The sequence below is a fragment of the Vicia villosa genome, linkage group LG1 (genome assembly GCF_029867415.1).
Source record: "Vicia villosa cultivar HV-30 ecotype Madison, WI linkage group LG1, Vvil1.0, whole genome shotgun sequence".
Classification (NCBI taxonomy): domain Eukaryota; kingdom Viridiplantae; phylum Streptophyta; class Magnoliopsida; order Fabales; family Fabaceae; genus Vicia; species Vicia villosa.
The window spans coordinates 3013139-3085227 of NC_081180.1; the positions used below are offsets into that span (position 1 = coordinate 3013139).

At 35.1% G+C, this 72089-nt stretch overlaps 2 protein-coding genes and 2 non-coding genes across 5 annotated transcripts; 3 read left to right on the top strand and 1 right to left on the bottom strand.

The window, feature by feature from the left end:
* The first annotated feature begins 11434 nt into the window (after window positions 1–11434).
* Window positions 11435–11525, top strand: LOC131645303 (small nucleolar RNA SNORD96 family). The gene has a single exon (XR_009296933.1). It is a non-coding gene; the product is annotated as a small nucleolar RNA SNORD96 family (small nucleolar RNA).
* Window positions 11526–21441: 9916 nt separating this feature from the next.
* Window positions 21442–21539, top strand: LOC131645306 (small nucleolar RNA SNORD96 family). The gene has a single exon (XR_009296936.1). It is a non-coding gene; the product is annotated as a small nucleolar RNA SNORD96 family (small nucleolar RNA).
* A 14150-nt stretch (window positions 21540–35689) lies between these two features.
* LOC131626689 (putative pentatricopeptide repeat-containing protein At5g37570) lies at window positions 35690–45582 on the bottom strand. Of its 2 annotated transcripts, XM_058897534.1 has the most exons (5): window positions 44491–45582; window positions 42757–44393; window positions 37390–37755; window positions 36559–37263; window positions 35690–36480 (listed from the first exon to the last, which is right to left on the bottom strand). In XM_058897534.1, the coding sequence occupies exons 1-2, from the start codon at window positions 45512–45514 to the stop codon at window positions 43696–43698; spliced, it is 1722 nt and encodes a 573-aa protein (XP_058753517.1). In that variant the 5' UTR covers window positions 45515–45582; the 3' UTR covers window positions 35690–36480; window positions 36559–37263; window positions 37390–37755; window positions 42757–43695. The 2 variants fall into 2 exon arrangements, with proteins under 2 accessions (XP_058753517.1, XP_058753512.1); XM_058897529.1 differs by lacking the exons at window positions 35690–36480; window positions 36559–37263; window positions 37390–37755 and adding an exon at window positions 40051–40184.
* On the top strand, window positions 39567–41262 carry LOC131626702 (cytochrome b561 and DOMON domain-containing protein At4g17280-like). Its single transcript, XM_058897540.1, has 2 exons — window positions 39567–40202; window positions 40361–41262. Exons 1-2 carry the CDS (start codon window positions 39567–39569, stop codon window positions 40943–40945), a joined length of 1221 nt encoding a protein of 406 aa, XP_058753523.1. The 3' UTR covers window positions 40946–41262.
* Window positions 45583–72089: the final 26507 nt, after the last annotated feature.

Genomic DNA, 72089 nt, shown 5'->3' on the forward strand with positions numbered 1-72089 from the left:
TAGTTGGGCTTCCATTGACGAGAATTGAAAGAGAGCTGTTAAAAATGCACGCTTCCATCCATTTACACCATTTAATACCGAAACCGAATTTCACAAATAACCCTCTCAGGAAATTCCAGTTGACACAGTCATACGCTTGTTGAAAGTCCACCTTGAAGATGAAGCATTCCTTCTTTTCCTTACGCGCTTGATCAATAATTTCGTTTAGTGACAAAACACCGAATTTTTAATTCACTTTTAAGGAACTTCAGCTTATGACCTTGAATTTCCATAGGTTAACCAATGATTTGTTGGCAATGTACATTTTTAACGATGTTGGAACAATCATTTTGGTGTGACCATATTTTCTAAATTCTGAAGTTAAAAGCATAATTTGAAGTTTTGACATTGGAGATCAAAGAGAATAGGAAAGTGATATGATTACATATCACTATGTCAAATAATTTTTCAAAGTAGTGGATTCTTTTCCTACCATTAGACCCGATGAATCTATTGCCTTTAGTAGGGAGATGGATGAGATTTTTTGTATCTGACCAGTTCAAGATATCTTCCATATATAATGTAGTTCGAAAGTGAGGTCCCATATGTCCCTGAACACCAATTATAGAGTTCAAATCGCCTATGCAAGACCAAGAGAGAATAGAGTTGTTTTGTACCAAAGATTGATGTAATCAATGAAGCCATGTACAATAGTGCTGCCAAAAACTTCTCCACTATAAGTAAAACTGAATGAAACTTTTTGATCATTTGTGTGAATGACGTAGGGTCTAGGTTCGTGCAACAAAAGCATCACATATTAGGCAAAAGGTTTTGTCTATCATTGACTGCAAAAACTTTTAGGCAAGTCTAGTGAGCCAACAACAAGGAAAGTTAGTTAGATTCATCAGTAGTTCATAAATGACGTAAAAATCGTGTTTGAAAGTCAAAAGAAGCCTCTTAACTGCAAAATTTATAGGGGAGTTGGTCACGCCTCTTACATTTTAGAATAGGTGCTTCAATTTTTAAATTTAGGTTTCCAACTTTAGACCTAACGACATAAGTGTTTTGCTAAATTGATTTTTTTTATTTGAACTCACTTTTTGGAAAGGTCTTAGAACAACTTAGAATGAATTTGGGGTGTCCAAGTAAGGTTTGCAAATTTTCAAGCATTAGAAGAAATTTGATTGCTCCTTTGAGCAATACAAATCTCTTCTCATAGGTTACAGTGTAAATCAACAATCTAATGTCGATTATTGTTAAACATTCATTTTCGTCATTAAACTAGCCATTGTTCACATAGTACTCAGAATTGCATTGTCTAAGTCATGTGTGCCTACTTAAGAAATCTGATTATGGTCTTCAATACGCACATCATGCCTGGTACCAACGATTCACTAAATATGTCGTAAAAAGGGTGTATCTCACAACAATTTTTATCAATCCTTACCTGGCTATTGTCATTGCAATAATATTGCTTACATTCTTCTATATGTTGATGATATCATTATTATTGTTTCCTGTAATGCTCTTTATGAATCTATTATGTATGAACTTAGTTATGAGTTTTCCATTAAAGGTCCAGGTCCTCTCAACTATTTTTTAGGTATATATATTACACGACATACAAGTGATGTCTATCTCTCTCAAAATAAATATGCAGAGGAAATTGTTGAACGGGCAGGTATGTCCTTTTGCAAACCATCACATACACCGGTAGACTCTAAGACAAAAATCATTGGCTCTTCTGGTAATTGATACCATGGCCCAACAGAATATCAAAGTCTTGTTGACGCATTGCAATATTTGACATTCACTAGACCCCATATCTCTTATGCAACTAAAGAGATATGTCTATTTATACATGATCCTAAAATGCAACACGTGGTTGCATTGAAGCACGTCATTTGATATATTCATGACACTCTTGATTTCAGCTTCTACTTTATTCTTTCTCCATCAACAAACTTGTTTCTTAAACGGATGTTGATTGGGTTGGTTGTCCGGACACTATCACACCACCTCTGGCTATTGTGTATATCTTGGTGGTAATTTGGTTTCATGGTGTGTGAAACAAAATCACGTCATATCTTACACAAATAAAAAACTTACTTTTTGAACAACATTGTCCAGATACAACGAATATAATCTTGTCTATTGTGATTATGTGAGCGCAATGTATTTTTTTCAGAAATCCAGTTCAACATCAACGTGTCAAACACATCGAGATGTATATACGTTTTATGCAGGAAAATTTGCTCGCGACCAAGAATCTTAGATGTTCCCTTGCGTTATCAAATTGGAACATATAATATACTACATTCCTAAAACAGTAAGTAGAAACTAAACAATATTCTTGTGGAATTAAACATTGACTTGTGAGATTTCTCCTTCAAACATGTTATTTGATAAATCAATAGTTGTGAAAGTAGTCAATATTCTTGTTAACTCCATTGAAAGACCTTTCACAATGACCACCACATAATTGTTATAGTAGTTCCATAATTACCATAACTGTTTCTGGACTAACCTAATGGCTAGGCATGACCCAATCCAGTCCAGCTCCCAGGATGGTCCATTAGCCTTGGCCCAATCATCTAAGGGCAAAGGAAGCCCCTTTTTGTATGCCCCTCTGTCGAGGACACTCCATATAATCCGAGGACAACATATTGTCGCTGCCCTTGACCTAACTTACACACATTTCCTCTACTCCTCCATCAAGGACAAATGACTCTCTACTCTCTAAATATCTCTATGTATTAGAGATACATCTCTGCCTGACCAACGACTAGTTTCGGACAGCCTCCTAAAATTCTGGCAGTCACGCGCTTTGGGCCTAGACCCGCGATCCAGCCCAAAACGTGGACCAATGGCCAAGCGCTGGGGACAATATAAAAACCCTCTCAATTGAGAGGGCTAGGTAACACAATTGCAAAACCTTGAAACACTAAAACGTATATGTGCTCCTACTTACTTGCTCTTTGGATGCCTTGCAGGTACACCCCATCCTCTTCATCACCAAAACAGTGCAGACGTCTCTAACCCACTTTTTAGTTCTGACCACCTTCTAGATCAATAACTATTTTATGATCCCTATTAAAAAAGAAATTAAATTTATATTTTTTTCTAAAATAATAATATGTATACATTCTTATCTTTATGTTTCGTAATAAACAGTTTTACTCTTTGAACTTTTAAATGATTTCTTCTATAATTATTACTTTGTTACATAAAACTCTATTTTTTAAATTATTTATACAACTTATCAAAAATAAATTAAAATGAATTCTACTTAACTTTTCCTTATTATATAACAATCTTATTGAAACATAATTATGCAAATACATCAAAATATATTTAAAAAAATTACGTGTATAAATAAATTAATAATTAGGGTTGGCAAAATGGGTCTGACTTGTTGGGCATGCCCGTTTTACCCGTACTTTAGTGCGGGACGGGTGAAGATATTAATGTGACCGCTCCGCCCCGTCTTATTTTTTATGCGGGCTTTTGCGGATACGGAGATTAACATAAATTTTTGTGTTTTTAGGTCTAAAAGGTGTAGGGTCCGTGGGTTTAGCCCACCCTCACTTTATTGCGGAGCGGACCAAGATTTTAAGCTTGCATCCTTAATTATGTCCGTCCAGCCTTTTTTTTCAAGCTTTTGCGGGACGGGTCTAAATAGGACGGACATGCCCGTTTGCCACCTCTATTAATAATACAATACATTAAATTAATTTACTATAATAATATCTTCAATAAAAAAAACAAAAGTTTAGTATATTTTATTAAATATTAATTTTAAAGTTATAAATGTTTTTATATATTTTATTTCAAATTTAAAACTAAGTTATAATTTTTTATACAAGAAATTAAATTTATTTTAATATGGAATTAATATGAATTATTTAAAATTCTCGGAGGCAAGGAAGTTGGAGATATGCATAGGGTACTCTTCCTTTAGCAAATTTATATAAATATAAAATATAAAATTTATTTAGTTTATTAAATTTGAACCAAATATATTTGATATTTTATTTACAATTAAGAGATTAACTTTTTGCTATGTGATTAAGTTTAAAATAGAAGTCTTTCTTTGATTTTTCTGATTCAATTTCGAGTTTTAATATCACTTTTATTACATTAGATCAAAGATAATACAATGTCAGAGTAAATCAGTTTTACACTATCATCCAATAGAATTATAACATTCAATCATATTATATTAATATTTTAAAATAAAAAATGTAATTTGGCGGACTACACGTCCGTGATTGGTTAACAGTATAAAAATACTTAACACTTTCAGTGCATACTTTTTTTCTCTTATTATATTTCATTAGATTGATATAACATATTATTTTATGAGTTCTAAGATATTGAATTTTTAATTACCCACTTTAATAGCTTCCGGACAATCTCTATAATAACTTTTATTGTGTTAAAAAAACTCTCTTTTAGAATAAATATTCTTCTTTGAACAATGTTGAAGTATGTCTTAAAATATTTGTTGATGACACTACAACAGATAACGATTTTTATGAAGAAGCTTTCACCACATAAACGAACGTGTAATTGGAGCACCTTGTTTTATTAAAATAATAATAATAATAATAATAATAATAATAATAATAATAATAATAATAATAATAATAATAATAATAATAATAATAATAAATTAGTTACCTTAGATTTAAATAAAACAAACATAAATATATGCTCAGGATTTGAGGTTGGATTCTCAGTTCCTTTTATTTAATGTTTTATATGAAACAAAAAAAACACCTTTATTTTTTTTAGATTTTATTACGGATATGTTGCATCGGTTTTCTGTAAAACCCAGATAAAAACTCCCTAATTTTTTATTCTTTTAGCAACAGAAAAGGGGCCTTTATTTTTTTGTAGATTTTATGTCGGCTATGTTACCTCAGTTTTTTATATTAACCGAGATAAATACTCTTTATCTTTTTCATTCCTTAAGTGTCTACCTAAATCAATTTTCGAGCCCTAACGAAAGAACACCAATTAATCCAACCAACGAAAGAAGACTTCTCTCCAAGGAGTCATAGCGAACAAAAAAATTCTCTCACCGGTATGTTATTATTGTTGTTCTCCATTACTGTTGTTCTTATTGAGAAACATTATTTTGGGTTGTTTTAGGTTTTAGGTTTTGGTGCTTTGGATGGTTGACCTACAAACTGCCTCAAGAATCAATGAATATGAGAAAGACAACAAGATAATATACTGTAAGTTATAATTTTTATGAATGAAGCATTTTCTTTATTTTTGTTTTGGTTTTATTTAGATTTAATAACATATAACCATAGGATGAAAGCTGGTAGATTAGTGTGTATGAAACCATAGAATGAAACCCCTAAATTAGTTGTAAGCTTAAGCTAATAGATAAAAAACCATAGAATAAAACTTTCATTAAATAAAACTATAAAAAGGACATTTTTTATTAATCATATCTAAATCCTCTAGTTGCGAGAAAGTTTGATCAAGTATAATTTGCTTCATCATCATCATCATCATCATCATCATTAGAATCGATGATGACTGGTTTTTTTACTTTTCTTCTTCTTGATCTCCTCTTCCTGAGAGCTCTACTGGGTCTCAAAGGTTCGGTAGCAGAGTCTCTTTAAACGACTTGGACCTTTACATCCACAACAACTTCTGTTCTCTCAGTATTGGATGAAGTACTTAGTTTCTGTTTTGGTTCTCCCACTTTTTTGATTTCTTTGGTTAAAGTTTTAGCAGAAGTACTCATTTTGATTCTTCCTCTTCTTTGATTTCTCTGGATGAAGTTCTTTCGTTTTTATATTGATTCTTATGATTCTTCCTCTTCTCTGATCTTTGAAAGTCTACAAGCTAAAAGATTTCACGCATTCCAAGTTTCCTTCTAATGATTGCTTCTTTAATTAACTACGTTTTCTTATCTTAAAGGTTGTAAAGATCTTCTGGTAGACCATCTACTTTTAGTTGTTGAATGATTACATCTCTTTGTCTTTTCAAATTTCTTTTTCCTTCTTTGATATTCCTCCCACCCTTTCTTACGCATAATTTGATGTAATGATGTGTAAATTGTAGGTTGTCTGGTTCCTAATGAATTATGTCATTGATGTTACTTAATCTTGTTAATTTTGTTGTTATTGTAGTTGTTGTTCTCGAGCCCACGTGCATTTAACTTTACCCCTCGACATTTTAATAACCGAGGTGATAAGGGGTAATTTTTCATGACGCCCGTCGTTACCTCGCTTCCGTACCCGAGGTCAAACACATTTTGCGTCCAACCTTAGATGTGTTTTTTGTAGTAGTGTGAAAAGAAAGAAAACATATTTCAAGATTGACAAAAATTAGGAAGTCGAAAAGCAGCAAGAAGTCTGATTTGGGCGATTCTCATATTTCGAATTTGACCGGTTCAGTTTGCGGACCCGTTATTTAATGTTAGAATATTATTATATATATATATATATATATATATATATATATATATATATATATATATATATATATATATATATATATATATATATATATATATATATATAGTCTAAATTAATATAAAATATATTATAAGATATTTATAAAATTTTATTCTAATAATTAATGGATTGTGTTTGGGGCTTTGTTTGTTGGATTTTAACTATTATATATATGTATCTCTTCAGTTTTTTACAAGGTGACAGTCTTATAGTTTATAGAAAAAAGGTAGAGCAAAGGATTTAGGGTTTTTTCAAGGGAAAACTTTGAAAGACAAGGGCTTTGGGAAACCTTTGAAGTTATCTAAGGGGATTGGGAAACACTTGTCTACACCTTGGGGTTGTATGCTTATATTATTGAGAGTTGGAGAGGTTGGAAAACACTTGGGTAGAAAATAAGATTTTGTTCTTGAGCTTCTTCAGGGTTGTTATTGGAAAATTTGAAGGCGAAGGCTATTTTTTTAAACTCATTTGTAATCTCTTGTAACAACTTTTCTGACTATAGTAAATTAGAGAGCTGCTCTCTCCCCGAGAGTATATAGTTTTATCGAAATGGGTAAACAAACCTTTTGCTTTTTTCGCTTTTTTCTGTTATATTTTCTGCTTTTTGATTATTATTACCGAAGGCCATTTATTTTGGTTGCTACTGTTCTTTGCATCACATATCAAGTATTGCTACTAAACCTTATCATTGTCAAAACAAGTGACACCCACCGTAGGGCAAAGGGGTATTGTTTACAAGTGAGCATTATGGCTAAATAGGAGATTGCAAAAATTTTCAGAGACAAAGACAGTGATTTTAGTTTGTGAAAAGTGAAAATGCAAGCAATTTTAACTCAATAGAAATGTATTAAAGCTTTGAAGGGTGAGACATTGATGCCTACACGCCTAAGTAGAGAAGACCTATATGGTGGATAAGAACATAAGTACCATTATCTTGTGCCTCGGGGATAAAGTTCTAAGGGAATTCGCAAGAGAGCATGATGATTCTTCGATGTGGACAAAACTTGGATCATTGTATATGACCAAGTCTTTGGCTCACAGGTTGTGTCTGAAAGACTGAAACAATAACTCCACTCATTCCAAATGGTGGAGATAAAAATCCACAGATGAGCAACTAACATAATTTCACAAGATTATTTATGATCTTGAAAATATTGAAGTGGAGATTAATGTTTAGGACAAGACTCTACTCTTGTTGAGTTCATTATCCATATCATTTGAGAACTTTAAGAATACCATTCTTTATGGTAGGAAAGTACTATTACTTTTAATGAAGTCCAAATTATCACTGAGAGAAAATTGAATTAAGTTATTGACTATCTTAACTCGCAAAGAAAAGATATGGATACAAGGGTTGGTTATGCAAGGGGAAAGTATTAATACCCCTCACATTTGTGGTACTCCACCGAAATCTTTTGAAATGCTGCGTTTTTAGGCTAAAGGGTTAAAATTTGCAAAAGATTGATGAGATAAGAAAAGAACTTGTTTTTTATTTTTAGGTCTACTAAAAAAGATATCACATCTTGTGCCTACATACCCCTTCTGTGCAATAGGGAGGTAAGACATTTGTAGTTCTGCTCATAAAGAAACACAGAGATTTGTTTTGTTTAATTTTGATGGAAAAAACATTTCGTTGTCTTCGAGTGGAAAACACCAATTGTCATCCACAAGTATGAGGGAGTGTGTATTTGCATCATCTTGATACAAAGAGCTTTACTTGTATTTAATCAACAAGCATATCTCACATTCAAGTGGAAATTATTAACAACTGCAACCACAACTTAGAGACATAGGATTTGCATCACTGCAAAAATTGGACTAATGTTCTTCCTTTCTGAAAAGATTTAAAAAGAAAAAACGCTCAAAGACACAAAAAGAAAGTTTGATGATGTTTGTTTTTTTTAATATTTTTTGAAAGAGTTTGAATATGCTTTAGTGTTTTAGAATTTATTTAAGAAAAAAGTTTGAATTTCACTTGACAAAGTCAAGGTTTATTATGAAAGGTTTTAAGTTTAAAAACAATAAGGTTTTGAAAAAAACATAAGCTTTGAAAATTGAAGAATAAGGTAGGAGATGTAGAGACTATCCTAAAGCATAAAGACAAAGGACATGAAATAAAACATCTCATTATAAGGTAGCCCAAGAGAAATTCTTCGTGTGTGCAAGTGAACTAATCACAAGATGGAGCAAGCATTTGACATTGGTCAAAATAAACATTCCTTTCCCTTTGGATTTAGCCACAAGAAGCAATAAGCAAGCAAGGAAAATAATATGATCAAATGAGTCCAAAGCCTCAGATGAACCAAGTATTAGATAGAATTAAAGACCACAAGTGTTTCAGATGAACATTAAGACCACAAAGCATCAGATGAAATCCATAGTTCAAAAGTTCATCTGTTTATCAAGATAAGGGCCAAGTTCTCAGATGAATGTCTAAGGTCCAGATGAATTTGCAAGGTTTCAGATGCAACAATCTCCAAGCAAAGGGAAAGTCTAATCTAAGTCCGAAATGCCAAACTCCTCAAGCATGAGATAATCACATCAAGTCCACATAAGATTATAAAGAGTTTTTTAGTGGTTTGTCATATTTAGATGTTTTTGGTCTTTTGGCAAGTAAAGATATAACAATAAAGACAAAAAGCATAAACATAAAGACAAGAAATAAATGACATGAATGTAAACGAAAAAATGATAAAGAGCATTAATGTAAAAGTGTACATGGTAAATGTTAGCACAATAAATGATTAAGTTAGTGTTAATGATAAAATCAACCGAATCAGGATAATTTAGCGTTATGTTAAGCAATCGTAAGTGTACTTATGTATAAGTAGTACCTGTATAAGGTCGGTCAATAGCAATTTATGTACTATACTTGTTAGAGAAATGATAGAAAGCATTCTCCTAAAACAAAGTAGCACAAGTCAAAACAAAGCAAAGAAAAGAAGAAGAGAGGTGATCAAGCTTAAAGGCAATGGGATGAGATCATTATTTTAATCAAACTTCTTCAGAATACAATGAGATGAAACTTATCATTAATTCAATGTACCAAAAATAATTAAACGATCATTTAATGATAAGTTTGAAATGATGAAAGTTATTTCAATCAAAGTATCTATCCAAAGTCCACACGAGCAATATGAAACATCAATCTACCATAATTGATCAAGGTCAAATAAAGTCAAAACTAAACATCCATTAAAATAAAGAGAAAATGATTAAAAAGATTTTTAAAATGAATTAAAATAAAAATTATATGGAAAATTCAAAATATGCATCAAATGATCAAATAAAGGATCAAAAAAATTGTGAAAAATAAGAAGAAAAAAAACACTATGAGAAACAAGATCTCAAAAGTTGGATCCAAAAATATTTGAAAATGATGGAAAAATAAATTGTTAAAAGTATTTAAAAATAAAATAAGATTAAAATAAAAAGATATTAAAAAATCATTTTAACATTTTGAAAAGAAAAAAAACATATATGATAGAAAATATTTTTTGTGAAATTATGGAAAAAAATGGATAAAAAATTGTGGAAAATATTGGTTATATGATACTACTTAGTTGGTTAATCCTTGGTCGACCAACCCGATAGTGGATAGTTTTAAAATTACGGATTTGTCGAGTAGTAATGCTAACCAATGGAACTCAAACTTGATTTATACTATAGTTGGGGGCGGAAAAGTAACAAAGGTTCTCAATACCCCATTGTATGAAGTGGTCAAGGTGGATAAGTTAGTGTGAAAGTTTGAAAATAGTGGAAGGTTTTCTGTTCGTAGTGTGTATCGTTACTATATAAAAGATATTATTGATATCTCATATCTTAGAATTGGTGAGAAGTGAGAGCTGAGGATTAAAATTTTTTTGTAGCATTTATGCAGGAATTGTGTGCCAACTAGAATTAATATACAAAGACGTTCAGTATCCTACTCATTGTGGTGTATGTGGCGAAAGAGTTAAAGATGTTAAACATTTATTTTTTACATTGATAAAAAAATATTAACTGCCGCAAAAAAGTGGGTATGTGGTCTATGTTGTAGTGAAAGATAACATCTCTTTCGCTACAATAACTTTTTCTTTTTTTTGCAAGTATTAAACCAAGATCAATAGGCAATGTTCTTAATCATTTCGAAGAGTATTTATAAATGTAAGAACAATCAAATATGTAATCACATATAAGACTTCCCCGAATACTCAAATCTACAAAAATTATTTGATAATTTTTTTAATACTAATTAGTCTTAGTTGAGTATCAATATTGTTAATGTAAATAAATTTTTAAAAAAATTAATTTATTTTAATATAAAATAACATTGAAACATGATATAATATTAGATATTATTATTTCATTAAATAAAAGTATTGATAGCAACTAAATCTAAGGGTGTATATTCATAAAATTTGAAAAGTCGCGGAGCACTTAATTTGGATACGGGCCGGTATTGGTTGGATCAAAAGGGGTACGGAGCCCATAGATTTAAAACCTAGTTTCCAACTAGTATAAATCTGTAGTCACTGCTCTCTTCTCAAATCATCTTCTCCTCTATTAGGTTAGGGTTTTGTTCGGCACATGGATCTTGAGCCGCTGCATTCTCTTAGATTTATCATATCAATTTAGTGGTATATGGTTTGATTGTTTTCAATTGCGTATATTTAATTCTTTTAGATTTGGTTTGAGTTTGATCTGTTTTTGACGGGGGATTTTAATCCAAATCCCTAACTGTTGTGGAGGCAAACTGATATTGTGTTTGTATGACTCCAAGTAAACGTCGCATAACAATGTTAACTGATGTTGATGGTTTTCTCTTCTCGGAGAGAATTCCTCCGTCGGTACTTGTCTCATATTCCATCGCCTTGTGGAGCAGCGTCGCTGCCTTTACCTCTTGGGACTGGCCATGAGACACACATTTTTCTTTTGTTTTTAATAGTTTATTTAAATCAAAGGAAAATTTGCATACACATAAAATTGAGATATTGCCTATGATGATAACAATCACAAATTACCATCTTTCGGGACTTAATGGCTTTTTAGCCTTGCTGATATTTTTCTGCAATTCTGAGGCATTATCTCTTTCATATTTTAATTTTTGTTTGTTTTGTATTTTATTAATTAAATATTTGTTTTATTTAAACCGCTTAGATATAATCAAATTAAAAGTGTTTTTGTTATTTAACTGCCCAGTCTTTTAATTAGTGTATTGAAAGTTTTTTGGTGATGATTGTTTTATTTGTAATTAATTTTTTTTGGTTACAATGGAGGGCCTAAGCCCAAAACATACAAATTTAGTAGTTTGAAAGACAAATTTGACTGGAATTCTAAATTTTGTACTATGAACTTATTTTAAAAACTTAACTAATACTACATTAATTTAAATAAACATTTTTCAACTAATTTGAACTAATGTTTTAATAACTTTGTAAAATGTTTTAACACAATATGACTAGTTGTTTTTAAATATTACAATATCTTGGTCATTTTAAACAATTTTGTAATGTTTATCTTTTTAAATTAGTGTTTAAAACAATGTTGTAATATTTTAATAATTTTGTAAAATGGTTTAACCCTATTAGATAATTTTCTAAGGTTTTTCTTCTTTAAACAATATTATTCTACTAAACAAAATCAAAATTAAAGTAGAACATGAAAATTAAAGTATCTTTCCGTAATATTTAAATTAATATAATATGACTAACAATATTAAAACACACTATTTTACTAATTATATGACACAATGTAACTAATATATATAAAGACATCAATTTAAATTGAAAATATAAATACAAAAATGGACAAGAATAATCTCAATTCATTACCTCTATTACTCTAGAGTTTTAATTAAATAGAAAATTAAATTTAAAATAAATTAAAAATTCTACTCATTCAAATTATAAGTAATGATTTTTACATTCTTATTATGTAAAAAGAGATAACATCATGATAGAATATATGAGCAAAAGCAAAAGTTGGAGAAATAGTTTTTTTAAAACAATTTAATTATGAGCAAGAGTAAAAGTTAGAAACAACTTTTGCGGAAATGGTGTCCCGTTGTTGCGATACAGGAATAATAAAGTTCAAAGTTCAATGATATGAAATACACGACAAATATAGCAGTTCAAAGTTCAATGATAAGAAATACACGACAAATATAGCGGAAGAAATTATCGATACTATAGTGCATTGCTTGTGGATGAGGAAAAAGTACACGACAATGATTTAATTTAGACTTCCTAAACAATGATTATGATGTTGAAGCGTTCATTAACAATGACATTCACCAAAGATTCACTTGTTATTTTTCAAGTATGAGTGTGCATTTTAGAGATATTGGAAAGTTGATCAAGGCGATGAATTAGATCAAATTTTACAACCAACCATAACCGTACAATACTCACATTGTGAAGGAGTTTTTTTGTCAATCTCGCTGACACTACCAACTAGAAGGCTTAAAAGATAGTGATAGGAGTGAAAGTGTCTTATTCTAAAACAACCATTAACATGGTGTTCGGTTTGGGAAATGTTGAAGACACATACCAAATGGATTTGCGCTTAGTGTCCAAGGCGTGATACCAGTTTGTTAAGCACTCCTTGCATCCTAATGCTCATAATGTGATTGTGAACAAGCATCACTTCATCTAGTGACATCAATGTGGCAAAGATTATTGTGTAGGAAATCCAAGCATGTTTAAGAAGAAGGAAAGTATGGTGTACTTCCTTTGTCTGATCACTGCCCTTTGCAAGAGGCATGATGTGCCTCCAAAGGCTACTGATGAGGTGTGTCACCATCCAGTTGACAAGGCTGCAAACCACACCCCAATGAAGCCAAAAGGAAGAAGAAGGCAACTGGAGGCAAGGCGGGGATCGACAGTTGAAGAAACAAGTTTTGAAATGGACCATGTGTTGTGGAGGGTATTGTTGCAGATGCAGAAGGACCAAATGAATTTTTATAAATTTGAAAAAGATCAGTTTGAATGGTAGAAGAAAATCAACAATTGGAGCTATGGTGAAGATATGGTTGTACTAGTTTCCCAAATCACATATTGGAAGAACTAGAGGAAGAAGATGAAAAGGAGGACAAGGCTAAGGAGGTAAAGAAAATTGAAAAGAAGAAGGCAAGCAGCAAAAAAAGAATGTGTCCTCTAGGGCACAAGGAGAAACTGGCTCTGGTGTGCCCAACGAAGACAACATTGAAAAACCCAAAAAAAGTTCCAGGAAGGACAAAGAGCCAAAAAGGTGAAGACTGCTGAAGTGTCAGTGGTAGACAATCCTGAGAAGAATGTGGAAGACAATGAACCTAGTGATGAGGAAGAGTCTGGGGAAGATAATAAGACCCTTAATTAGTTGATGAAGGAAGCTGCAAAAAACAAGAGGTAGTTTTAGCAGAAGCATCTATAAGGATGCAAACTGAAAATAACAATGCTAAGGAATAAAGACTATGTGAAGAGGATGTCAAAAATGATGTGGAGGAAGTTGTAGAGGAAGAGCAGGAAGGAGGAAATGTTGCCGAGGAGGAGGAAGATTCTGCAGAAGACTCACACCAACCTGAGTCTGATGAAGAATCAGAGACTGAGAAGCGTGCTGATGTGACACCAGTTTTCACTTTGAAAAAAATAGAAAACATCTGTGAAGGAAAGCATCACTGCTCCCAATGTTTTAAAAACCGGACCGGACATCAAACCGGTGAGGGTACTGGGTCACTGGTTTATTGGTCAAACCACTGGGTCACTGGTCGAACCGCATGACTAAACCGGGTTAAACCGGACAACTCGGTTGAATAGACCGGTCGTTATAACAAAATTATATAAGTATAAAATATGTCGAACCGGATGATTTAGTCCCTACAAAATATAACTAGTACTTAAATTTTTTGAAAACATCATATTATTAAAAATTCACAAGTTCATAATTTAAATTCAAATTTTACACATAGGTATCACACACAATCAAATAGGACATAATTATAAAATATAAACAAAAGTTTAATTGCAACATAATTTAATTGAATAATTTATAACAAAATAATTCCATTGTCTACTAAATTTAATTTCAATAAAAGAAAAATTGTTTCAATGTTGGGATCTCCTTCTTCGATATCAAAATCACCTGTAACAAAATCAACCGCATCTACGATCATTTTTTTATTTTTTAATTTTAATTTTATTTTAATTTTTAATTAAAATAGTCAAAATGACATTATTTTAATTTTTTAAAATAAAAAAATGCATTTAAACCACCGGTTCACAAAAACCGCCGGTTTTCCCGGTTTTAGTGGTTTACACCGGTTTTGACCGGTTCACACCGGTTCAATGACATTCCCGATCCAGCTATTGAACCAGACCGGTTACCTGGCCGGTTCCCGGTTCGACCGGTCCGACCGGCCGGTCCGGTCCGGTTTTTAAAACACTGACTGCTCCTGCTAAGTCAAACCAGAAAAAAAGTGTTTGGCGAAGGCAACCTATCTAGAGGGGGAGGAGGGGTGAATAGACCCCTAATTAAAACTATTTGGTAAAAATATTGTTTTTAAATGTTGTAACTATGGACAACAGAAAACGCCCGGATCAAGTCGTCTAATCCGAACCGTTATCGTAAAACTCAGATATGCGTTAAAACCACCAAGATAGAAACGATAGTGAAAATCAATTGAATCGATATATTTCAACAATCAACACAATTCGTTTGAATTTAAACACGCATGTAATCTTTCTAACGAAATGATTAAGTGAAACAATCACTTGTTGTGTAGTCAATTTTGATCAGAATTTTCTTATGGTTTTTTTGATTTGAAATCTAATTACAATCACAAGAATTGTAATCCACTTAACAAAACAGTTTTGAAATGATATATAATTTATCTAATTGTATCGATTGCACAATTATCGAATTAAATAATTTGCTATTGAAAGTAAATGGGAGAGATACAACAAATACAATGTTATCATAGTAGATGTTATTCTCCTTGCTCTAATCCAGATCCTGTTGCATACCTTTTGTGCACATTCTTTTCAAGTTCAATAGTTTGAATACATCCAACTTTTAATAAGTTATTTAAAAGTTGATATCCCTTCTTTATTTAACTTGAAGCAAGAATGATTTTTTGCACTTGCAATCCATCATTGAGAACTTTTGCAAGATTTTTTAAGTTCCAAAATTTCATTATCTTGGGCAAATGTTATCAAGGAAAATACTTTCACAAGAAAAATATATAGTGGTGGATGTAGATATTTTGTTGTGGATTGATGTCTTGGCAATATCTTGAGCGTTGTTCCTTTAACAATGTAGGGTAGAGATTCGTTGTTGTAGTTGTGTAACATATTCCTTCGATTTTCTTAAAATCGAGGGGAAACGTATTTTCTATTTTAAATAGAAAAATAAAATAAAATAAAATAAGTAAGATCATTGATTTTAGAATAAAACCGAGTTGAATGATATCTATTTTTTTTATACATTACATTATTTACACAAAATATTTAAAAAAATTCCAAATTCATCATTGTCGCTGCAATTTCAGATTTTGTTGCATATATATTTTCAAAAGCTGAACAATCTTTTTTGTTTAACTTGGAAGAAGGAATGACTTTTTGTATTTGTAATCTATCATAAGAAACTTTTCCAACATTCTTTAACAGAGAGTTGTTCCAAAAATACAACATAAACACCATTATGTGAGATAGATTACAAGGGCAGAAAAAATATTTTGTTCAAGGATTCTGTCTTGCAATTCATCCTAAAGAATGATGCGTACTAGTTTGAGGCGACAACATAAAAGTTAGGATTATGGTAAAATCTATTTAACGAGTGCTTTTATAATAAAATTTGATTATGTTATCCCTTGGTTTTTAAGGAAATCGAAGGGTTAAATCATTTAATATTCACTTATAAACAAATAAAAACATGAACATCCTTAATTGAAATTCGAAGTGTGTTCTGATTTGTTTTTTCCTCGGTTTTATCAAAAACCAATGGAATATGTTGTTTTTATTTTTATAAAAAAGTAAAATATGGCACGACTTGACATAATATTTTGATTTTTTTCTGGCTAAGATGAAAGTTCCGTCATAAAAAAACGTTATTTGTTGTAGTGTTTTTTTTTCCAAAACATTTTGATTTTGGTATGATTTTTTTGGTTTTATTATAACTAAAAACCCGTACAAAGTGAGGCACCTTCAAGTGGTCTAACATTCATCGGTTTATAGGAAGAGGGCCAGACCCTCGTGACCACCCGTTGGTGTGACTTTATTTCTTCCAGAAACATCAATTCCGGAGCTCACATGTCTCTGGCATCATCTTAAGAGACGCATTTCCGCTCATTCTTCGGTAAATAAGTACAAATACAACATACAAATTCATGCATATAAGAGTTTAATATATGTGTTGGATAGGTTTTTTGAGAACAGTAGGTTCAAAGCAGGAGCATGATTCTCTTTCTCAACTTCCGCCATTATTTCCACCAACACCACTGGATTCATCGGAACAAGAATCTTCCACTACCTTAGCCGCTACCAGAAGAAGAAATTGCCACCACTTTCACCTCAAAATCCTCCACGGTAAAAAAACTTTCTAGCCATTGGGAAAGTTGGTTAACATGGGACGATGAAGAAGACAATTGTAATGGATTGCAAGGAAGACTATAAGAGAAAATGAAGCTAGCTCAGTCGTGAGTGTGAAGGTGGCGATGATTGAAGGCGGTAGATTGTGAGAAAAACGCAGCTCAACAGTGACATTACATACTTTCATCATCGCATACACAATACTGATTTGTTTTTATAATACAGAGTTATTGAGATTTATTGAAGCCCAACTTATGTAGAGTTTTTTTCTGTGTGTATGGTAGAAAAAGATTGTGTTTTCTATCTTAAACGTCACTAAATTTTTTTTTATAGGTTTTATATTTGGTCAAACATATGCGAAAAAAATTTCGGAGAATAAAACACATTTAAATAATAAAAGGTGTGGAAAAACAAAAAAAAACTCAAATTTTATATTTTTACGGTGACGTCTAAGATGAGGGAGCAATTAAATCATTTACCGATGTACCACCAATAATTTACCATTAGATTTATTACAATTATTTAACTGTTTTGATTTTTCAGAACCTAAAACGTATTAGGTAGATTTTTTCCACCCAATCTTATCCTTTATTTCAACAAAACTTTATAATACATATGAAAATTTAAAAAATCTGGAAAATCAACTATTGTTGGTGGTTTCAAATCTCCTTTTCTATTATACCTCTTAAAAATTGAAATAAAATGTCAAATTTAACATAACATGATTTTGTCCAATAGTAATTCTTATGTTGTTTATGTTTATGTTTTTTTACCTTTTCATTGTTGGTGTCTTTTATTTCAAACTCTACCAAAAAAATCATGAAAATTCTTATCAGTATTAATGTTGTGAGGGAGACACTGCTATAAGAGGGGGATGGTGAAAGAGTCAAGGAAATCAATTTATGTGTAACTATTCATAATGGATATTGATGTGGAGGAAAGTCCATTTATAAGAGAATAGTTGCATGTATAAGATCACAGCGGTTTCCGACAACGGCACAACATGCAACTGTTAGAGACCCGGCCTTCTTCCATTCCCATCAAAGCACCGCAATTCATGGGTGTTCTGAGGCACAACATTTTGTTCTTCCTTTCTCTATATTCTTCTTCTACCCCACTCTTTCCTTTATTTTACAGTTACAGACACAATATTATAAAGAAAACCTACCATTAAAATGAAGAAAAAAAAATCTTTAAAAATGCATTGAGTCTCAAAAAAGTGGAAAGGAGAAATTTATTTTAAGAATAATCATATAATTTTTCTTCATCTGAATTTGGAAGATGACAATGATAAGGGCAAAGAGGGGAGATGAAGATATGGAAAAAGATGAATAAGTGTTCAGAAGTAAGAATTCGGTGGAGGAGACATAAGTGTTATTTTTTTGTTTCAAACAAATCGGGACCTTTAAATTTTTTTTAAATAGATCTAAGGGTATATTATTAGTGGTTCATGAGTGAGGAATTTAATTTCTCCCTCATTTTAGAATCTACCATTTTTTATTCATTAATTTATTTAACGAAAAATCTATAATTTTTCTCGACATGTCTAGAATTTTTTTTTTTTAAACCAAAAAGAAGGATTATATTAATAATCAAAAAGAAAAGAAAACAAAGAAGACAAGAGGGGGGGCCAAAACCAAACCTCTTAAGAATAAAGCTTAAAGCGGGGGGTTCCCGTCTTGTCTAACAAGTATTCCGAATACATATCATTGTGTACAAAATTAAACCAAGTGAAAGCTTTGCTTTTAAGACCTATGTTAGCCAGAAAATCTGCGCAAAAATTGGCTTCACGAAAAATGTGCGTGATTCTAAAATCAATAGATAGCGTATAAGCTCGACACGTAAGCCAACGAGTAATGAATTTCCAAGGCACCAATTTAGAGTTCGAGAAAGCCTTCACAACCAAGAGACAATCAGTTTCTAACCATAATCTGTTCCAATTCATATCTTTGGCCTTTTAATTAGCAAGGATGGCAACCATGAATTCAGCTCGGACAACATTGCCAATGTTTAGGAAAGCACAAAAACTGGTAATGAAAGTTGCTGCATCATTTCTGAAAATGCCACCACAGGCAGCAAGAGAAGGAGAACCCGCAACAACTCCATCAATATTACACTTAATCCAATGCTTATTCGGCGGGCACCAAAGAACATTCTTAACCATGGCTGGAGGTCTTGGATGAAGAGTGATATCAAACTTCTTAAGAAAAGAGAAACTCTTTATGGAATTATCAGTCTTTTTGATGGACACATTCCCCACCATCCTAGCCTTAGCTTTGACAAGAGAAACACAAGTCTTCCAATGAACCATTTTGTTATCGAAACGAACCAAATTCCGAGATTGCCAAATTTGATAAATAATGAAAACAAAACTAGCCTTGATGACAGCCAATGCTTGATTGCTCCAAGACTCTTTTAAGATGCAGAGGCAATCATTTAAAGAAGTGATAGAAGCTGCAGATAAAACCTCACTGAACCAGCTCCAAATGCTAGCAGCAAAATGGCAATCGAAAAAAAGATGCTTAGAAGTCTCAACAGCTCCATTGCATAGAGAACACATGGAAGGAAAAGAGAGACCCCTAAGGATAAACTGATCATCCGTAGGAATTTTGTTGTGCATAAGCCTCCAAGTAGTCATAGAGTGAGCTTGAGCAGAGTCCAAATCCCAAGGGAAATCTGACCAAGATTCAGCAAACGAGTCCTTAGTTAACATCTTGTAGGCATGCTTGATGGATAAGTTACCATTTTCTTCAGGCTTCCAAATCAGCAAATCTTCAGAGTCAAGATCAGAGATGGAATAGTTGCTAATAGTGTTCATAAGAGAGGGGTAAGCTTGCAGAATATTGTCATGAATAGCCCAGGCATTATCCTTCCAGCAGTCCACCACTTTAGTGTTGATTTTATCATGAAATTTAGATGGGATGTTATACTTGTGAACCAGCTTTTCACCTGTCCAGTTATCGAGCCAAAAATCAATTTCCTTCCCATTACCTATAATCCACATACTGTTGTCCATCACCAGCTCATGCATATCTTTAAGACCTTTCCAAAGTGAAGATTTTATGGAGTAATTGAGCATTCTACCATTCTTCATCACCCTATTAGCCAAGAGAATAGCCCAGTCCTTGCTTTTGTTGAGGAACTGCCAGCAAAGAACCATGTTAGAGGCTTTGTTGTAGTGCTTTAAAGAGATTATGCCAAGTCCTCCCTTCCTAGTGCTAGAGTAGCATTTGTCCCAAGACACAGTCACCATCTTTTTCTTATCTATGTTTCCACTCCATATGAAATTTCTGGTCCAAGCTTCAATACTCTTGATGATGATGCTAGCTGGCCAATCATAGATAGTGATGTTGTGCACCATCATGCTTTGAATAACAGTTTTAACCATGAGCACTCTACCAGCCATTGATAAAAGATTTGCTTTCCAATTTGCCAGTTTAAGCTTAATCTTACCTGCAATGGATAAAAAATGATTAGCTTTTGGCTTGCCAACAAAGATGGGAACTCCCAAGTAATCAAAGGGAGGGGAGCCTAAGGAGAAGCCAATGATCTCAGCTAGCATGGTATATTTCAAACGTACAAAGTCTAGAACTTCAAATGTAAAAAAGTTTTTAATTTTTAAAAATATTTTACTTAAGTAAATAGCATATTTTGATATTTACATAAATTAAGATAAATTCATTAGTACTCATTACTTTTAGTTGAATATAATTTTTAATGTAAATAAATTTAAAAATCACTTTAAAATAAAATAACATTAAAATATGATATAATATTAAATATTAATAATTTATTGAAAAAAAATATTGATACCTCAATTAAATTTAAGAGTATATTTTCAACAAATTTATTTCAAGAATAGAGGTGGGAGCCGGGACATCAGGAAAAGTGGCGGAGGACTTAATTTGGGTATGGGCTGGCGTTGCTTGGACAAAACCCATTCACAGAACCAAAACCTAATTTCCAACTAGTATAAATTTGTCGTCACTGCTCTCCTCTTTGTCGTCATTCGCTTTATTCTCTTATTTTCAGAATTTGTAGATAGATTAATCAAATCAGTGTGATCGTTTGTACTAGTATTGTTTCAATTCATTTTATTAAACTTGATCACATTTGTTCGGATTGTTTTCAATTGTATATATTTTATTTTCTTCATCTCTTTTGACGGTGGGATTTTCCAAATCCCTCACTGGGGGCAAACTGAAATTGTGTTTGTATAACTCCAAGCAACCGTCATAGAACAATGTTTACTGACGTTGATGGTTTTCTCTTTTCGGAGAGGATTCCTCCGTCGGTACTTGTCTCATATTCCATTGCCTTGTTGAGCAGCGTTGTTGCCTTTACATCTTGGGATTGGCCATGAGACACACATTTTCCCATAATTTTTTTCACTTTTTTCGATGATTGATTTACGCTAAATGCAATATTGGAAACACAAGCCTGTGATGATAACATATTAACAATCTCAAGTTACCATCTTTTGGGACTTAATGGCCTTTTGCCTTGCTGATATTATTCTGCAATTCTGAGGCTTCATCCTATGTGTTTTATTTATATTTAATATATTTAACCAAACTTTTAAATTATTTGCAGCTCAATGTTTTGAATATATGCTTTTTTTACCAATTTCACACTCATGTGTGTTATTCATTCACAATTCACACTCTTTTGTGCCACATTGTTCATCATCCACACAATTCAAAATGTGATTTAGGAAGTTGTAAAGTTTTTTGGATTTTATTTTGAAAGTTAATTTTCTTCGTAATAATGATTTGGACCGAAGCAGCATTCTAGAGCAAAACAATTTGGAACTCTTGTTGTGAATGTTCATTGTTTGCAATTAGGGTTTAATCTATAACAAGCACTTTTTTTAAATATTTGGTAACTATTGATTTTAATATAATTTTGAAATAATATATTTAATTATTTATTAATTTAAAAATAATTAAATTGAATTTAAAATAAATTTAAATATTTAAAATTGACATAATATTTAAGAGTTAATATGAATATTTATTTTAATAAATATTCATATTAACTAAAAGATTTTAATTCTATTTTATATTAAAATTTTAAATTATATTATATTGTCAGATTTAATTAGTTTTAAAGTATAATAAAAGCAGTAGTTAAAATGAAAATATTCATAGTTTTTTAAGCTCAAATTGGTTCTTTAAATGTTTTATGTCTACTGCATAAGAAAAAAAGGGTTTATAAATGTTTTAATCTAGTTACTGCTTCATCTCTTTTAATTAAAATGGTATAGTTTCAGGAACTTCATTTTTAAGGAATCATCGTGATAATCATTCTCTTATTAATAAATGGAAAAGGAAATAAAGATATCTCTTAATCTCATTCACTTATAATTTGTTACAGAGGAGTAAAGCACAATCACTAATAAATAAAAATAGTTTGATTAAAGTAAAATATTTGTATATATTCTTGCCATAATTTAAATGACATTTCATTGACATACCAAATTTGTATCATTTTGAGTTGTCACAATTGTCTGAACATTATTAATATGTTAGTTGGAATTTTCGACAACGTCAAAAAGTCTAATAAAAATCAAGAAGCTATTCTCAGTCGAATAAGATAAAAACTGAAAAAATGAATCTGACAAAATAAAAGTCACTAGAATATTCATACTTCCTAATAGATATGTTAGATACAGTCTTCTTACTCCTTTTAAAACTCATTCATTTTAATAGATTTAAAGTTATTAAAATGAATAATCTTATTAGCAGATAGGTTTTCATTCTATTTTATATTAAAATTTTAAATTATATTGTATTGTCAGTTTTAATTAGTTTTAAAGTAATAAAAGCATTATTTAAAATGAATATTTTCATATTTTTTTAAACTGTTATATGGTTTGTATGTTGCATAAGAAAAAAAAGGTCTATACATGTTTTAATCTAGTTCCTGCTTCATCTCTTTTAATTTAAATGGGTATAGTTTTAGTAACTTTATTTTTATGGATCAATAAATGATTAATACATATTATATATGAAAATATAATTAGATATATTATCAAAGTGACGATCCATCGGACAAACTCACTTTTTTGAAATAGTTTCATATAATTGGAAAGCTCCAGTATATAATATAACCCCATGCTCAAAGTTTCCAAAAAGTGATATGCATTTGGAGTTGAATTGTAGAGATTTGTATGCTGAGATAGTACATTCTATCGCGTCTGTCTAATAATTTGAGTGCTCTACCAGTGACTTATAAGATCAAAGAAGGAAGATTTTGGCTAGCCTATCAGCCAGGACTTTTGAAATGATTTTGAATTTGAAATTGACCATGGCTATTGGTCTATAATGGCTTAAGGTGTCTCATGTTTGCAGTGTTGGACTTGGGAAGGAGCACCACGTTGTTGGAGTTCATGTTGGGAATTCGATGACAGCATTTCATACATCCAATTTGACAATTTGACAGTGAGCATATTATTGATGTTTTCATTGATGATGAGGTGAGGGATCACTTCATCAATGAGGACATTGTCCTTGGTTATAGGTGATTTGATAAAATGAGATTTATAGTAGTTGATAACATTGAGGTTACTTCATCAATGAGGACATTGTCCTTGGTTATAGGTGATTTGATAAAATGAGATTTATAGTAGTTGATAACATTGAGGTTACTTCATCAATGAGGTCATTGTCCTTGGTTATAGGTGATTTGATAAAATGAGATTTATAGTAGTTGATAACATTGAGGTTACTTCATCAATGAGGCCATTGTCCTTGGTTATAGGTGATTTGATAAAATGAGATTTATAGTAGTTGATAACATTGAGGTTCTGTTAGGGTCAGTTTCAATGAGTCCATCAATTCTAAGAGAAGCCATCTTCTTGTAGGATTGTTTCATGATAGCAGTTGATTTGTGAAAGAAAGTAGTATTTCTGTCTCCTTCCCTATGCCACTTGGTTTTTGCCTACTCTTTCCAAAAGAGTTCCTCCATGGAAAGAGCATGCTCAAGATCAATTTTAGCTTGTTTTTCCTCATTCAAACTGGCTTCAGAGGGACCATGATCATTGATATGTACTTGAATCTTGTCAAGCTTAGAATTTGCCATCTTAACACTATCAAGTATATTTCCAAAATTGTTTTATTCCAAATTTTTGGTTCTTCTTTTAACATTTAAGTTTTGTGCTTAGAGTGTACATAGAATATCCAAAATTTTGGATGTTTCAAATGTTTTGAATTAATTTGGAACTATCTTTGTGGGTGGCCCATATTTTCAAAATTTTGAAGTTAGAGTGATACCCGAGATCTTGAAAGTCCAAAAGCAAAGGATGATGGTCTAATATGACTTTAGTGAGAGTTGAACAAGATAGGGTGGAACAAGCTGCAATTCACTCCCGGCTACAAATATGTCTATTTTTTCAGTGTATTGGGTGCCTTGTTTACCATTTTCCCAAGTGAACCAAGAACCTTTGTTTAGTAAGTGGATGAGGTTTAGGGAATTAGACTAATGGTGGAAATATTCCATTGAGATTTTAGCAGGTGTGTGTGAGCCTCTATGCTCATGTGATCCAATTATGCAATTGAAGTCACCAATACAACTCCTAGGAATAATGAGAGCAAACTTGATTTAAGTAAGGTTTGACCAAAGCTCCCTTCTATTTATGTAATCAGTTGAAGCACAAACACCACTAATAGAAAAATTCTTGTTGTTATCTTTAAAAGTAAAAGTGACTTGTTGATCATCATAGTTCACCAATGTAGGGTCAATGTGATGGGCACATAGATACCAAATGTTGGGAAGGAGATTCGTTCTAATGTTGGTAGCAAACAACTCCAGGCCCAATCTATGGAACCAATTAGCAAAAAGCTTAGAAAAATCCTTCCATGGCTCTACAATGATGCATAAGTCAGGTTTGTAACTCTTAATTACCCTTTTAAGGGCCAATCTTGTAGGGGAGTTTGCAAAACCCTTTACATTCTAGTAGATGCAGATCATTTTCTATGGCTGGAAGTCCTAACTTTTTAACCTGGTGCCATAAGTGATTTTGTGATTCTTTGTTTTTTCCTAGGGGAAACTTTGGTGAAAGGTTCATCAAGACTTAACTCAGCTTGAAAAGAATGTGGTGTATTGTGTTCGTTGTCTAAAACTTCAACTTCAGGCTCTAAATCTGCAAGATTAGCCCAAGAAGTTTTCAAAAAAGTCATATCTTTATTGACTCTATCAGGTGTTTTGTGTTCATGGTTTAGTATGTGGTTTAAATCAACATCCTCTTGTATTTCTATTTGAGTAGCATCAACAAATTCACAGTTAGAGGATCTATCATCTACATCCTCAATGAACTTGGTAGGTTCAGGAGTCAAAATGTTCTATCCAAGACAACTTGTTAGATGGTGTTGACATTCTCAACTATATTATTGATATGGATGTCTACGTCATCTTGAGACAACTGCTCAATGTTGTTGGGGGTTGTCCAAAGTTAAGAAAGATAATTCTTAGAATCCTTTGTCAAGCGATGTGATGCCCCATTTGCCCAGGGCACTTCAAAGGGGTAATAACTTACTACGCAAGGCACCAACCTCCATGGAGGTTGTTTCTTTAGACCAGATTATTCTTGCGTGGAGGTTGTGTTTGCAGGCTTCAAGACCGACTTGATATTCCTCTTCTGGTATAGTGATTGCTACTCTATCACTTTTGAGCACATGTTGAGGGCGTTGTGAGGTAGGAATGTCACACACATTGTTAACCGCCTCTGCAGAGGTTTTCACACTTTTTAAAACTGATGTTTATAGTTGGAGTTTTCGATGCCTATGATAACAGACATGGCCAAAGAATGATGATAGGTGTTTTGTCAGTATTGTTGTTGGTGGGATTAGCCCTGGAAGGCTGTGTTTAAACGGGAAAAAGTTAGGGTTAGATAAACCGTGTAAAATTCTTCGTCATAATGTTTGCATATATACTATGCTCTTTGTAGAGCATCTTTTGTCTTCAACTTTCTTTTTAGAAGGTCAATCTTGATAAAAAAAATATAAACTAAACACATATTTTTGATCATATTTATCACAAACTAATATATCTTTAATTATACTAACAACATTTTTTTTTATTCATTCAAATTTATACGAGTCTTAACAAATTTACATGCTATATCTTTACAATACACAATTTGGTGAGACTAAGATGTGTTAAAGCATTTTGTTTTCTTCATTTTTCCAATAACTTTCATTTACAATTTAAGACCAGAAGTGTTTTGAACTTCATACATGATGGATGGCTAACTCATTTTTTACAGCGTTTTTGTTATGCGGTTGTATCGCAACTTGGATCCTCAGCAGCCTTGTAACTAGCAGCCATTTGGGCAGCCAATTAATGGTCATTCATTGGATGCATCAAGTGATTTAATTTTATAAATAATTGATTATTTTAATAATGGATAAAAAATGATTAAAAAGGAAATTAATTACTATGAAATCAAATGTTCAATTTCTTAATAATTAATTAATTAGTGATTGAGAAATTAATTTTATATTTCTGATTAAATATGTTTTTGACCTTTTAAATATATCAATTTTATTTTTAATTCACTTAAGATTTTCTTTTAAGTTTTAATTCATATAAAATTTTCACTACCAACTTTAGTTCCAGACTAATAATTTAAATATCTAACTTTTATTAATTTGCCCATAATTTTAAATTTAAGTTTTTTTAATGACAATTTTAAATTTAAGATTAAATTGTTGAATTAAATATTAAATAAATAAATTTAAAATTAATTAATTAAATTAAATAATAAATATATATGCTAATATATTTTAATGTTATATTATAACAATACATTTTATCTAAAAAAATTGACTGAAAAATACAGCCTAAACATTTATAAAAGTAAAATATTAAAATTAGTAATAAAAAAAAAATCTAAAATCTAAAATATATTGAAAGTAACAAGATGAAAAATAAAATTATTGGTAAATAATACATTATAAATTTATGAACTTTATGTAACTGACGTTTGGATATATCAAGTAAATTGATTCTATAAATATACTAATTGTTTATTAACTGATAAAAATACTGATAAAAACAGAAATTAATAAATATGAAATGAACTATTATATTTCTTCAATAATATTCTATTTAAATTATAAATTTGAAACTAAAAGTAGTAGTGAAAATTTTACATGAATTTAAATTTAAAATAAATTTTTAAATGAATTTAAAAGAAAAGTTATATGGACTACAATATAAAAAAGAGTTTAACTGAATTAAAAATAAAATTTATTATATTCAATAAGAAAAAAACATAGTTCATCTTAAATATAAATTAAATTATCAATCACTAATAGAACATTTGATTTCATAGTAATTAATTTCCTTTTTAATCATTTTTTATCCATTATTAAAATAATCAATTATTTATAACATTAATTCACTTGATGCATCCAATGGCCATTAATTAGCTGCACAAATAGCTGCTATATCGTATACCAACTAGAGCTGTCAAAATAGATTAGCCCATATAGGTCGGCCCGCCAGGCCCGAAAAATCATAGGGTTTGGGCCTTAAAATTAGAGCCCATATTTTTCAGGGTCTTTTTAGCCCAGCCCTGAAAAACCCGTTATCCATTAGGGCTAGCCCATATGGACCGTGGATAGCCCATTAAGCCCGCATAATTATAAATTTTTAAAAAATATATTAATATTTATATTATCTTACTCCAAAATAGCATATCATTTTTCTCACTTCACTAAATTTTATCTCTATTTTATTCAATGTTTCTCTTTTAAATATTATACATTAATATAATCAACATTTTTTCATCGCATTATATTAGTTTTTCTTTTATAAAAAATATTCAAGTATTATTTTATACAATTTAGACATATATTATATTTAGAAACACATTATAATATTTATAAGAGATAATATAATACTTAAAATGTATTATGTTTAAAATAACATAATTTAAAATTTTATTTATAATAAATATTATGGAGTTTTTATTTTAATTTTTTGTAATAAAAAAAGCCCATTTAGTGTTGGGTAGCCCGAAGCCCATCTTGGACCGGACTCGGATAGTAAATCTCGAGTCCATATTACACCGGACCTTTTTGGCCCAGCCCTAAAAAACCAGGGCCCACCAGGGCCGACCCGTTTAGAGCCGGATAGCCCATTTTAACGGCTCTAATACCAACTACCAAAAATGACTCGTTCTTAAAGTCCATGAGCATATATTAAACTCTAGAATAACAAAAACGACAGCGTACACCAATGATAGAAATTGCCAAGTAAAATTGGCTGTGTCTGTTCAATGAAATTAGGGTGTGGTGTGCTACATATTTTAATTCTTTTAATTATAATAACTAAATAGTTTGACCAAAAATTAATACTCTCAAGGAATAAAATATCAACCACTTTTTTTTTTTTAATTCAAATATCAACCACTTTAATCTAGCTACTTACTACACGCTAATGCCTTTTTTTTTTATATTTAATAATTTGATTATGTTTGAATCAAAAGTTTAATTAGTAGTACTAAGCAGTCTTTGGAGTTTAATTCAATATTAAGATCTTACAAAATCATTATTAGAACCGGCTAGGCCTAAGGCTCAGAATAAGCTGAAAAATAATGTAGAGTTTACACTTTTTCAATTATTATTCTTTTCCTCTTTTATGTTGAAAATTAATTAAATGTGTAATGAAGGTTTACACATTTCAAAAAGGTGTAAGAATACAATTTGAATGATTAACTTCTGAATAAAAAAGTATTTGTATTAACTATAAAATAAAATAAAAACTTTAGATTTAAAAGATTATTGAGCCGCCTCACTCATTCACCTACTCCTAGTCCTTCATGAATGGTAAATTGATTATGTATAAGTTGCATTATGTTTTCTTAAGTCAAGCAAATATATTGAATATACAAAAGAAAAAATATTGAATATTAAAAAAAAGAAAGTGGTAGGGAGCAAAATTATTCAAATTGTTAAAGTAAGCTTTAAAATCTTAAATGATAAAAACAAATGAAGCATGTTTTAAAATTGCAAAACTCATAAATCATCCTGGAAGTCAACGAGGGTTGGCGGTGGAGTCGACGCCGTGAGAGGCCGATTGACAGTAGAGTCGGCGTGGCGGGCGGTTGGGTTCGTCGGGACTGAGTTTGGTTTTCTCAATTTGAGTGTATTAGGTTTCGTTGTTTTTTTTTTCCGGTCATGAATCAATTCATTAATGTTTTGTGTTTTGGAGTTGTAATGGATCTATTGGATTTCAGAAATTATAAATATGTGTCTTTATCATTCTTGACTAAACAACCTTCAGAATTTTAAAGATGAAGACGGAGATAAGGGTTTGTGAATGCTAGTGGTAATTTTAGAGAGGCAAAGATAAATTTCTAAGAGTGCGTTCTTGAAACTTAGAAAACCCTTGGAGACATCTAAAGGTAATTAAGAAATACTTCTAAATACCTTAAAATTGTGTGATTCATATATAAGAAGTTGGAAAAATTAGGAAACACTAAGGTAGAAAATAAAGTTTGTTCTTGGGAACTTGAACGACTATTATTTTGTAACTTATTTGTAATATTTTATAACAAATAATGTAAGTACAGTGAATCAGAGAGATGCTCTCCCCCGTAGAGTAGATCGTTTGATTGGACTGCGTAAGCAAGTTATTGTGTTTAGTATCTTTATTTTATAGAGAATCAGAGAGCTCCACTCTCCCATAGAGTAGAAAAATTGATCGAATTGCGTAAACAAATTATTATGTTTCTTCTTGTGTCAAGTTAAGATGTTGTCTTATTGCATAAATAATTATTTTTGTCGAAGACCATTTAAGTTGGTTGCCATTGTTCTTTGTCTCTGTAACACTGCAATTTTTTATATTTAATTTTTAGCCGAATCTTAGAGTGTTTTTAGTTTAATTATTTAAGTTGATGAACCTTGAGTAGAATTAGTCGAGAAGTGGAGATTTGTGATTTAGTAGTAAACTAGACTTAATTAAATTTTTCATTAATTTAATTAATTATTAGAGAAAATATGAGAATATGAGTTTTGGGACAATAAAGTAGACTTTTAAAGAAATTAGGGAGGTGTGGGAAGTTTTTAGAAATTAATTAAAATAAAGGATAATTATATTTTATTTATTTAAGAAAGAAAAATAGGGAGAGTTTGCCAGTACGTGAAAAAGTTGTGAAAGAGACAAGAGAGAGAAGAGCAAAACCTAGGAGAGCAAGAATGGGAGAAAGGAATTACATAGGCAAAGCTTCAAGTTTCTTCGAATTCGATGTAAGAGGGAAACTATTCATGTATGGGTGTTTTAAGCATATGAATAGCAATGATCCTTTACCCTCTTTCCTTCTCCCTTTTCTTTTCTTCTTTGATGATATTTAAGACCGAAGAAGGTTTCTGCAAAACCTTTCTAAGACGTTTAATATGACATGATTTTCTTTTGTACCTTGTTGATTGTAGATTTTGATTCGATAATTTAAGTTGACGCCTTATAATAAGGATAGAGTATAAAAGTTAGGAATTAATAAAATATGTTGATGCCTTATGATAAGACGAGAGTTGAATTGATAAACTATGTTGACGCCTTATAATAAGGGGAGAGTATAAAAGTTAGGAATTAATAAAATAAGTTGATTCCTTATGATAAGACGATATTTGAATTGATAAATCATGTTAATGCATTATGATAAGACGAGATTATAAGTTATGTATTAATAAAATATGATGATGCCTTGTGATAAATGTTGAATCTGTGATGTTGATGTGATAAAATGTTGAATTTGTGATGTTTGATTCATATTGCTAATGTTTATGTTTATTGTGTGTATTAGGGCGGTTGAGACTCAAATATGCGAGCTTTTGGATCTGTTCAATGGAAGAAAGCGAAAAAAATCATAGATAGACATAGAAGGGAATTAATTATCTTGTTTGACGTGTAACTTGAGTTTCGTAAATCTGTTTGAGGTGTCGTCAGTTGTGTTAGAAAGCTAACACAATAATATTTCATTTGAACAAAGGAAATTGGGTCTAGAAGCGCTACAACAGTAGTAGTTATCTAGTTTTTTATACTAGTGACGTGTTATTGGTTCAAAGAGGGGATCAATGACGAGTCTGAGACTTTGGTCCAATGACGAGTCGTAGGTTCAAAGTGGAACCTGAGACGAGTTTTGAAGTTGGAGGTTGATATGAGTATTACATTTATATTGTTTTTCGCATTCATGCATCATGTATATCGAAGATAGGTGAACGAACTTCGGTCTAGTGAAGAATTTCTCGTTCATAGGGGGCCAGTGATGAGTCTGGGACTTTGGTCCAATGAGTATTACATTTATATTGTTTGTCGCATTCACTCATCATGTATATCGAAAATAGGTGTACGGACTTCGGTCCAATGAAGAGTTTCTCGTTCATAGGGGGACCAGTGATGAGTCTGGGACTTCGGTCCAATGTTGGATCTTGGTTCAGAGAGGGGACCTGTGACGAGTCCTGGTTCGGAGAGAGGACCAGTGACGGTATTAATCAGTAATATAATTTTGACATTTAAAAACCTTGGTACCCATGTATTAGAGTAGAGGAGTGAATGCATTGCATACATAACTGCATTTGTGATTGATTAATTTTAGGAATAATATATGTGATTCATGAATGATATTATAGAGTTATCCTTGTTGTTTTATGCACCATTAACATATATTAATGTATTCTCACTCCCTGTTTATTTTTGTGTTGTTCTTTGCCCCGGTGGTACAGATACTCAAGTAAAGAAGCCTTATATGTTATTGAGTTGGAGGATGGCGTGGTAACCTTCTTTGTGGTTTATCGCTTTTGAGTTCACTTTAGTTTCGCGTGTCACTCTGATAGTGTAACACTGGGATTGGTTATCCTTTGTTTTGTGTTTATAAAAGGCGTTGAACTGATTTCTTTATGTTTTGCATGATATTTTATTAAATAAGTGTTTGGGGTTTAAGATGTTGCATAGTTGGTATCAGAGCATATCAGTTCATTTGGCATAGGTTTTGTGAACTTGTTTGTACCTTGGTGTTCAACATGTGTGTAAAACATTGTCGATACTCTTTTTTCTTTAACTGTTATCCAGCTGGAAGCCGCGAGTGGGAATAAAAGAAGTGGGGGGAGGAATCGTTGATGGTAGCATGATGTGGGAGTTAGAGGGCTAGAGGAGCGAGTCTTGTCCTGTTTTCTTCACGTAAATTTCGAGGGAGAAATTTCTTTAAGTGGGAGAAATTTGTAACACCCCAATTTTTTATATTTAATTTTTAACTGAATTTTGGAGTGTTTTTAGATTAATTATTTAAGTTGATTAACCTTAGGTAGAATTAGTGGAGAAGTGAGGATTTGTGATTTAGCAGTAAACTAGACTTAATTTGATTATTTATTTATTTAATTAATTTATAGAGAAAATATGAGAATATGAATTTTGGGGCAATAAAATAGACATTTAAAGAAATTAGGGAGGTGAGTGAAGTTATAGAGAGTTGAAGGGAGTTGTTAGAAATTAATTCAAATATAGGAGAATTATGGTTTATTTATTTAAGAAATAAAAATAAGGAGAATTTATTCATACGTGAAAAATTTGTGAAAGAGGTAGGAGAGAGAAGAGTAAACCATAAGAGAGCAAGAGAAGGAGAAATGAGTTTCATAGCCAAAGCTTCAAGTTTCTTCAAATTCGAGGTAAGGGTGGAGAGGAAACTTTTCATGTGTGTGTGTGTGTTTTAAGCAGATGGATAGTGAGGGTTACCCTTGTTCCTTCTTCCCTTTTCTTTTCCTCTTTGATGATGTTTGAGGCCGAAGAAAGTTTGTGCAAAAACCTTTCTCAGACGGCTAGTATGATATTATTTCCTTTTATACCTTGTTGATTGTAGATTTTGAATTGATAAATTATGTTGACGCCTTATAATAAGGCGAGAGTATAAAATTTAGAAATTAATAAGATATATTGATGTCTTATGATAAGGCGAGAGTTGAATTGATAAATTATGTTGAAGCCTTATAAGAAGGTAACAGTATAAAAGTTAGGAATTAATAAAATATGTTCACGCCTTACGATAAGGCGAGAGTTGAAGTGATAAACTATGCCAATGCCTTATGATAAGGCTAGGATATAAGTTATGAATTAATTAAATATGATGATGCCTTATGATAAGGAAATGGTTGAATTAATAAATTATGTTGATGTCTTATGATAAGTCAAGAGTATAAGTTATGAATTAATAAAATGTGTTGATGCCTTATGATATGACGAGAATATAAATGTTGAATATGTGATGTTGAATTTGTGACGTTTGATTCATATTACTCATGTTTTAGTTTATTTGTGTATATAGGGGCGGTTGTGACTCAAACATACGTGTTTTGGATCTAGTCAATAGGGAGAAAAATGCAAAAAAATTGTAGATAGGCATAAAAGGAGATTGACCGTCTTGTTTCATGTGTAACTTGAGCTTCGTAAATCTGTTTGAGGTGTCTTCAGTTGTGTTAGAAAGCTAACGCAATAATATTTTATTTGAAGTGAGGAAATTTAGTCTAGGAGCGCCACAAAAATAACAGTTCTCTGGAGTTTCATACTCAAATTTTAGTCTTGCGTTGATCATCTTGTTTCATGCGTACTGGAGTTTCGTAACCCCGATCGAGATGCAATTAATTGAGTTTGATATGTTTTAGAGTCGATTTGAATCAAGAGGATGTAGTTTTGAGTTATTTGATATTTTAGAGTTGAGTTTGATATGTTTAGAGTTGTGTGAATTAAATGATTTTAGTTTGAGTCGTCTAATATGTTCATAGTTGAATTGAAGAGTAAATGAGTTAAGGTTAGAGTACACCTTATGACTCTTTATTTTTGAATAAAAGTGGAAGAGTTATTTGTGAGCTCTAATGAGTTTCGAGTAAACCTTGTTGAGTGTTGATGTTGTTTTTACCATATTGATGAACATTGTTGAGAAATTATATATTTAACTATTATGCTGAGTTATAATCAAATTGTTGAGTTATGTTGAGATGTATGGTTCAGAGAGGAACCATCGTTGTGACCTTATAATGAAGATGAGTCAACACAAAACAACCAAATAACCAAAATAGAAAAATTCATATTGTGAAGCAATCAAACAGAAGAATCAATGGGGATGGGGCTGCAATAAATCAACCAAACAAATCCAAACTAAATCAAACAAAATAGAATTAAACCAAATCAAATTAAACTGATCAAAAACAAATCAAACTGATTCAAACCAGATCAATTCAAACCAAACATAATCAAATCAATCAGAATCAACATAGAGAGGAACTAAACAAAACTAAACTAACCTAACCAGAAATTCATATCCCACACACGCCATGTATACAATACACACACCGAGGGAGAGATATGTCAAGAACAACTCAACGATTCAATCAAAGATTTTTTCTTCAATAGAACCAATCATTAAAATCAAAACAAACATTTTTCCAAACTTTTAAAAATTCAATAGCATGAGCAACGACTAATTCGATAAGAATTGAAACAAACTCTAGATATCTTATTAAATGAGTTTGAATCTCATCTCATAAGTTAACTTAAAGAATGAGATTTTCAAAACACATTTATACATTAAAATTCGAAAACTTACGAAACTTCAACCGCACGATATAACTTCAACAAAAGTAAGGTTCGATCCCCCGCAACTGTGATCGGGAGGGGGTTTGACCCACTTAATGCCAGAGCTGATCCCCCAAACCGGACTAAACCGGTGGTGATAAACCAAAAAAAAAAAAAAAAATTTTAAATTAAAGTGTCATATCCTAACTTTTAAAGATAAAAGTTAACTGTAATTATAATTATTCAGTGACTTTGGAAAAAATACTTTCCCATTTAAAAAATTAATTTGCCTATTCACTCAATACTAAAATGACCCGTAAATTAGTTTTTAATAATTCATTTTGTTCGCCTGTATAAAAACACTTTTTCCCTAAAATCATATGATTTTTATTGTTTTTTTTTAAATAATTATAGCCAAATTAATTCTCATAAAAGACTGAAATTGTGTTAAAAAGAAAAACCAGCTAGTGAAAACTTATGCTATGCTTCTAGTAGACTAATGTTAAGCAATTCTCAGTTAATAAGACGTATCAAACAACTAATTTTATAAAGTCAAAATGGGTCCGGTCCAATCTTATATTTTATTATGGGTTGAATCGTAAAAAACCAAAAAAAAAAACACAATCTTATCTTTTTGGCCATGTACATTGAGTTTATGTTTTTTGGATTGGATCAGGGCCAAGTGGGCTTAGAGTGGCCTATTAAACATAAACAATTTTTTTATAGACCCTTCGGAGAGGAGAATCCCTGCTGAAAACTCCAACATATCTCTAACTTCGAAGATGCATCTCCAAAGTCTTTTTTTTTTTTAGATTTTTGCAGAATTTGGAGATGCATCTCCGAAAACACCAATTTAAGGGTGTCCCCGGAGATGCATCTCCAAAAACACATTTTTGGGTGTTTTCAGAGATGGATCTCCGAAATATGTAGGAAATTATTTTTTTGTTTACTAAACAATGGTTGGTCTTGTATTTTAAATTAAACGACAATGCAAACGACAATGCTTAAAGTAAATAGTGTTTGATATCAACTAAATATAAGACGCATTTTGAAATAAAATACTAATATTATATATACAAAAAATAGTGTACGTAAATGTCAAAATAATACAACCCGAATACCAAAAAGTCAAAAATAGAAAATAAATAGGCAACTGCTATCGAGTATGTCTAACCCTAACTCCCTGGGACCTCCTCTGCCTCGTATATGCCACCGCACCGGCCGCGTCACCGACCATCCTCTCCAAGATGGCAATTGTCTCTGGACCGCCGTGCTCAATGATACCTCGGTCCAATGCGTCCTGCCCAAGCATCTCTATCCGCTGGCATATCAGTAGGAGATCAGTGGCATGGTCATCCTAGGCCTGCTGGTTCTCCAAGATCTCCTTGTGTGTTGGCCTAGGAGCTCCGCGAGCGTCGGGTGTCATTAGAGGATGTGACACGCGATAGAACCATGTCACGTACCCCTCTACACAGTGCCACTCCTGGTGGCCTCCTTACGCCGATACTCCTCCGGGACCAAATGATGCGCCCACTCCTCAAATATAGCAGTGAGCTCCACTCGAGTAACTGTGTCGGGAGCAGCCTCATACGGTGACCTCGATATCATCTGCACACGTCCAAACTGCCTCATGCACCGCTCCGGCAGATACCTCACCATGGTGTTGGCCCCGCATGCCAACCATCCAGAGTATAACGCGATGCGGTCGAATGGGACAACAACACGGTAGTCGGTGAATGGCGTCCAACGTATGTCATCGTGAGTAGTGTGGTTGAGGTACCCGCGATATGGGTCCACTGCATTATTCTCTCTTTGGAGAACGTATCGGGCGGCCCTGGGTAAAGCGTCAGTGTACGCAGGATCAATGGGAAGCCGTGGATGCGGGAGAAGTACGAGATGATCCAACCCTGAAACACAAATACGATAATATGTTAAAAATAAATATGAACCATAAATAAATGTGAAATAATTAAAAAGAAACGTACCGTCATGAGTGTACAAGATCCAGTCAACTGCTTGGTCCTCCAGTTAGAGGCTTCATTCACCTTCTGGTATAGGTATACCAGAATAGCTGCCCCCGAGTTTCACTGGTCAATGGTAGTCAGGCCCATAAAGTAGTGGAGATATGTCTTGTCGACGTAGGTTGCACTTTTGTCCACGAAGAGTGCAGTGCCTACCAAGAACATGAACCAGCACCGCAGAGCGCAAACACGATAATACTCTGTAAAAATCTTGTCACCCTCCTGCTCGGACTCTGCCGCCGCCACCAAGTGGTTCTCATACAGGTCTCTCAAACTGAAGAAACGGATATGAGCCCCACTCGTCATCCGACACTCATAACCAGCCATGTTTGGGTCCATACACAGATAGTTGACCATCCACTCAATCGCCTCGACCCTCTGTATCTGGGAATGGTGCAGCAGCCTCCCTCTGATCGGCAGGTGGAGTAGACACTGAACATCGTGCAAGGTGATCGTCAACTCTCCAACAGAAAAGTGGAAAGAAGACGTCTCTTTGTGCCAGCGCTCCACGAAATCCCCCTGCATGTCGTGGCTAATAGTGGAATAACCGGTCATGTACAACCCGCCAAGCCCGGAACCAGCTACAACATCAATAAACCATAGGACCTCTGGTTTAAACAGATCAAAAATCTTCCGCGCATGGTTAACGGATTTTATCGTCGTCCTTTCCTATTACAACAATAACAAAAACAAAAAAGATTGTCAGTTAGACCGTTAGGAGAAAGTGGAATAAAAACCTAATTAAAACACGGTTAAATAAAACACGGTTAAATAAAAACCTAAATAAATAAATACCTTTCCCGCCCAGACACGTCGAATGACGTAGTCGTAGTAGTAAATCAGCACGGAAGTGTCCATAGGCCTTTCCGGATAGCCCTCCTCCTCCTCCCCGCCCAGAGGGTCAGCATCAGGTATCTCCTCCTCCTCGTGTCTCACCTCCTCCTCGATCTCCTCTTCCTCACGTGTCACCTCACGAGAGGAAGACGCCCGAGCCAGCCGACTCCTAGATCCAGATGAGGAACCAGCAGGCGCCTCATCCGTTTGGACGGGTACTGGGCCTCGTACCCGTGTCGATATCAATTGTGAGGCCCGCTCGCGTCGAGCCGATGCGTCTAGGTCTCCGTACCCTGTCTAAGTCGTGCGGGATTTCTTGACATTTTCCTGAAAAAATTGAAATCGGTCAGAAGGCGAAACAATCAAGAAAATTAAAAAAACAATTCTGAGTTCATTTTGGAAGTGCATTTCCGAAATTGGTCAGAGAGGTGTTTTCGGAAGTGCACTTTCGAAACTACCTGTGAACTCCATTTTTGCAGAAAACCCACATATTGCCCTTAATGCTTCAAAATCAAATTTTTGCTATCTAAACAACCTCAGTGACATATAATAACTAAACCCTATAACATTTCACTAATTTCCAACAACCTTACTATGCATTTCAATCCTAGAGTTGAAGGATGTAAAACTTACAAATTGGAAGCTTTGAAACTTGGCCTTTTAAGTAGTCTTTGAAGGTTGTAGAGGAAGTTTAGAGAATCAACTTTGTATAGTAGTAGGAAAAAATGGAGAGATTTTTGAAAGTTTTGAGTTTTAGAGTAAAATGAAAAGGGGGAGTCTGTTTTGTTTAAACTGCAAAACACATGTGTTTTTGGAGATGCATCTCCGAAATCACCTTTTCGGAGATGCATCTCCGAAAACACTTTTTTTAAATAAAAAAAATGATTTCGGAGATGCATATCCAAAATCACCATTTTTTGTCTTCGGAGATGCACTTCTGAAATATAAGGGCGTTTTTGGAATTTCACTGCGGTTCCTAAGAAGGTATGGGGTTGGATAAAAAAATTGTCTAAACATAAATATATAAAATATTTTTAGTTAATTTAAAAAAAAAATGAGTTAAGATATAATTGTATAAGTGGGTTTCAAGTGAAATAGAAAAGTTAAAGAGGATGAAAATATGTTTTCAAAATGATGTTTGATAAATATTAGAGATAACATTCAGTTCTTCTCTGTTTTTACATAAATATTTTTGCGGAATTCATATATATGGATGTTGATTTGATGAATATTTTAAATATCACTTACCTAAGTATATGATTCACTACTTATAATACTTATGTTATGTAACTTTTATCCATGACATCTTTCTTATAATTTTTTCTTTTGACTTTGGGACCCTAATAATCCAAAACTTGTGCCGAGAGGTACGGACACTGACAAAACATTGTTCTTACATAGGAATCGAACCCGATATAATAATATTGAAATAATGGACTAACTGATCCATCGAGCCACATGGCCTATTAGAAACTGGGTCGGACTCAATTTTAACTGCCCATAAAATAACCAGACCGACCCACTTCGATCTCTTGATATGCTTTGGCCCTCCGGGTCAGAGCGGGTTGTATCGCACTGACGCCATCTGACGGCTCTAATTAATAATTATAGAAAAAAATCTCAAAAGAATTAATTAATGTTATGACACGGTCAAATTAAAAGTTTTTTTTATAAGCAGTAAAGTTTCTTTTATGATCAGTGGTAGTACTATTTTATAATATTAACAAAGGCTTATATGTTTAATCATTCAAAAATTGTACGGTTTCCATCTCATATGTACTTTTTTTGACAATTTCCTTTTTACATATAATAAAATAAGATTTGTATGATTTTTTCTTCAAAAATTTGTATAATATTATTATTATCCCTCCTTTCCGCCATCATTCCACATCAACAACCAAACCCCACCAACTCTTTATAAATAATTGAAACTTTCTTCTCTACCCCTCTCATATTCTATTCATCTATAACACTTATTTATTTACATCACAACAAGAGAAAAACATAACAAAAACAAAAATTCCTTTGAGCTAGTTCTCAAAGACATTATTTGGTATAATATCACAAATTTCTTCAACAGTTTCAAGATCATACCATAACAGAATCCACACAAAGGAAGAAGAAGGATCATTAGTTTCATGTTAATGGGTGACATGTTGAGACTCACTTTGGCCTTATGTGTTATAAGCAGTGTTTTTTTTACATCTTCAGCTCAAACATGCAAAAACCAAACATTCACAGACAACAAAGTATTCACAACATGTCGTGATCTTCCACAATTAACCTCGTATCTCCATTGGTCATACGATCAATCCAGTGGCAAACTAGACATAGCATTCATACATGCTGGAATCACTTCAACAAATAGGTGGGTTGCTTGGGCTATCAATCCCACCAGCACTCTCGAGCCGGCCATGGTTGGAGCTCAAGCTTTGGTTGCTATTCCACACGCTAACGGAAGCACAACAGCTTATACTTCATCAATTGCAAACACACTCACAACGTTGCAACAAGGACCAATTAGTTATCCTAGTTCTGGTCTTTCTGCGACATATCAAAATAACGAGGTTACTATTTTTGCTACTTTGACTCTTCCAAATGGTACTACCTCGTTGGTTCATGTATGGCAAGACGGGTTTCTATCTTCTTCTGACTCTTCTCCTCAAGAACATAGCCATGAATCATCCCACACAAACTCTAGGGAACTTTTGGATCTTGTTTCTGGTACCTCCCAAGCTGTAAGTGGGATCGGTTCACTTCAAAGAAGAAGAAATGTAAGTACCTAATGTTTTAAGGATTCAATTGATATACGCTAACTTATAAGAATTTTTACATCGTGTTATGTGTCTGTGTCAATGTTTTATAGTTCGATATGATTCGTGTTTGATTAGTTGGTTTTTGAATCTAAATTATTCTTCTTCTTAATTTTCAGACACATGGAGTACTAAATGCAATAAGCTGGGGAATCTTGATGCCAACAGGTGCAGTAATAGCAAGATATTTGAAGGTATTCAAATCAGCAGACCCAGCATGGTTTTATCTTCACATAACATGTCAAGTCTCAGCTTACATAATTGGATTATCTGGATTTGGAACTGGTCTCAAACTTGGTCATGACTCAGAGGGTATTGAATATGACACACATAGAGCAATTGCTATTGTTCTTGTAACGCTGGCAACTCTACAAGTATTTGCTCTGTTTCTGAGGCCAAACAAAGACCATAAGTTTAGACTCTACTGGAATATCTACCACCATGTTATTGGATATGTAACCATAAGCCTTAGCATTGCGAATGTTTTTAAAGGGTTTGAAGCTTTAGGAGATTCTGTAGGAGATCGTTACAAGAACTGGAAACATGCTTACATTGGAATAATCGGTGCTTTGGGGGGAATTGCTGTCTTTTTGGAGGCTTACACATGGATGATAGTTTTGAAGAGGAAACAAGTTGAGAACAAAACTTCACATGGTGTTAATGGTGCTAATGGATATCAACCATATGGTTCTTCTACCCTCTAGGTGTAGGAATCATGTGTAGAAAGATTATATTGAATTTTTTTGGTTATTTTTTGTGTCTTTTTATTACTTTTAGACCCCTTTGTATATTTTGGGTACTTCAGCTTGTTCTTAAGGTAATTCTTTTGAGGTAATTCTTTCACAGGATACTTACTTTTAGGGGTGAGTTTTGGTGTGTGTTTTATACATTGTATCACTTTCTATTTCTTTATATTTGTATTTATTGTTTAATTATGTTTTACTCTTTCTATGTTTGTTGGAATTTCAAATATCTTTATTACTATATAACGTTCTTTGGGAGCAACACCTTTCTTTAGCTTATGGCAAAAGCAAACTAAAAAATGGTGATTTTTACTATGAGATTTGAATGTATGAATCAACTGAAATTGAATTAAAAAAAAAACAAGAAGGGTTCAAACCAAAACCAACTCATTTTTTAATTGTTTCTAATTTTAAAACATTATTTTGGTGTAAAGTCCAAAGTTAGACGTTGAAACATACAACTCAAATCCTCTGTAAAAAAGATTCGGTTAGATACACATAGACTTGGTCAAAATAAGGATATGCTAACTTAAAGTGAAATATAACTTAGAGAAATTACACTAACTAATAAAAATGAAATTACACTAACTAAAATCCAAATATAACTTAGAGAAATTCATTAATCCTAGGTTTTGTATTCATCTTCAAACTACATTTTTCTTTGTTTTCAAACCAAACATGAAAGAGACATTCATGCCAACTCACTTCATGATGGATGGCTAACTACTTGCCATATTTTTTAGAAATTTTTATTTTTAAGATAATACCAACTACAACCCAAAGACTCTCTTATATAATATAAATATAATATAGAAAGAAACAAAAGCATGGTTAAAAACGATGATGTTTCTTGGCAGCCGGCTCAATAGGCCATATGTGAATGGAATCATTCTAAAGCGAGTTGTATTATAATACATGTGTCATTCTAGAGAGAAAAAAAGACTGGATTAAACTAATAATTTGGTGAGAGAGATCACAATAGAAACACAAAAATTATTAAAGTTATTCATACTGCTACAAGTAATTCTGACAAAATGAATTAAATTATAAAAATGCTAACAAGTATCAAGTGTCTTTAAAACATTGAATAAGAAATGAAATGATTTTATTTTTAACGAGACAGTTGACTAATTATTTTGATCTATTTTGTTATTACGTTGAATTTTGGCCTATAACAACAACAACCAAGCCTTATCTCACTACGTGGGATCGGCTACATGGTTCAACTTTTGGCATAGTGTTCCAAGCAGGACCATGCTTCTATCCAGGACCATGTTTCTATCCAAATCATTAATTTCAAGATCTTTTTTAATAACTTCTCACGTAGTTTTTTCTAGGCTTTTCTCTCTAGTCGTTTGACTTCTATCTATCTCATCTACTCTCCTTACCATGAAATCTACATGCCTAAACCACCTAAATTTATTTTCCACCATCTTTTCTATTATAGGTGTTACCCCAACACTCTCTAACATTGATCTAATTCTCCTAAATTTAATTTTTTTATTATTTTTCTTTTAATAATATTCGATTAGAACTGGGCGGTATGAATAGCCATAGCACAAACTAACGACTTATCACATTCACATTGCATGTCCTTCCGACACAATTTTACATAGATGACCACAAAATGAAAATTCATGCAAGTTTTCCCCTCACAATGTTTGTTGTTGTAAAATCTTAAAGTAATAGGTAAATAGAATAAAAAGTTCTTTTGGAAAACATCACTTAAAAGTTAATAGAGACTAAGGGAATAGTATAAATAAATCAAGTACCTGACACAATGCAAACCCTTAAGAAGATCTGGATGCTCTCCAACGGTGTAGTGTGGTGCAAAGTTTTTTTAACCAAGCCACTATATCACCTTGCGAGGAATCAATTTTACATGAAAATTTTTCTTCCAAATGCTTGATGAAGTAGAGGGTCCAGGTTCCACTCTTGAACTACAAGACATATTCTCTTGTTAAGAATGAATGTATCCAAATAAAGTCAATTGCAGTCCAATCATAACACCGGTCAGTGCCACGCCGCTGATAAGAAGGATAGGACCACGCCAATCACATACCGTATTATTACTTACAATGGCCGTCATTTACGTGGGATGGGAAACTCATACCAAGGAACTTCAAATTTGTGTTCAAAGCAGTCTTCCACATGCAAGGATTGTTTCAAGTAATCAAGGATAATGTATTCACTTGTGTCTGGTATATCTTAAGGTATACCCCAGGCCCCAGCAGAGAGGCTCTTCGTATGGGAAACTCTACATCTCCTCGTTCCCATCCTCATCTTCATTATATCAATTCTGCACAATAGAATATGTATTTTCTGCTTCTCGGGCACAATACATTTCCAAAACAGAAGCATGGAGCTGGTTCGTACCATCAGATTGATTGGCAAACCTTTCTTAATGGCTTCATGATATGATGGTCCAGAATATAAAGCTCGTCCCACAATTAGGGAAAATCTTCGAACATACAAGCAAGTAGGCAACAACATATGACATGCAGTGCTTTTCTGTAGCACCATCATCTCTGAAAAAAGGTGAGTCCGTGTCAGTGTCTGTGTCCGACACCGACACTTGTGATTAGGATTAATTTATTCATTTTTTCAAATTATAACCAGTGTCGACTTGTCAATGTTGGTGTCGTGTTTCCGGCGTCCGTGCTTCATAGACTCAAGACAGAAAGTAATCGGGAAAACATAAAAGAATATGTCTAACTGGATGAAACTAACAAGCAATGTGCTTCTTCTTGATACTGGCCTTTGATCTCTCTCTGTATCCAACTATACCCTGAAGGTTTTTTCATTCCTTTTTTACTTATCAACTTCTTAACTTCTTCTGCACGCTCCCATTTATCATTTGCTGCATAAGTGTTTGCTAAAAGAACATAATTTCCAGAATCAGTAGGGTCAATCTCAAAGAGATGTCTGGCAGCAGTCTCACCCAATTTCATATTTCCATAAACTCGGCAAGCTGCTAATAAAGAACCCCAAGTTGTTGCATCAGCACAAGCCGAATTCTCCTTTATGAGACTGTATGCTTTTTCCAATTGGCCAGCCCTACCAAGAAGATCAACCATGCAAGTATAGTGCTGAGGTAAGGGCTCAATACCATAAACCTCAGTCATAATCTGGAAAAATCGACAACCTTCTTCAATTAGACCTGAAGCGCTACATGCATTGAGGACCCCAACAAATGTAACTTGGTTTGGCTTTAAACCTTCCTGCTGCATCTTTAAGAAAAGATTTATAGCATCCTGTGATTTCCCGTGCTCCGCAAAAGCTGCAATCATTGCGCTGTAAGTATACAAATCTCTGTAGATCATCATGCTAAACTCCCTCCATGCTAAGTCTATATTTCCACACTTTGAGTGCATGTGGATCAATGCATTGGAAACAATATGTGTCCTTTCTGAGATAAAAAGAAATAGGTTCCAACCAAACAAAAGGACAAAGGTCAGTGCCAAGCATTTCTAACGTAAAGAAAAAACCAATAAGGATGAACCTACCACAGAAACCCTCCTCGATATGGTACGTCAATGAGCTAGACATTCTAATGTCCCTGAGTTGAGCACAAGCTGATATAGCACCCACCATTGCCACCTCAGTAATTTTAATCTTTGCTTGTCTCAATTTCTCATACATCTCAATAGCGTCCTTTGTATATGCATTTTGGGCATAACAAGCCAGCATCGCTGCGCAGATTGATGGATCCCGTGGCACTGATATCCCATCAAATATTCTTTTGGCTTCGCTCACATTTCCTAATTTCCCATACCCAGCTATCATTGCAACCTGTGTTATCACGTCCTTGCCACTCATGACATCATACAATTCCTTGGCAGCCTTCATGTCTCCACAGTTTGTATACCCAGCAACCATAGTAGTCCAAGTAAAAGAATTCCTTTCCCCCATTTTATCAAACAACAACCTTGCATCAACCATCTTCCCCACCTTAGCATACCCGCAAATCATAGCCGTCCAAGCAACAACATCTCTCTCAACCATTCCATCAAACACATTACGTGCATCACACACCCACCCACATTTCGCATACATATCAAGAAGTACTGTTTGCACAATCTTGTTACCAATAAACCCTGAATGCATCACTCTTGCATGCACTTGTTTCCCTTCAACCAAAGCAGGGACACGCCCGCACGCGTTGAGGACTGATGAGAACGTGAACTCAGACGGAATAATCCCATTTTGATGCATTCTTGAGTAGGTGGAAATAGAATGACGAAAATGGGTGTGATGGGAAAGGAATGCACGAATGAGAGAAGTCCATAGAAAGCAATTGGAGCAGTTTGGCATTGTATCAAACAGTTTGTGGGCATAGTAAAGATTGGATTTTTCAGCACTGAAGTGAAGAACCCGAAGTAGCAGACGATCAAAAAGGTGATGGGATGGTTTTGGAGTGAGGAGTTTGAGAAAGAGTGCATGGGTTTGTTTAAGATGAGCAACGGTTTTGGCATTGTTGAGCAATTGGTTTAAAGTAAGGTGGGAGAATTTTGAAGTGGTGATACTCATTGATGTAAATTCAATTTAGTTTTAATAATATAATTTTTTTTTGGTTAATCTTTTCTTTTACGCATGTATTTTTCAAAACAATGCATTTACGACGGGTAACTAACTGTAATAGGGTGTGTTTGTTTCATGGATACAAAATATATTCCTGGGAACTTAAGGTTGGAAATAAAAATACCTATATTTGTTAGAAGAAAATAAAAAATTGTTTCTAAGAAAAAATTATACTCATGAAAGAATTTCTCTCATGTTTAAGCATGCTATTTTATTTATAATTATTATTTTCTATCTATAATTATAATATATTATTAATTAAAAATAATTTAAAAATAAAAGATTCCTAGACTTTTTAAAATACTTTCCAAACACTTTTTATAAAAACTTATTCCTTAGAATGTTATGCCTGGGAAAATTATTCCAGGGATTAATTTTTTATACCGTGAAACAAACACCCCCTAGATATTTTTCTATATCAACCCTCAGCAAAAATAATTTTTCTCATTTTTCTATTTTTTTTTCTCTCATCGTTTTCATCGTTGTCTTTTTTTTTTCTTCAAGAAATCAAATCTTTGACGATGGTCACCTTCAATATAACCATCAAATTAGAAAATGCCACCACATTTCGGATCGATACATTTTAATGTCCTTTATGTTGAGATATTATTAGATTTGTTGAGATATTAGTGGGATTGATATTATTAATATAATATCAAATATAATTTAATCTAATAATATCAAATATAATTCAAGTTGGGTAAGCTCAAGCCCAATTAGGGTTGTATATAAATAGTTATAGGTTGTATCCTTATTTGTACCATTTAAGTGAATAATATAATCCTTATTTTCTTTATTATTCCCTCTTTCTCTCCTCACTAAAAGTGTCGCACGCACTAACAAATTGATATCCAGAGCTTCCAGTTATTGTTCCAAGGAACGTGAATCAATTGCTACAAGATGAATGGTACTAATGGCAAATTGATATCCAGAGCTTCCGGTTATTGTTTCAGGGAACGTGAATCAATTGCTGTAATATGAATGGTACTAATGGCATTCCGAATTCTCTTCCAACTCTTGACGGCAAGAATTGGATCCGATGGAAGAAACAAATGCAATCCTTATTTGGCTTCCATGAAACTCTAGAAGTGGTTACAGGCGGCGTACCTATGTTGGCTGCAGATGCAATTGAAGCATAGAAAACAGCCCACAACAAAGTCAAGAAGAAAGATTGCAAGGCTGCGTATTGCATTCAAACGGAGGTAGATTCAGCAAACTTTGACAGGATTTCTCATGCTGAATCAGCGAAGGAGACATGGGATATTCTGGTGAAGTATTATGAAGGAGGTGAGAAAGTCAAGGTTGTCAAGTTGCAGACCTTGCATCGACAATATGAGTTGTTGTCGATGGGAGAAGACGAAAAGGTTGCAGAGTATGTGTCGAAGGTGCGGAAACTCGTCCATCTCATGAAGGGTTGTGGTGAAACTCTAACCGATAAGATGATAGTTGAGAAGGTAATGTGTACATTGACCTCTCACTTTGATCATATTATCGTAGCTATTCAAGAATCCAACAAAGTATAAGACCTAAAATTGGAGAATCTGGTTGGTTCGTTGGAGGCCCATGAGATTAGGATTGTTGAAAGGAAAGGAGTTCATGATTCGATACAGGCATTGCAAGCTCAGTCATGGAAAAGAATGGTGGTTCCAACAAATTCAAAGGCAAATTCGACAAGAATCAGGGAAAGAAGCCTTGGTCGAACCCCCACAAGCAGCATGACGAAGATAGGACTTCTGAATCCTCAAAAGGGGGAGGAGGAACCTATCGAAAGGACAAAGAAGATAAAAAGGTAAGGGTGTGCAGTGCTATAACTGTGAAAAGTGCGGTCACATGTCCAAACATTGTTGGTACAAGAAAGGCAATGGATGGACAAAAGGCAAGGACGAAGGAGCGAAACTTGCACGCCAAGATTCAGATGATTCTGAAAGTGGTATGGTGGTTATGGCTACAGTTGCAGATAACCATGTCGAATCCAAAATGTGGTTTCTCGACTCGGGCTGCTCGAATCACATGACTGGTAAAAAGGTGTGGTTGTCAGATTTCGATGAGTCGAAGAAGAGCAAGGTAAAACTTGTTGATAATAGTTTGTTGCAAGCAGAAGGTACTGGCAACATAGTTTTTCAGATGATGAATGGAGCAAAAGCCATGATCAAAGATGTGCTTTATGTACCTGGAATGAATTGCAACTTACTAAGCGTTGGACAACTGGTCGAAAGAGGTTTCTCAATTGTCATGAAAGATGGAGTTTGTAAATTGTTCGACACCCAGAACACTTTGGTCTTAAAATCCTCGTTGTCGAAGAATAGGACGTTTAAGACTATGATTAGTTCGACAGAAGTTCAATGTCTTAAAACTGTTGTCGACCACAAGGATAATTGGTTGTGGCATTTGAGGTTAGGACATTTGAACTTTCGATCACTTAATCAACTGATCGCTCAAGATATGGTTACTGGTATTCCAAGTCTTGAGATGCCCGACAAACTCTATGAAGGATGTCTGGTCGGAAAGCAATCAAGAAATTCTTTCGTATCGACTATTCCAATGAGGTCATCTTGCATACTTGAAGTGGTACATTCAGATGTATGTGGACCATTCGAAGAATATAATCTTGTTGGAAACAAATATTTTGTTTTGTTTGTTGATTAGTTTAGTCGAAAGTTGTGGATTTATGTGATCAAACGAAAGGATGAAGTATTTGAAATCTTTAAGAGGTTCAAGATACTTGGCTAAAACTAGAGTGAGAAGAAGATCAAAGTTCTGCGAATATATGGAGATGGTGAATACACATCTAAGGTGTTTAAAAATTTCTGTGCAGAACATGGTGTTGATCATGAGGTAATTGCTCCTTATACGCCTCCACACAATGGAATTGCAGAAAGAAGAAATAGAACCATATTGGATATGGCAAGATGCATGCTAAAGCAGAAGAATTTGCCAAAATCTTTATGGGGTGAAGTTGTTTCGACTGCAGTTTATATCTTGAACAGGTGCTCTACCAAAATGTTGAAGAATAAGGTTTCTGAAGAAGTGTGGTGTGGCAAACGACCATCTGTAAGTCATCTGAAGGTGTTTGGCTCTATGTGTTACAAGCATGTTCCTGATGCAAGAAGAAGGAAGCTTGATGACAAGAGTGAACCTATGATTGTGGTAGAATATCACAAGACTGATGCATACAGGTTATTCAATCCAATAGATGAGAAGATTGTGTTAAGTCGAGATATTGTGATTGATGAAAATTCTGCCTGGAATTAGAATTCTAGTAATTCAGTTAGCAAGCCATTGTTGAGCTCTAACGTCGACGAAGAAATAGTTGAAGTCGAAGTCGAAGGAATTATTGAAAATCCAGTTGAAGATGCAGTCGAGGTCGAAGTAGTTTCTAACATTCCTGACACAGTCGAAGTCGAAGAGGATGTAGCTGGCACAAGCCAAAGACCTCAAAGAACTAAAGCTCGTCCAACAAGACTTCATGATTATGAAGTGATGGGTGATGATAAAGTCACACCAGATGGAGAATTAGTTCATTTTGCTTTACTTGCCGGTGCTGAACCAATCAACTATAGCGAAGCTTTGAAGATTAATCAGTGGAAGTTAGCTATGATTGAAGAGTTAGGCAATCAAAAGAAACAACACATGGGAGTTAGTCGAATTTCCAGCACATACAAAGGTTATCAATGTGAAGTGGGTGTTCATATTGAAACACAATAATGCTGATAGGTCGATAGTAAGATATAAAGCAAGGCTAGTAGCTCGAGGGTTTCTTCAAAGAGAAGGACTCGACTATTATAAAGTATTTGCTCTAGTAGCAAGACTGGAGACTGTTCGACTAGTGGTAGCATTGGCATGTGTTGCACCCCAAAATTTGCCCTCTTTATTTGAGCTATAAGTTAATAACGACGTTTATTTCGTCATTCAAAAATTGAAGAAAAATAATAAAGATTTATGAGGGACGTTTATTTCGTTTCCCAAAAATCATGAAAAGTAATAAAGAGTTTCCCATCTGAGTGTTTGAGTTTGTTGAGATCCAACCGAGGTTAATTGGATTGTATGTTGAGGTTTCTTTTATGTTTCAAGTTAAATTCATATTCAAAGATTCTTCAAGATATTGCTATTGAATTGATAATCAAGACACTATTCTTTCAATTGCTTGTTACTTGTCATGCAAGTTAACATGACATGATGAATTGGAGTTCCATTGAATTAGAGTTGGATTTGAGATTCATTTATGTGGATTTCTTGACGAGCAAAGCGCAAATTACAAAGGCAATTATTTCGAGTTCAAGAACGAGTTTTGAGTTCATTACGCCATATGAAATCTTTCATTCAAAATTCATGTCATTCTTCAAAATTCAAATAAAAATACCCAAACGTCCAATACAATATCATATGTTATGTATTTCCATTACATTCAAAGAATAAGTCAACACCAAGTTCATTACAAATGGTCATCTATTATCATCCAAACTCCTTCCAGTCAATAATACACTCAAGAAGAAACTCCATGAAATTCTCAGATTATACCAACTTAGTTCTAATAGCGCAAATGGATGGGCATCTAAAAAGAAAAGCAGTCGATAGAGTTGCAACATGATATTTTCAATTTACAAGACAACTCTTGTTGAAGCCACTTTTGATGAGGACCTGCAACTAATAACCTGCATAATTCAACTGAAACCGGTTCAGCAAAGCCAACGTTAAAGAAAATAAACCGAACCGTATTCGCATCCTGCAACACAATACAAAAGCAGCAGCACAAATCAGAAATTGGGGGGGACTGATAATCGGAAAAAAAGAAAAAAAGAGACGTAACAAACTTCTCGAGCCTCTCTCTCGATTCAGAGGATTCAGAATATTCAACCACTGCCTCTAACCGAATTCTCTCTCGAATCTTCTTCCAGAACCAACCTTCAATCACACAGAAAAATCACCTTCAATTCTCCTTCATCTTCTTCAATCTTGAAGACATACAAGAAAACTCAGAATCAAAGAACCTTCTTCATCTTCATCGCACAAGAACAAACTCTTTCTCTCTTTCTTGATCTCAACAATCTTCATCCACCTTCTCATTCACTTCTTCAATCTTTAACAACCTTCGCTCATCAAGAATCTGCAAAAAGAAAATTCAGAAATCATAACCGCAAATTACTCTTCGATCTTAATCACATAACAGAATCTTCACCTTCAAGCGATAACTCTCTTCAATTTCAACATCATCATCTACACGACATAATCGATGTCGTCATCACTACAATGTTCATCAACAATCAGCAACGCACCTTCAACCTCAAGATTCTCGGTCATCAACTCCGATCCCCCTCCGTTCATCATCACGCAATAATCTCATGGCTCCACGCAATCTGCAAACAACAACAATTCCAACATAAACGCAGAGAACCGGAGAAGATGAAAGGGATAGAGCGAGATATTCATAAGAGTTCGCAGTGAGGTCAAAGTGAGAAAGAAGATATGTGAGACGAAGGCGGAGAAATAGAGACGTGCGAGCGGAGAGGAAGTTTGAGAGTGTGCTGAGTTCGAGAGAGCACTGAGGCAATTGGACAGAGGAGGAAGAGGGACGAAATCGTACGGTGACGATTTGAGATTTTGATCGGAAAAGGTGAGGTTGAGTCTCACCGGCGCCGCTCACGATGGAAGGAAGAGAGGAAAAAGTTTCAGAGAAATTCCAAGAACCACAACACGTAACCCTAATTCCTCTCTCTGGTTATTTGGTTATTTGTTCAATTTGCTGTTAATTGAGTTTAATTAGAGTTAATTGGAATTAAGTGATGAGAATTGATTGGTGTTTAATTGGATCAAAAATCTGAATATATGCAATTGGATCAAACAAAATCTGAAAATTGAATCAAAATAATCATTGTGGACCATCAACCTTGGGCTCATGAAATTTCTGTCCTCACCCCCCTTAAGCCCAATACATGCGCCATTTTTGGTAGAAAAAAACTCATGAACAATAAATCTGTGACAAAAACTATCTAATGGGCCATATTCCCTGTGGGCCTGCGCCCCTGCTTACCTCTCTGCACCACTGTTTCAGTAATAAACCCCCTCAGACTCACATTTCTATTCATGTTAGATTTAATTTTGATTTCATATTTTTCTTAGATAATAAAATGCAATGAAAAGTAGTTTTGTTAGATTTTTGCATGAAAATAATAAAAACATGTAATCTTTTCTAGTTAGAATTAGATTTTTGTTTTCTATATTTGTAAGAAATGACATAAAAACAATTTCCTTTGTTAGACTTTTGCATGATAAAAAGAATAATCAAAAACATGTAATATCTTTCGTTTGTTAGAATTTAATTGTTTTGTACATAGTTTTGTTCTATTACTTGTTAGATAAAAATGTCACAAAAAACAATTTAATTTTGTTAGATTTTGTTTTAGAATTTACTTAGAATTTAACTTCTATTATTTTCTATGGTGGGTACGTGTCTCCTTGTTATTACTGATTTGTTTGCTGAGATGTGCGAGGTACTTTGAGAGGGTTCGATTGTGATTTGATTGCTTCGTGTTCCACTTTATTTGTGGGACATGAATTCGCTTCCGATGTGACTTGATTTGCCTCGTGTTCCACTTTATTTGTGGGACACGAAATTATTCTCGATGCGATTCACCTGATCTTTCATTCATTGAGATGTATATTCCTGTATCTTCTGGCTGGTGTTTCTCTTGCAGGTTGCTTGTGTGGTTGTGTTTGATACGCACCACATAGCGGTTGTGATTTATTTTCACACCGCATCACTTTGATGCTTATGCTGGACTCCTGGCTTTGATGGATGTTAGATTACGTGAAGTCTCTTCTCTGCTTGCGTTGCTAGCTCACTGCGGATTTGCTATCCGTTTGGTATCGTTCTCTATTCCCTTTTACTTCTTTCTGTACTTTATCGCTTTCTCGCATCATCCTATAACATGAGAAGTAGGACTTAGACATGCATCTGGCCAAGCCCTCGAAAGAGGCTCTGTTTTTGTTGGTGTGTTTACATTTGTGCTTTGCGGCAGGGAGTCACGGTGTAATAAGTCCTATATGGCACTCCGTTAAGTCCTCATGGAAGGCATGCGGTCAAGGGTTCGTAATCAACCCCCGCCTAGTCTCATCGAGTCTGTTTGGTATGCGCACGCCTCGCGTTGCTCGCTTCCGAACGTGCAAAAGATCTTGTTATCGAGTATGTCAGGAAAAGGGTTCATGTAGCCGGACCCCCGCCTTTCTTATAGCTCGCGTCGCTCGACGTTGATGCTCGGTGTACGCACGCACCGTTTTCCTTTACGATCCGTGACGGCTTGGTTGCTGAGAGGGGTCCGCCCTCTTGTCTATGGCCCGATCATTTTCACGAGGTCTGATGCTTGGTTGACTTGGGTTGAGCTGCTCCCCTTGGCTATGGCGGGACCGCCTTTCTACCACTTGGCCAGTGCCTTTGGTTTGTTTGCTTCACGAGTGGATGCTCGTTTGTGTGCTATATTGTTTGCATTCGCTTTTCCCCGTAGGTTGTTTAGTTTAGTTTAGACTGGTACCCTTTGTATGATAACATTAGGTAGCAAGCTTTCCCCCTTAGCTTAGGTCTTCCTCATGCATTCTTTAAAACACAAACCACACTCTTTGATTTTCTTTTCTTAAGAGCTTGTTAGTTCCGCTCCATTCCCAGCATAAGTCTCCAAAGGTCGAGCAGCGGAGTGTGAATGTAACTCGTTCACCTAAAAAACACAAAACAAACAAAAATTAGTTAGCCGAGCTACGGTAGCTCTGATTCTGCAAAACAGATACGTAGGCAGCGGGGTAGGGCCCGTGCGAGCATAACTCTTTCTTTTCCCTACATTTTGCATGCATTTTAGTCCAGATTAGCGCAATTTGCTTACACACCCATAGGTTTAGACATAAGCGTGGATACCATCGAGTACGATGGGCGCGAGGGGTGCTAATACCTTCCCCCCGCGTAACCGACTCCCTTACCCTTTTTCTCTGGTCGTGAGACCGTTGTTTTGTTTTGTGGTTTGCAGGCATTCCCTTCCTTTTCAGGATAAATATGCTAGTGGCGACTCTGTTAATTTTCGCGGTAGCGACAGCTGGCGACTCTGCTGGGGACGTCTAGACCTGTTGCTGGTCCGGACCTAGCGAGTCGATCCTAGCGCTTGTGTGTTTATCATTGGGTGTTTTTACTGCTTTGCATATTTACCTGTTTGCATTGCATTCTATGTGCGCTTTTACTTTTCTGCATCATATTCTGGACTGTCTGGATTTCTATCTGTGGGTGGGTGTTTCAAGAGGTAAAAGGCCCAATACCCAGGCTATGAGTGATACCATAGGAACTAGGACTAGAGTGGCCGTGACGGACAGAAGGCGTATGCCTGATTGATCTGATCACGTATCCACGGGCAGAGCTTGGTGGAATGAGGCAATATCGTATGATAACGCCTACATTCGATCCTCTGTTGGCTTTTTGACCTACCCTGGCCTAGATTTACCCGTGAGTGGGGCGGGAATCAATCATTGCTTAACAGGTATATTGATGGTGACTTTGGTTCTTGATCGAGGGTTACCGCTGTTCTTGTTCGAGGGTTACCATGGTTCTTGTTCGAGGGTTACTGTGGTTCTTGTTCGAGTGGTTTTGTTCCTGTTATGATGACTATGGTTCTGATTCTATTGGTTATGTCCCGTGATCTACGGGGAGTTCCGAATTGGTGCCAAACCTTTGAACCTGTGCCGCGTGATTTATTGGTATCCCAGATATATCCAGTATTGTGGTTCCCACCACTTTGCATCATTGCATATTTACTTTTCCAAAAAATGATGTACAAAAAATAACTAGCATACTAGCATATGTGTTCCTTCCATTTCCAAGGAATTGTATCTTTAAGCCTCGTGTCGAGCTTTTCCATCTCTTTCTTGCTAAAAAAATCAAAACACGAGAATTCCTTGGAAATTGAATGAACATGGCATTGCATTTATATCATGCATCTCATACATTTCATGCATAACAGGTGTTCAGAATCAAGGATCTCTTATTCAGACTTGGTACTCTCACCAGACTCAAAGACTTGACTTGTTCTTATTGTGTGCTCAAAGATCAGTCATGAAACAACTTTGTGGGGTGACCAAGAGGAAAGCTCAGTTGGGATTATCTATGAAGACACGTCTTATGCTCATTTGCTTCCATGCTTGCTTTATTTGCAACTGGTTAAGCTTCGTACTGTGTGGATGTCTACAAATTCTATGCTTGATGATGATGACATTAGGTGTGAATTCTATTCTGGGCACCTGGTCATGATGTTAGTATTTGCAAGTCTTTTAAGTTGCTTGGGGCTCCCGCACGAGGGATAAGCAAGACATTGTCTATCTTGAGCATTGCACCATTTGCATTGCTCGAATCCCTAAAGCACTTACAAATTCCATGTGACGTCACCAGAATCTTCTGCCAAACAGTAATCGAGAGTGATATGCAGAGAAACCTCTCATTCTCAAGGTTCAGTTTCATATCCTGAGTCACCTCCTCCTCCTGGAGTTTCCTTATCGCTAGCATTTTCTTGTCAACAGAGACGGAAGAGAAGCAAGCTAATGTAATCCTAATGCCTGGTGTTCAGTTGCTTCCCTGCTTGTTGGAATTTCAGTTGGTTAAGATTCATGCTTTGGTTCTTCCTCACCACAGATTGCTCTCCTGATTTTGACGACAATACTCGGTGTTTTCCATTCTGGGGGCACCTGATCATAATGTCAAGCCTTACAAGGTGTTGAGATACAAAGAGTCCAGAACTTGCTTGATACAAAGATGTTCAAGTTTATTCATATTGGTATCTACTGGTAAATCTCATTTCATCTGCTGCAAGCAGGCTGTTATTCTTCCTCGAGGAGTAACAAATGAGAATCACTTGTAAACTTGTACTGCCAGAGGCTTCCTTCCCAACAACTGTTGTGTGTTCCAAGTAATGACTTTGATAGCCAAGCGTCATAGGTTATTGTTGTTCGCTGATAGTAATACAAGTTTCCTCCATTCATGATGGTATTTTCTGTTTCAGCAGCTATATTTAGGGCTCCCGACCGAGGGATAAGCAAGACTCCGTGTTCTTGAGTTTGCATCATTGGCAACTCAAATCCCTAAAGCATTCACAAATTCCAATCACTTTGTTTAGGGCTCCCGACCAAGGGATAAGCAAGACTCCGTGTTCTTGAGTTCGCATCATTGGCGGCTCAAATCCCTAAAGCGTTCACAAACTCCAGTCACTGTATTTGGGGCTCCCGACCGAGGGATAAGCAAGACGCCTTGTATCTTGAGTTTGTGCACCACTGGCACAACTCAAATCCCTAAAAGCTAGACACTTACAAATCTTGTATGACTGTGTCGGAATCTTCTGCTGGGAAGTAATCTAAAGTGTTCTATAGGAATATATGCAATGCTTGGTGTGTTTTTCACTCTGGGGGCATCTGGTTATCCGATTGAGGATTGTCATCTATTCAAAGAAAAAGTACAAGACCTGATTGACTCTAAGGCTATCATATTCGCACTTGAAGGCCAAAATTGAAGTTTTCCTTTGACTTAGCGGATCTTTTGAAGCAATAAGTCCATACGGAGAGGATCTCCTCAACATTGGCAATTCCTAATTCATCATGCATGTTCATGTTTAAGCTTTCTTGTTTGTTCAATACTATTGCATGCAAAACTTGTTTATTTTTGAACTATTATCATAATGCATTGGATATGTTTGTCTTGAAAAAATCCATTCGCTTTTGCTCTTATATGTTTTTATATGCTTTTTGTGATCTCAACTCTTGTTAATAAAGCATGATAACTCCAAAGGGAGAATGATGAACATAATACCAAGAACCTCAAATGGTATGCTTTTGAGTAGAACCCTGTTGATGATGTACAGGCATTGTTTCAAATTCCCAAACACTGGAGATATAAGGGAGATAGACCTTCGTTAACCCTTCTGAGCCTTCGAAGTAGGAGTTTCTTTTCTATGCAGAAAAAACCCTTATTTTAACCCTGGGGCAGGGTAGTATTCAGTTAACCTGATCGAGCATTCTAAATTCATCAGGAGCACACATATAAGGATACAACAATGGCTATCTTTCAAAAGGAGGACGAAACGTCAAAACCACAACGGTTATCCCTCACCTCATGAAGTTGAGACATCATGATTATGCTTCACATCAGGAGGTCGAGACCAATATCAAAGGCGTTGTGGTTTATCCCTCACATCAGGAGGTCGAAATATGATGATACCGCAATGGTAATTCTTCATCAATCAATGACTCAGGCAGTTACTATGCATTTCCAACAAATCAGAAATTCAGGATCACACGACTTGTTCAAAAAAAAAGAATAAAGAAAAAAGAAGAAAGCCCGCTAAGTCAACAACTTGAAAACATGTGACTTAGGCAAAAATTAGGGCATCCCGCTGGACATCCAAATCAAAATTCAAAAGAATTTGTCCAGGCAAAAGTTAGGGAAACAAAAAAAAGCAAAAGCGAAAAACAAGGATTACAAAATAAAAATCCTCATCAAAAGAATAAAGTCGTGTGATCAGACACCAAAAACAAAAGGTAAAGTGACGGCCGTGTCCAGAAGACCTCATTGGCTCCTCAATCATCTCAAACTCCTCTTGAAAGATGAATGCTCATGTCAAGTTAACTGAACTTAGGACTGGAGAACATCATGAAGGGGGTGGGCACCAAATAATTTGAGCCTAAAATCCTTTTTTCTTAAACTGTGAACCTGGCCACGTTACAACCCTTGAAAGTCCTAATTGAAGCGGGGTTAATTCGAAAGCAGTCTATACACGAGAATACGGTAAGCTGACTCCTAGGAGTTTTGCTAAACGCTTGAGTTGGTATCGCACCATCTTTCTTTAACAAAAATCGATGTTACGACATCCTTTCAAAAGTTTCTTTAAACTTCAAGACAAACATACTCTTTGCATTATAATTATATTTCTCATAATAAACATTCTTTGCATGTGAACAAGTGCTTAACATCAAGAAAGTTTCCATCATGAACTTCAGATGAAAAGTTTATCCCTCCCGAAGGGCAAGTTGTCTTCAGAACTCCGTTGAGTTAAAGCAAGAATATTTCAAAGTCTGATCACCCTCAAGGGCACAAAAGCGTTTGAATATTTGTCGAGCAAGTTTTCAGACAATCTGAGGCAATCAGGTCAAGATTCGAAAAATCTCTCAAAATGCAAAGCAATCAGGGGCATTCACTCAACTGTAGGTGAAGCTACTGCCAACTCTGGTCAATCAGGGGCATGATTTCAAAGTTCATGATACTGGGGCAAGTTTTATATGATAGCACGAATCTCAAGAAGGTCCTTACGAGACTAATTTCTTCAAAGTCCTTACAGGTTGGGGCAAAGCAATATACAATGGCATTGTATCCTCATCAGGAGGTGTTCAGTTTAAAGTTCAGGTGTGAGCTAAACTACTTGTGAATTCGAAGACCGTCAAGAAGTGAAGGTTGTCATCCTTAACATTGACCTGAGACTGAAAGTCCAATACTTGTTGGCATCCTCACAATCAACACGAATATGCAGAACACTATGAAAGCCAGTCTCTGTTTGGCCTCTTTGAAGTCAACATTTGCTTGACCCGTTAAGCCCACTTCCTGGTGGCATTCTCTTGGAGAACCAATGCATGTTTGATGCTCCGGCCGATGCTTGTTTGGTGTTCTAATCACTGCTTGCCTGCCAACTCCTTGAATCCGTTGCTTGTTTGGAAAGTTTCAAGCTCAGATGTGGGACAATTTGTTTGCTCTTGCATTTGCCCATTGTGGGTGAACATCAGTTTCCTCTGCCATGTGAGGAATCCCGTGGACGTCATGCTATATCCTGGGGCATTTTTATCAGTTTACCTCGCAGATGCATCCTTTCGAGTGCATCATATCAGCATATCGATGGATCTAGCCGAGTGAGAGATTCTCATTCCCCAACTGAGTACATTCACATGAGGTTTTCCTTGTTCCAAGATTCTCATCTCCCCAGCAAAGCACATCTTAATGCAATCTTCGTCCTTCAGAAGCCTTATTCCCTGGTAGAATATCTTCTCCCCAGTTGAATCATGATTGAATGATATTAGATTCCCCAGCAGGCTCTTAATGAGGTACCATTGCCCGAATGCCTCATTTTCTCCCCAGTAGAGGTTTCTCTCCCCAACAGATTGACCTGTTCTCCCCAGGAGAGTCATCTTATTCCCCAGTGGAGTTGTCTTAACAAGAGGTTCTTATGCCAAGTTCCTTATCCCCAGCGGATCTTTCATCTCCCTAGTGGATCGTTAAGCAGAAGTATTCATCTTCCCCACTGAATTCTTTCCTCAGCAGAGATTCATGTGCATCCTCAGTGGAATTTGCGTCCTTCAGGGATTTCCCCAGCGGAATGCTTCATGCACCAGCAAGTTTGTCACTCCCCATCAGAGTTGTCTTCATGACTTGCTCACATCTCCATATCCCCAGAGTGTCGAGAATTTGCTTCTCCAGTGAAGTTGTCTGGGTATCCCCAAGCAGGATTTATTCCCCAGTTAGAGCTCGCATCTAGATTTGATCGTCTCCAGCAGATTTCTGATCCGTCTTTGCCAGCTCGTAGTTTGTGACTTCTAGTCACTCATCTTGTCCTCCCCGCAGAGTTCTATACTCTCTCCAGGACTGCTTCAGCAATTCAGTGCTCTTCCGTTGTCTCCCTAAGCAACGTCCGAATCATGCATCATTCGCATTGCATTCTCTAAGCGTGTAGCGTCTTCCTTCTCGGAAACGTTATTCCATACACATTCATACATGTATCATGCATAAATCATATCATATCTGTCTCTTTCTGCAGGAAAGATATCCAGATTCAAATGCTCCCCAGAGAGCAATATCCGCCTAGCCATTACAGGCGCTTATCCTGATGTTTTGAATCAGAAGAGGATTGTTCTACTTATTTTCTGGCATAGCTCAGATCAGTTCAAAGACATTCCTATTCCCGATGCCCCCAGATCGGTGGAAGATATTTGTTCCTATTCCTGATAAATCAGACTTTCAGTTAAAGGAACCGCCTCCGGATCTCTATAGATCTTCCGAAGGAGCAAGCCCTCTGATACATCAGATCAGTTGGAAATATCTACTCCCTGACGATTTAGTTCGTTCAGAAGAAGAAACTCGTTTGCCCAGTCCTGATACCTTACTATCAGTTGAGGACGTTTTTCTTTACCCGGCGTACACAGTTCGGAAGAAACATCTGTTCCTATCCTAATATCCAGTTTCAGATTAGTTGAAGGAACCGCCTCCGGATCTCCCGTGATCTTACTAAGGAGCAAGCCACTGATATCATCAGATCAGATGGAGATGTTTGCCTGATTGACTTTTTCATTCAGATGAAGATTGTCCTACTTATTTTCTGGCATCATGTCCAGATCAGTTTAAAGGCATTCTTTCCCCGGCGTACACAGTTCGGAAGAGATATTGTTCCTATCCTGATTACCAGTTCAGTTGAAGGAGCCGCCTCCGGATCCCCGTGGTCTTACGAAGGAGCTAGCCGCTAATTCCCAGATTAGTTGGAATATCTACCTGATGATTTAATTGCATCAGAAGAGATGTCTGCCCAGATTCCCAGATCATGATTCCCAGATCAGAGATACCTATTACCCGTTGATGTCCGATTCAACCGATGTATCTCCTTCGATTCCCAGATCGAACTAAGACATCTATCCCGATGCATGTTCGGAGACATCTGCTACGCCTGATACTCAGATCAGTCGAGATGTTCCTTCTCTTGATGCCCAGATCATTTGAAGTGTTTTCCCCTGCCTGTGGGTGCCCGTTCCTTCTTATCACAAGTTGGAGCATATTTAATTGTCCAGATCAATTGAAGTTTTTTCCTCCCTGCTTGCGGGGTGGTACATTCCTTCTTATCACAAGACGGAATCTTCTATTGATCAAGAGTGCAAATTTTCGAGTTCATTCTGGTATTCAATCTCCTTCCACCTCAACGGTTCGAAACTTTCGTTTCTCACTCGTCAGGTTCAAGAAGTTTGAATAGGGGCAGCTGTTGCACCCCAAAATTTGCCCTCTTTATTTGAGCTATAAGTTAATAACGACGTTTATTTCGTCATTCAAAAATTGAAGAAAAATAATAAAGATTTATGAGGGACGTTTATTTCGTTTCCCAAAAATCATGAAAAGTAATAAAGAGTTTCCCATCTGAGTGTTTGAGTTTGTTGAGATCCAACCGAGGTTAATTGGATTGTATGTTGAGGTTTCTTTTATGTTTCAAGTTAAATTCATATTCAAAGATTCTTCAAGATATTGCTATTGAATTGATAATCAAGACACTATTCTTTCAATTGCTTGTTACTTGTCATGCAAGTTAACATGACATGATGAATTGGAGTTCCATTGAATTAGAGTTGGATTTGAGATTCATTTATGTGGATTTCTTGACGAGCAAAGCGCAAATTACAAAGGCAATTATTTCGAGTTCAAGAACGAGTTTTGAGTTCATTACGCCATATGAAATCTTTCATTCAAAATTCATGTCATTCTTCAAAATTCAAATAAAAATACCCAAACGTCCAATACAATATCATATGTTATGTATTTCCATTACATTCAAAGAATAAGTCAACACCAAGTTCATTACAAATGGTCATCTATTATCATCCAAACTCCTTCCAGTCAATAATACACTCAAGAAGAAACTCCATGAAATTCTCAGATTATACCAACTTAGTTCTAATAGCGCAAATGGATGGGCATCTAAAAAGAAAAGCAGTCGATAGAGTTGCAACATGATATTTTCAATTTACAAGACAACTCTTGTTGAAGCCACTTTTGATGAGGACCTGCAACTAATAACCTGCATAATTCAACTGAAACCGGTTCAGCAAAGCCAACGTTAAAGAAAATAAACCGAACCGTATTCGCATCCTGCAACACAATACAAAAGCAGCAGCACAAATCAGAAATTGGGGGGGACTGATAATCGGAAAAAAAGAAAAAAAGAGACGTAACAAACTTCTCGAGCCTCTCTCTCGATTCAGAGGATTCAGAATATTCAACCACTGCCTCTAACCGAATTCTCTCTCGAATCTTCTTCCAGAACCAACCTTCAATCACACAGAAAAATCACCTTCAATTCTCCTTCATCTTCTTCAATCTTGAAGACATACAAGAAAACTCAGAATCAAAGAACCTTCTTCATCTTCATCGCACAAGAACAAACTCTTTCTCTCTTTCTTGATCTCAACAATCTTCATCCACCTTCTCATTCACTTCTTCAATCTTTAACAACCTTCGCTCATCAAGAATCTGCAAAAAGAAAATTCAGAAATCATAACCGCAAATTACTCTTCGATCTTAATCACATAACAGAATCTTCACCTTCAAGCGATAACTCTCTTCAATTTCAACATCATCATCTACACGACATAATCGATGTCGTCATCACTACAATGTTCATCAACAATCAGCAACGCACCTTCAACCTCAAGATTCTCGGTCATCAACTCCGATCCCCCTCCGTTCATCATCACGCAATAATCTCATGGCTCCACGCAATCTGCAAACAACAACAATTCCAACATAAACGCAGAGAACCGGAGAAGATGAAAGGGATAGAGCGAGATATTCATAAGAGTTCGCAGTGAGGTCAAAGTGAGAAAGAAGATATGTGAGACGAAGGCGGAGAAATAGAGACGTGCGAGCGGAGAGGAAGTTTGAGAGTGTGCTGAGTTCGAGAGAGCACTGAGGCAATTGGACAGAGGAGGAAGAGGGACGAAATCGTACGGTGACGATTTGAGATTTTGATCGGAAAAGGTGAGGTTGAGTCTCACCGGCGCCGCTCACGATGGAAGGAAGAGAGGAAAAAGTTTCAGAGAAATTCCAAGAACCACAACACGTAACCCTAATTCCTCTCTCTGGTTATTTGGTTATTTGTTCAATTTGCTGTTAATTGAGTTTAATTAGAGTTAATTGGAATTAAGTGATGAGAATTGATTGGTGTTTAATTGGATCAAAAATCTGAATATATGCAATTGGATCAAACAAAATCTGAAAATTGAATCAAAATAATCATTGTGGACCATCAACCTTGGGCTCATGAAATTTCTGTCCTCACCCCCCTTAAGCCCAATACATGCGCCATTTTTGGTAGAAAAAAACTCATGAACAATAAATCTGTGACAAAAACTATCTAATGGGCCATATTCCCTGTGGGCCTGCGCCCCTGCTTACCTCTCTGCACCACTGTTTCAGTAATAAACCCCCTCAGACTCACATTTCTATTCATGTTAGATTTAATTTTGATTTCATATTTTTCTTAGATAATAAAATGCAATGAAAAGTAGTTTTGTTAGATTTTTGCATGAAAATAATAAAAACATGTAATCTTTTCTAGTTAGAATTAGATTTTTGTTTTCTATATTTGTAAGAAATGACATAAAAACAATTTCCTTTGTTAGACTTTTGCATGATAAAAAGAATAATCAAAAACATGTAATATCTTTCGTTTGTTAGAATTTAATTGTTTTGTACATAGTTTTGTTCTATTACTTGTTAGATAAAAATGTCACAAAAAACAATTTAATTTTGTTAGATTTTGTTTTAGAATTTACTTAGAATTTAACTTCTATTATTTTCTATGGTGGGTACGTGTCTCCTTGTTATTACTGATTTGTTTGCTGAGATGTGCGAGGTACTTTGAGAGGGTTCGATTGTGATTTGATTGCTTCGTGTTCCACTTTATTTGTGGGACATGAATTCGCTTCCGATGTGACTTGATTTGCCTCGTGTTCCACTTTATTTGTGGGACACGAAATTATTCTCGATGCGATTCACCTGATCTTTCATTCATTGAGATGTATATTCCTGTATCTTCTGGCTGGTGTTTCTCTTGCAGGTTGCTTGTGTGGTTGTGTTTGATACGCACCACATAGCGGTTGTGATTTATTTTCACACCGCATCACTTTGATGCTTATGCTGGACTCCTGGCTTTGATGGATGTTAGATTACGTGAAGTCTCTTCTCTGCTTGCGTTGCTAGCTCACTGCGGATTTGCTATCCGTTTGGTATCGTTCTCTATTCCCTTTTACTTCTTTCTGTACTTTATCGCTTTCTCGCATCATCCTATAACATGAGAAGTAGGACTTAGACATGCATCTGGCCAAGCCCTCGAAAGAGGCTCTGTTTTTGTTGGTGTGTTTACATTTGTGCTTTGCGGCAGGGAGTCACGGTGTAATAAGTCCTATATGGCACTCCGTTAAGTCCTCATGGAAGGCATGCGGTCAAGGGTTCGTAATCAACCCCCGCCTAGTCTCATCGAGTCTGTTTGGTATGCGCACGCCTCGCGTTGCTCGCTTCCGAACGTGCAAAAGATCTTGTTATCGAGTATGTCAGGAAAAGGGTTCATGTAGCCGGACCCCCGCCTTTCTTATAGCTCGCGTCGCTCGACGTTGATGCTCGGTGTACGCACGCACCGTTTTCCTTTACGATCCGTGACGGCTTGGTTGCTGAGAGGGGTCCGCCCTCTTGTCTATGGCCCGATCATTTTCACGAGGTCTGATGCTTGGTTGACTTGGGTTGAGCTGCTCCCCTTGGCTATGGCGGGACCGCCTTTCTACCACTTGGCCAGTGCCTTTGGTTTGTTTGCTTCACGAGTGGATGCTCGTTTGTGTGCTATATTGTTTGCATTCGCTTTTCCCCGTAGGTTGTTTAGTTTAGTTTAGACTGGTACCCTTTGTATGATAACATTAGGTAGCAAGCTTTCCCCCTTAGCTTAGGTCTTCCTCATGCATTCTTTAAAACACAAACCACACTCTTTGATTTTCTTTTCTTAAGAGCTTGTTAGTTCCGCTCCATTCCCAGCATAAGTCTCCAAAGGTCGAGCAGCGGAGTGTGAATGTAACTCGTTCACCTAAAAAACACAAAACAAACAAAAATTAGTTAGCCGAGCTACGGTAGCTCTGATTCTGCAAAACAGATACGTAGGCAGCGGGGTAGGGCCCGTGCGAGCATAACTCTTTCTTTTCCCTACATTTTGCATGCATTTTAGTCCAGATTAGCGCAATTTGCTTACACACCCATAGGTTTAGACATAAGCGTGGATACCATCGAGTACGATGGGCGCGAGGGGTGCTAATACCTTCCCCCCGCGTAACCGACTCCCTTACCCTTTTTCTCTGGTCGTGAGACCGTTGTTTTGTTTTGTGGTTTGCAGGCATTCCCTTCCTTTTCAGGATAAATATGCTAGTGGCGACTCTGTTAATTTTCGCGGTAGCGACAGCATGCAACCAAGGTTGGTCGATATTTCATTTAGATGTGAAATCATCATTTTTGAATGGTCCCTTAGACGAAGAGTTCTATGTCACACAACCTCCAGGGTTTGTGATTCAGAAGGAAGCGAGTAAAGTATATAAGTTGCACAAAGCGCTCTATGGCCTCAAGCAGGCACCTAGGGCATGGAACAAGAAGATCGAGTCATACTTAGTCGAATTGGGTTTTGAATCTTCTGCTAGGATCATAGGTCTTGCTGATGTCATTGGAAGTGTTCTTGACATTGGGTCTGGACTTCTGATCAACCCTTTTAGTGAACCTGTTGAATTTTTTTTCAAGCATGGCTATGGCTTCTGATAAATTTTCATCACTTCCACCATTGCTTTCTCTTGAATTATCTTCAGTGTCGGAATCAAAAGCTATGCTCTTATTCTTCTTTTCAACAGAATCATAAATACTCATCTCAAAGGTTTGTAGAGAACCAATGAGTTCATCCAGGTTCATGTTGCTGATGTCATGAGCTTCTTCTATAGCAGTCACCTTCATAGCAAATCTCTTAGGCAGTGATCTGAGGATCTTTCTTACCAGCTTTTCTTCAAACATTTTTTCTCCTAAGGCTCCTGAGGTATTTGCAATCTCAAGGATATTCATGTAGAACTCATGAATGGTCTCATCCTCTTTCATCTTGAGATTTTCAAACTTGGTGGTAAGCATTTGAAGTTTAGACATCTTCACCTTGGATGTGCCTTCATGAGTTGTATTGAGAATATCCCAAACTTCTTTAGCATATCACAGTGTTGCACAAGTCTGAATATGTTCTTGTCAATTCCATTGAATGGGGCATTTAGTGCCTTGGAATTGCCCAAATCCAGCTCTTCCTCAGTTTTGCTCCATTGTTCTTCAGGAATTAGAACAGTGGTTCCATCTTCCATTACCTTCTCAGGATGTTTCCATTCGTTTTCCACAGCTCTCCAGGCCTTACTGTCCACATATTGTATGACAGCTACCATACGAGGTTTCCAGTAGTCATAGTTAGAGCCATCAAGAATGGGTGGTCTATTCCCAAACACTAACAGTTCCTTCTCCATAGTACCAGAATTTTGTTGTCCCTAGATCTCACCCAAATGTAAACAGGCAGGGTGCCTGCTCTGATGCCAATTGAAAATTCTAGTAACCCACACGCAATGTCGTACTGGATGTTATGACATCCACAATCACACAGAATAATACTTTAAACAGAATAGCATAAAAACAGTAAAGAACACAACAAATTGTTCACCCAGTTCGGTAAACAACAATACCTACTCTGGGGGCTACCAAGCCAGGGAGGGAATCCAATATAAGCAATATTAATTCAGAGCTAAACTCCCCCGTTTACAACTCCTCACTTAAGACCTACCCAATGCAATTCCAATCTAATCCTAGACTTGAGTATCTCCACTCACTCCCCCTCAATCACAGCAGTGATTACAAACAGACATAAATCAAAATAGAGAGAAGACACACTTCAAAACACACCTTGATCTACTTAAAAGCTTCAATCAAGAGACACACACTCGTGCTTAAAAGCTTAGAGTGACAAATTACAAAAACACGTATTCTTATACAATCATCAACAGACAATTGCTTGGAGTACAAGATACTAAACACACAGACACATAACTACGGTTCTTCACAATTAACAAATCTCTCTGTGTTCCAAATTAGGATTGCAGTCTTCTTATATGCAGCTCTTGGGCCTCGGGTTTTTTAAGAAACAAATTAGGGTTAACCAAGTTAACCTAATAAACATGTCATCATGCTGTTACAGAATGTGCTGGTAACGAAATCTTCTAGGAGAAATATTCAGCACACAATAAAATGTTTCCTAAATTGTAGATTAAGAGAAATCAGGAAACATAATAGTAAAACAAAACATCTCCTGCTGTTAAACATGGATGTCATGACATCGGTCATGACATTCACTAACAAAACCTGTATTAGCTTAAACATATGCAACCTGCATAACACCATATAAAGCATGTCATGACATTGGTCAAGACAATAAACACCCAGGTATGTTTTACCACAAATGCAGCCAACATGAAAACATCTACAGTAAATCTAGGTGAACTTGAAGTTAGACATTGCTCGAGTGAAGCACAGTTGGCCGACATTTTCACCAAAGGATTGAAGATCGACAAATTCCTGAATTTGAGAAAGAAATTAGGAATAGTCCAGTTCGACTATGACTAGAGTTGTTTGACAACTTGGATTATAGGGTGTGTGTTGAGATATTATTAGATTTGTTGAGATATTAGTGGTATTGATATTATTAATATAATATCAAATATAATATAATCTAATAATATCAAATATAATCCAAGTTGTGTAAGCCCAAGCCCAATTAAGGTTGTATATAAATAGTCATAGGTTGTATCCTTATTTGTACAATTCAAGTGAATAATATAATCCTTATTTCCTTTATTATTCTCTCTTTCTCTCCTCACTAAAAGTGCCCCACGCACTAACACTTTACACTATTACCATCACATCGACTGTTACTCCAATGAACCCTACCTAAAACTATCAAATTGACATGCTTGACCCTTATTTTATGAATCCAAACGATAATCACGTTTTTGTTATCGTTTCTCCCTCTCTCAACAATTCTAAACATCATTCTTGGTCAAGATCCATCATGGTGATCATGCAATCGAAGAACAAATTAGGGTTTTTTGATGGAACCCTAATTCGCTCAACTGACTAAAATTGCATCTCAATAGCTTGGGACATATACACTACCACAGTCATGGCATGAATGATGAACTCGATTAAAGGTGAAATAGCTCAAAGCATCATTTGGATGGATATTGCGCACGAGATATGGCATTAGCTTTGAGATTGTTATCACCAAAAAGATGTTTGTCTTACTTCAGACCTTCAGGAAGAAATATTTTCCCTCAAACAAGGTAATAAATTTATCACCCAATTTACACATCCCTGTAAAATCATGGCAGGAACTAGGTAACTTCTCCCGTTTACCTACCCATCAAAAAATATTGGCAAGGTAGCTATGTAATTAGGTTACTAAAAAGATTAAACAGACAAGATGTTCCTTTTCGATCGCAAATCATGCTGATGAACTCTCTTCCCCACATAAACAAAGTTTTTTAATGTTAATCCAACAAGAATGCCAATAAATCAGAAGACAAACTCATTGCTACCTTCAACAAACCATACAATTATTCACATTTCACCGATTACAACATCAAAGACAACCTATATGATTGTGGATGAGGAATAAAAGATATATCTATTTCCATAAACAAGGCCACACAATTGAAGTATGCTTCAAAAATCATCGTCTGCCATCCTATCTCAAAAAAAGTGAGTCTACCATCCTATATCAAAAAAAAAAGTGAGTTTGGCTTAATTCACCAATTTTGATGACAGAACGAAAGAAACCCAACAAGGAAACACTGATCATTAGTACGATAACACGAGAAACATTGTCTTCACTATTGATAAAAAATGCATTATTGGCTCTACTTCAACAATTTCCTCAGAAAAATTTCTCCAGTGTTCATCATCGCCACATATCCCTCAATTTTTCATTAGGTATTCATTCTTTAGATATTAACAATGTTTGGATTTTAGACATTAAGGTCACGGGGCATGTGTGCCATTGTAAATTTTTATTTAAAGAAATACTTCAAATCCCCAACATTTATGTTAAACTATATAATGGTGCCACTATCACCACTAATTAGTTTGACACCATGTATTTACTCGTGATTTCCATCTTACTAATGTCTTGTTATCTATCAACTTTATATATATATATATATATATATATATATATATATATATATATATATATATATATATATATATATATATATGTTGAAATTAAATCAAGAAAGAAGTAGAAGTAGTGAGAAGATTTGGGATATAAAAATGGTATTAACTAGAAGCATTTAGAAACTACATATATTATCCATTAGCACTACACTTATAAATTAAGAAAGGAAAAGTAGTGGCCAGCTTGTATCACCACCACCGTTTTTTTAAACCGCCCATAGCTTTACTTAGTACATAAGTATAGTAACTTAGTTTCTAAGGATAAGAAGCCTATAAAAGGCATGCTTGTACATGCAGTAGTTTTTATCAACTATCAAAATATATATGTAAGAGTGTTAACAAAAATATACTTCCTCTCCTCTTGTTATTTTAGTTAATATATTTATATGTCCCATTAATATCAAATTGGTATCAGAACAGGTTAGGTCCTGCTAGTGTGAGTGTCAAAAATATTTTTGAGTGTGTGAGGAACAAAAGAGTTTTCATTGTGTAAAAAATTATTGTGAGTATTTTTTGAGAGATATGGAAAATTATAATTTTGTCTGGTCCGGTCCAAAATTAACCGCAGAGTTGGATTTTAGTTACTGAGAATTGTTGATGACAACACATCTAAAAGCTCACAATGTTTGGAGCTTTGTGGATCCTGGTTTACAACAAGGAGCTGATGAAGTTGCTCGTAGAAGGAACCAATTGGCACTTTCGCAAATTCATCAAGGAATTGATTACTCAATATTTGGCAAAATAGCAAATGCCAAAACTGCTAAAGAAGCATGGGACATATTGAAGCTGTCACATAAAGGAGTAGAGAAAGCTCAGAAGTCCAAATTACAATCACTGCGTAGAGAATATTAAAGGTACGAAATGTCAAATTCAGAAATAGTAGAACAAGATTTTTCTCATGTTATAAATCTCATCAACAAGATGCGAGTATTCGGAGAAGATATTCCAGATAGCAAAGTGGTAGAAAAATTCTACGTACGATGCCGATGAAGTTTGACCATGTGGTGACTACAATAATTGAGTCCCACGATACAGATACTCTGTCTGTAGCAGAATTGCAGGGAAGCATTGGAAGTCATATCAACATAATATTAGAAAAGACCGAAAAATGGTAAAAGAAGAAGCTCTAAAGAGTCAGGTAAATTTCAACAACACTCATGAGTCAAGTTATATTGTAGAAGAAAGAGGTCAAAATACTTTCAATAGAGGAAGAGGAAATTATAGAGGCAGAGGCCGAGGAAATTATGGAGGAAGAGGACGTGGCAACTTTAACCAATGGAGAGACAATAATTTCAATCCATCCAATCAAGGAAGAGGTGGAAATAATTTTGGATACAACAATCGTGGTCGAGGAAACAATTTTGGATTCAACAATTGTGATCGAGAAAGAGGTATCTACAACCAAGAAAGGACGAATTATAGTTGTTATCATTGTGGAAAGTTTGGACACAAAGCAGCTGATTGCAGATACAAACATCAGGCAAATATGGCAGAAAGTTCGTATCAAAATACAGGTGAGTACTTTGAAAATCCACAAAATTTATTTTTGGCCAGTAATACATTTTCTGAGGAAGAGGATATTTGGTATCTGGATACTGGATGTAGTAATCATATGTGTGGGAAAAAGGAATTATTTTCTTCTCTAAACGAAACGGTAAAATCTACCGTGAAGTTTGGAAACAATTCAAATATTCCAATTTTGGGAAAAGGCCGAATTGCTATCAGGTTGAAAGATGGAACTCAAAACTTTATTGGTGATGTTTTCTATGCTCCTGGTCTTCATCACAATCTCCTGAGTAGGGGACAATTGTCGGATAAAGGTTATAACATGCAGATTCACAATGGTTTTTGCACATTGATCGATAGAAATGGCAGATTCATCACAAAGGTAAGAATGACACCAAACCGCTTATTTCCTTTGAAAATTCAACATGAAAAATTTCCTTGCTTGAGTTCTAACATTCCAAATGATGATTGGTTATGGCACATGAGATTTGGTCACTTTCATTTTTCTGGCTTGAATTACTTGTCGAGAAAAGAAAATGTTTCTGGATTGCCTGTTGTGAATATTCCAAATGGAGTATGTGAGACTTGTCAGATTGGAAAGAAGCATAGAGATTCATTTCCAACTAGAATGTCTTGGCGAGCGAAGAAGCTACTGGAGATAATTCATTCAGATTTGTGTTCAGTGGAAATACCAACACCCGGTAGATGTAAGTACTTTATTACATTTATTGATGATTTTAGTAGAAAGACTTGGGTGCATTTCTTGAAACAAAAATCAGAAGCATGTGATGCTTTCAAGACATTCAAAGCATTTGTAGAAAAACAAAGTGGTTGTAAAATCAAAGTATTGAGAACAGATAGAGGCCAAGAATACCTCGCTGGTACAAGTTTCTTTGAGCAACATGGGATTGAACATCAACTAACAACAAGATACACACCTCAACAGAATGGAGTTGCTGAAAGAAAGAATAGAACAATCATGGATATGGTGAGATGCATGTTGAAGGCCAAACAGATGCCTAAGGAATTTTAGGCAGAACCTGTTGCTACTGCAGTTTATATTTTAAACAGGTGTCCAACAAAAAGTGTTCAACAAAAGACTCCCGAAGAAGCTTGGAGTGGAAGAAGACCTTCAATCCGACACCTTAGAGTTTTTGGATGTATTGCATATGCGCATGTACCAGATCAATTGAGAAAGAAGTTAGATGACAAAGGAGAAAGATGTATCTTTGTTGGTTATAGTTCAAACTCAAAGGCCTATAAGCTTTACAATCCAGAGACAAAGAAGGTGATTATTAGTCGAGATGTGACTTTTGATGAAGGAGGAATGTGGGATTGGTCCTCAAAATCACAAAAAGATCCAATAGTAACTTCAAATGATTACGAAGAGGTGAATGAATATAATCTATCACCTGATGAGCCAGAGACATCCAACAGACAACAAATAACTCCTGATGAGCCAGAAACATCCAACAGACAACAAAGGCCGCGTAGATTACCAGCCAGACTGCAAGATTGTGTTTTGGGTAACGATAATGACCCATCTGATGAGGAGATTATCAACTTTGCTTTATTTGCAGATTATGAGCCATTTACTTTTGAAGAAGCAGCTGATGATGAAAATTGGAGAAAAGCCATGAATGAAGAAATCAATGCATTTGAGAAGAATCAAACATGGGAGCTGACAGAGTTACCAACAGACAATAAAGATATAGGAGTGAAGTGGGTGTACAAGACAAAGTACAAACCCAGTGGTGAGATTGATCGCTATAAAGCAAGGTTGGTGGCAAAAGGATACAAACAAAAACCAGGTATTGATTACTTTGAGGTATTTGCTCCTGTTGCAAGGTTAGATACAATTAGAATGCTTATTTCAATATCAGCTCAAAATAGTTGGAAAATACATCAAATGGATGTTAAGTCTGCATTTCTTAA

What these genes read in the sequence shown, in the direction of transcription:
- LOC131626689 (XM_058897534.1), bottom strand. Translation starts at nt 45,514, where the DNA reads ATGAGTATCACCACTTCAAAATTCTCCCACCTTACTTTAAACCAATTG. An exon ending in TATCGAGGAGGGTTTCTGTG is followed by an intron (nt 44,394 to 44,490) that starts GTAGGTTCATCC and finishes TTTTTATCTCAG; the next exon opens with AAAGGACACATATTGTTTCC.
- LOC131626702 (XM_058897540.1), top strand. Translation starts at nt 39,567, where the DNA reads ATGTTAATGGGTGACATGTTGAGACTCACTTTGGCCTTATGTGTTATA. An exon ending in CACTTCAAAGAAGAAGAAAT is followed by an intron (nt 40,203 to 40,360) that starts GTAAGTACCTAA and finishes CTTAATTTTCAG; the next exon opens with ACACATGGAGTACTAAATGC.